The sequence below is a fragment of the Mytilus trossulus genome, chromosome 9 (genome assembly GCF_036588685.1).
Source record: "Mytilus trossulus isolate FHL-02 chromosome 9, PNRI_Mtr1.1.1.hap1, whole genome shotgun sequence".
Lineage (NCBI taxonomy): Eukaryota > Metazoa > Mollusca > Bivalvia > Mytilida > Mytilidae > Mytilus > Mytilus trossulus.
In genome coordinates this window covers 13,467,090-13,539,178 of record NC_086381.1, presented here as the reverse complement: position 1 = coordinate 13,539,178, position 72,089 = coordinate 13,467,090, and the positions used below count along the sequence as shown (strand labels likewise).

The 72,089-nt window shown below is 31.3% G+C and overlaps 2 protein-coding genes across 2 annotated transcripts in view; both read right to left on the bottom strand.

The window, feature by feature from the left end:
* The window catches only part of LOC134684308 (uncharacterized), a 17,130-nt gene extending 973 nt beyond the window's left edge, over positions 1–16,157 (bottom strand). The window contains exons 1-3 of the mRNA XM_063543595.1: positions 16,044–16,157; positions 8,176–8,254; positions 3,897–3,972 (exon numbers count right to left, since the gene is read on the bottom strand). Of these exons, the coding sequence (XP_063399665.1) occupies positions 3,897–3,972; positions 8,176–8,254; positions 16,044–16,157 (269 nt within the window). The remainder of the gene's footprint in view (positions 1–3,896; positions 3,973–8,175; positions 8,255–16,043) is intronic.
* A 23,123-nt stretch (positions 16,158–39,280) lies between these two features.
* LOC134685169 (MAM and LDL-receptor class A domain-containing protein 1-like) lies at positions 39,281–63,728 on the bottom strand. The gene is made up of 24 exons (XM_063544646.1): positions 63,570–63,728; positions 61,572–61,621; positions 61,054–61,398; positions 60,326–60,400; positions 59,640–59,702; positions 58,266–58,347; positions 57,562–57,682; positions 56,556–56,628; positions 54,789–54,980; positions 53,983–54,109; positions 52,836–52,955; positions 52,280–52,389; positions 51,729–51,847; positions 49,880–50,034; positions 49,520–49,633; positions 48,447–48,541; positions 47,631–47,763; positions 46,547–46,728; positions 45,549–45,633; positions 44,142–44,555; positions 42,019–42,110; positions 40,953–41,082; positions 40,373–40,551; positions 39,281–39,957 (listed from the first exon to the last, which is right to left on the bottom strand). The coding sequence occupies exons 1-24, from the start codon at positions 63,628–63,630 to the stop codon at positions 39,871–39,873; spliced, it is 3,204 nt and encodes a 1,067-aa protein (XP_063400716.1). The 5' UTR covers positions 63,631–63,728; the 3' UTR covers positions 39,281–39,870.
* Positions 63,729–72,089: the final 8,361 nt, after the last annotated feature.

The window sequence follows — 72,089 nt, the reverse complement described above, 5'->3', positions numbered from 1 at the left end:
CCTTACGTCGTAACTACAATCCCCTTCCCTTTCATGAATGTGACCTACCGAATTAGACTATTTACCGGATTTGTAATCACATAAGCAACACGACGGGTTCCACATGTGGAGCAGGATCTGCTTACCCTTCCGGAGCACTTGAGATTACCCTAGTTTTTGGTGGGGTTCGTGTTGTTTATTCTTTGGTTTTCTATGTTGCGTCATGTGTACTATTGTTTTTCTGTTTTTTTTTGTAGCCCCGGCGTTGTCAGTTTGTTTTAGATTTATGAGTTTGACTGTCCCTTTGGTATCTTTCGTCCCTCTTCTATAAGAGGAAAACACATAAACTATAAGAGGGAAACAAAGGAACAACAGGAAAACTAAAGTGAAACAATACAAACGCCAAAATACATAGAAATAAACTCATCATCTATACCAGGATTAAATTTTGTATTTACGCCTGACGCGCGTTTCGTCTACAAAAGACTAATCAGTGACGCTCGAACCCAAAAACGTTAAAAAGTTCAAATAAAGTACAAACTTCTATCTGATAATAACTACCATATTCTTGACTTGGTACAGGACATTTTGAATAAAAATCGTGGGTTTTACCTGATTTTATGACCTATCCAAAACTTCCCACTGATATGGAAATGTTAAAAGCTATCGCTAAAATGACAACACTACATGACAGAAATGCAGTACAAAAAAAACCTGACAAGAGCACTTATCACAGAAAAACGCACAAATAAATATTATAACAGTCGACACAACATGTAGACTGCAGAAAAACGAACATCTTTTATCAACGACTATTTGTGCTTGATGATAGCTATTTATAAAGGAGAGTGTTTCTCTTGGATTCATATGATGTTATACATATTTTTGTGTGTGCCTTGAAAATATAATTACATATATAGGCTGATAGATCAATTACATTGTTTTTGTTTTCGATGTGAATTTTACACATTTGTATAACTATATGTGTTTCATTAAACGATGTCCTGCGCTTGATTTACTTAGTCTAATTCATTTATAGTTCCATTAAAACCAGAACCAAATATTTGGTATTGACTAACCTATAGTTGCTATTAAAGTACAACTTCATTTGGGCTCTGATGAAAAGCTACTACATTGACAATCATCTATATGATGCCGCATCTTTTTTTAAATTTTAATACAGATAGCAATACAATTTACCATAAAAAGAAAAAAACTAAAGAAAAAGAATGAAATTTCTAAAAGTCTTATACACTTGGATCTTTGCCGGTCGAATAAATGGCAGAATCATATTATAATGGTACAATTTTTAAAATTGACTATACAGCCATGCATCTCAAGTTCTTCTTGTGTAATTGCAATTTGAAAGCGTGTAATGTTTTTTCCATACATCGAAATTACACGAGATTATCAAAGCGAAAACATACAAAAAACATATTGCATGTTCTTTGGGTTTAAAATCATATGTCAACGAAATGGACTTGTTTTAATATTTTTACAGTTATTCTATTTGCATTAGATTAAACTACTAAATGTATCTGTATTAGGATCACGCCTCTGTTGTGGTCTTTCCAATAAAAAATTGTTTTAAATTGATTAAAATATAGGAATAAATCAAATACCGTGACAGCGGTTTGATTAAAGCTTTTCATGGAAACAAATAACATAGAATAAATTTCAATTTCAATAAGTAAGCGCCGGTTAATGTTCGACATCGAAATAATTGAGACGTCTTTTAAATCTTTTATTTAAAAAAAAAACCAAATCTAATCTTTTGACTAATCAGTTATTTACAATCAGTCATCTGACAGCTTAAATGACAGCTGTTCGTTGTAAATTTATTTTGTATATTTGCGAAACATGTGCTTAAAGTAAACACGTATTTTAGATCCTCAATACATGGTTTTGATGATCAGATTTGAAAATAAACAAACCCAAATTAAAAAAACCCCAATCTTTTCATTAATTTTCGAAATGGAACAAATCACTTATAAAAAGTATCGAAAGAAACAAGGCATCTATTTGTAGCTTGCTGTTCGGTGTGAACCAAAAATCTGTATTGAAGAGATTATTTTGACTTATAACGGTTTATTTTTAAAAATTGTGACTTGGATTGAGAAATGTCTCATTGGCACTCATACTACATCTTCTTATATCTACCTAACACAGTATAACACCGCGATTAAAAGTCTCAAGTTCGTATAATGCAAACAAACTATATCTTTTCTATAAATTGTCTACTTCCATTTACAGTGAAATTACTCTCCTTCATTTCTTGAGATTTATATTTACTTCTTCAGTTACAAATTTCTTGACGAACTTAAATGAGCATCATTCCAGTAATCCGCCATTAAGTGAAATAAATCCATTCTCATATGTTATTTTCACAAGCTGTTTACACGTAATTGTCTCTAGATGCTTAGGTTTTCTATACCAATTTTAGTACAAAGAAATGAGAGTGGTTATGTGGTAAGCTGATGATACTAAGCGCATCTTGAAAGAACTTTGGATCGTAATACCAATAATTGAGTCTTACAACAAAAAAATGCAGTCGTTTTTAGAAATAAAACTACTTTTAGAGGTATGGCACTGAAATATCATTAGACGCATGTTTTTTCTTAATTGCAAAATGTGATGACTATTTATGAACTAAAATATAACGGAGGCGTTGAAATATATTTATAAGTCACTCTTTAAGTAGATATGAAAATGGTCATTCAAATCTAAGCAATGATAACAAAAAAAAATAGTATTTAAAATTGAGAATGGAAATGGGGAATGTGTCAAAGAGACAACAACCAATACTAAATTTAGTCCTGGTATCTATGATGAGTTTATTTAGCAGCTTCATGTATGCATACAGGTTTATTTGAATTTTGATTTGTCATTATAACTGTAATAAGATTAGTAGAAATTTTATATTTTCTTGATAAGATCAAAATTAATAAAAGATTGTGTGATTTCATTTCGATGTAATGAAGATTATCAAATGTAATCCATAAAATAAAGCCTCGTTCTGACATATATTTGACGTTAATGTTCGTTTGAAAGAAATTGTGCAGAAAGACGTATAGACTATCTATTGGAAAACATTAAAAATGTATGATGACGGGAATATATACATTCATTGATACAAGTTCAAGTAGTTCTAGCTATTTAATTCGAAGAGAATTACAAATGACAGAATAAATTTCACCTAAAATCATACATGGAACTATAATAAAGATATAAATGGTGGTTTATTTTGTTTAAGGTAGTTTTCCAGATAAATTCAGTTGAATAAGCCTAGTGATTTCACATACTTATCAAATATCTTAAAAAAAAACACATTCGTGGTGCATTCAAACCAATAACTTGGTAAACATCCTGATTTGCGGTTTCCAGTATAGGATTCGAGAAATAAATAAAAATATTTCGCTTTTTTTCTTTTTCTTTATTTACTTAACTGTTGTAGTTCAATCATTAAAAACAGTGTATTGAAGGTTATATAACAAGTATAGACATGTGTGCAATAACGATTCTTGGATTTTTGGTTTAGATAAGCACACTTTGTATTTTCCGTCCACATTTAACGGATGCTAATTGTTTTTATAATGTTCACTTGATAACTTTAATCTATTCACGTGTTACACATATTTAAAATATTTTCCATTTGCGATAGATAAGAGAGAATCAATTACCAATCGATTAACTCGGAATAAGAAACACATTTTTGTCATATTTCATATTGCATCAAACCAAATTACAACAAATTTTGCAGTAATATTGATATATGCCCATAGGAACATTCATGTTTATTTGACCAGCCTTTTATAATGAACTGTATATACTACATTTTAGATTATGATTGAAAAAAATAATAATAGTTTTGATAGTCGTAATGCAATGGTATTTTTATTCTTTATACATAAGCTTACTTCCACTTGTATCTTTTATCAAGTCCGTATAACTCTGCATCTCCGGATATGACATCATACGCACTATTGTCCATCGCTGAAAAAATAATATAAAAGGTCAATATTTATGTTCAGGACCATACGAGTATTTGGACCGTACGCGTATGGTCGGATCTTATGAGTATATTCTCGTATGGTTACTAACGGGCCGGACCATATGAGTCATATGGTCATGACCATACGCGTATGGTCCAAATACTCATATGATCCCGAACATTTCTTTCGAAGTACAATAAAGATTTTCGATTTTTTCTTTGTGTCAGATCTAATGATCGTTCAACATATAGGGTATTTGCATCTGAATTAAACACATTTATTCGAGAACCAGTTTTTGGCATGACACGGGTTATGTTTTCTTTTCAAATATTTATGATGGTATAATACTAACGGGAGGAATTGTACTTAATATTCATATGATGAAGACATAATCTTTCAATCAGCTGTTTAATTGAGGTCTGGAGCTAGCATGTCAGTAACTGTTAGTGGTTCTTTGTTAATTCATGTCATTTTGTTTAGTTTCTTGTGTTACCTATTCTGACATCGTACTCAGATTTCGCTTTAACTGAGTTTCACAAAGAGCATTGTTGTGTGTTTATTTGTTCTACATCGGCTAGAGGTGTAGGGGGAGGGTTGAGATCACAAAAAACATGTTAAAAGCCGCCGCATTTGTGCGCCTGTCTATGGTAGCCAACGTAACATCTAACAACTCAAGATTAAAGGACAAAAATGCAAACAGTTACAGATAGGCTTTACCCCCAAAGCCCGTATCCTATAATAAGCAAAATAAGATTTGCAATGAACAGTTGAACACAGTTCAATACTGTCATGCAGTTTATATATATATATAATTGTTATTCATTTTAGCTTGTTATTCTTGTATGACCTTTTGTAAATACTTACACCAACTTTTGAAATTAACAAATTTAACAAGTTTGAATTGCTTAGCCGCATCTTCTATCTGTGGGTAAATTCAACATAGTTAAGGGAGAGTTAGCGTTCAAGTATATAACAAATGCACCAATAACAAACAAAAACCTGACATACATTAAATGTTCACACTTTTCTTTTTTTTTTATTTTTATATATAGAAATTAGAATAATCAATGTAAAAATATGCTAGTTGGATTTATCTTCATTATATTTTTATTCAAAACGTTCAATTTTGTTAGATATTTTGAAACCATAACTTCTACAATTTGCGTTATTATTCTCTTGATAAAAAGTCAACTCAATTGACATAAAATTATTAACTGCCACTGTCTCATGTCGGTTCTCTTATGTCCACATATGTTTCTGATTTAAATTGACTTTGGAGTAAATAGAATTTGATGTTCTATTTGTATTTCGAGCTTACCTTAGACAATAAAGTTCTCTTCGAGTTTATTTATCATTACTTTAAGAGGAATGCTTTTATTTTCTAAATTTATGGTCATCATAAAATAAGTTTTAATCAGGACATACACTTTTTTATAATCGACAAGAAAGTCTCTCACGACAACAGAGATTGAATTATAACACGATAAGATCTAAAGACTTTGATTTTGTCAAATGTTTCAGGTTAACATCATAAAGGGATATGACAAAACAGACATTTGATTTTAGGTTCTTTAGAGATAATAATGTTATAGCTAACACGCCAAAATATCACGACATGATTATATACAAATTGTACCTAATTGAATGTCAAATGTCAAACTAAGAATTTGCAAGAAGGATTTGGCTCCACAATTAAAGCATATACATGTATGTTCTGTTCATTGTATATGTATAATATATACCTGATCATAAAATATAAACTAACTCAAAAATAAAAAGATCTTTTACAATTGGCAAGTAATATGTAAATAAAGAGCTTTTTTTAAAATACAGTAACAGGGCAGATTATGACGTTGCTAACGTAAATGGTTATTTTCGCGGCGTCTACCTGTGACTTATCGAAAAAGAAGATGCATTTTTCGACTAATTGTTATCATTCAAACTGATTTAAATGAGACTCTTTTTTTAAATGACATTTGTTTTGATAACATGTGAAGATTATGTTTACCAAATTGTCATGAAAAAGTCAATAATATTTTTTTTTAAATAAAACTTGTTAAAATAATACGCAGAAAAAATAACGTAACTTTCTACATTTATGAACATTTGATAAATATCAGTTATTAGTAAAAAAAAGAATACAAATATTTTCACAAATAACAGCTTTTTCTTTTGAAACAAAAAAAGTTATGTAATTCTGGAAAGGAAAATTACGTCCACAAATCCGAATTTTGAGGAAATGTCTGAAATTTTAATCTCAATTTACTCAAAAAGTAGAACATGCTGGTCTATTTTGTACACATATTTGATTTAATCAGCTCAAACAAATCGCCAATATGCAAATTTTCAACAAAATTTCAATAAGGGATAAAATTTGTATCGTATGCCCTAAATAACGTGCGTCCAAAACGCTATTCTAGATAAACCTTCACCCGAAATACTCAAAGTTGAGAGCAAAAGACGTACAAGACCGTACAAGAACTAATCATGCCAAAATGGGGCCTTAACATATAGCCATTTCCTCATTAAACGTCATTTGATGAATGCATGTCACTTTATCTGACAGAGTTGGAACCAGAGTTTCTTTATTCACGAACGACAATTTTAAGACATGTCAGGTACCGAAGAACAGAGTGCTGACAACTGAGTTAATATATATCAAAAAACAAATAATGCATTTGAAGATATAAATAAGAAAATGTAGTATGAGTACAAATGATACAACTCTCTTCCATGCAAGCCACAGATTGTTGAAAGTAAACCATTATACGTCAAAGAACAATTTCTAACACGGAGCCGAACAGAAAGCTATAGAGGGCACCAAATTGAACAGTGTAAAACATTTTAAACAGGAAAAGTAACGGTATAATCTATATATAAAACAAGAAACACTTATGAACCATATCAGCATACGACCATGTGTATGTTTGACGATGATTTAACTTTTATTAAATATGCATACATTTACTTGTGCACATGTTTCATACATTGCAAGTTGCCTTGACATGACTTATATGTGTCATCTCTCCAGTACTCAACAATATTTTATAAGAATTGGAAATTTGACGATGAAGTATCCTGCAATAATTAACAAAAATGTTGTCAAGCTAGATAATATCTGCGTATCTTGAAGAAAAATGATTTTATTTTCTTATATTTCATGATTTAAGAAAAGCCGATGTTTACTGCAACAGAAGAATTCAAGAATTATAAAAAAATCCATTCAATAAATTTACAACAAATATCACAGTTTTAAGTTCCCAAAAACCTATAAAATCCTAGATCATTCATTTGTTGAAGTGAGAACATATGCTGTATATGTGAGACACTAACAGAATGTAAATATCATATAATAATTAACAACATATACGCTTGTTTCTTGTATACCGGTTCTAATTACTGTAGGACGAAATCCATTAATTGCGTTATCGCAGTCCTTTATTAAGTACTAAAACCATAGAGACAGCCTATCAAGGCATTGTTCCACCCTATTATAAGAGAAAAACAAAAATCCGTTCTATTTTTCTACAGATGGGTCACGTTCTTCCCAGAAAAGAAATTCATCTGATTCCAAATGAACTTTTCAAACTAATTAAGATTGAATCAGTTTCGGATATGCGTACCTCGATATATTTTTGATGATACCAAACGATTTACCTTTCAAAAACGTGTTTGTCATTGACTATCGAATGTAATATGATCAAATTAGAGATCGATTTAGAAATATACATTTTCGTCTTTTTCACCTATATATTTGGCATTTAGAAGAAAAAAACATATCGATGACAAGATATTTGTAAGTCATCATGTAAGGTATCGGTTTGTTTCTCAACCAGAGTATATCAAATCATTCTATAACCCCTCCCAAAAGATGATAGAAAATGCACCTTTTTCTTGCAATTGAAGATAATATTTTAATATACTATTTTCTCCCCCAATTTAGCAATGACGAAGAATTTTGTTGGATAAATGCGGAGATTTAATGACATATGTTTAATATTTCAAGAATTATAGATTGAAACAAATTTCTTTTTACTTTTTACTTTTTTTACTTTTTTTTTAGGGGAGTATTTTTGTTGTTTTATTACCAAAGAACAGAGCTGAAGCGATTCTTCTTTCGTGATACTTTGTCTAAGGTTAGCAGTATTTAAACCGTTTTGATATATAGCGTACTCGGATTTAAAGCGAACATAGAATCGTGTACCTGGATATGATCTTGATACACCAGTCAGTACGGTGATAAATAGAAATAATAATATTACTTTTGCTGTTCTTCTACACATCTGAAAAATATAAACGATATATTTAAAAAAAATATATACATACCTACAATGATAATGTCTGTTAGGAATTGTATTTTATGAAACACATTTGACTTTCATGATATGCTCTAAAAAGCTTGACAGTTAGCATATATTCATGGATCGAAACATATTTTTCAAGTATACCATCTTGACGTAAAGTATTTGTTATACAAATAAATATTCAGTTAAGGAATTAATTGCTTGGGGGATAGAAAATAAAACCAAATTTGATTTGATTTTTAAATGCTACCATTGATAATGTTTTACGGATCTATTATTTTCCATAGTCTCAATTTAAATTATCTACAAAACAACAAATTGAATTGGAAAGAATATTACAATAACATTTTTCTGATTAAGCAGATGAAGTTGTATTTCGTACTTATAGATTGGTCAAAACCTAGGCATTTCAATACAAAATTATAATATTAATAGATATAGGAAGATGTGGTGTGAGTGCCAATGAGACAACTCTCCATCCAAGTAACAATTTAAAAAGTAAACCATTATAGGTTAAAGTACTAAAACTTGTTTACCATTTTGCGTGTATTTGTTGTGATTTTTCAAATTTTTTAAAAGAAAAATGTAGCATCCTTCATTGAATGTTGTATAATCCAAACAGTGTTTTACATTTTTTAAAGAGAATTAATTTTGATAACAGTAAAACTTTTGAAGGTTTAGTTCGGGAAAACCTACAGTATCAATAAGCGAAGGTAATTTGGAAAATTACATAAACGTGTAGCAGGGTTAAACTATTATATAAAAAAGAAGATGTGGTATGATTGCCAATGAGACAACTATCCTCAAAAGACCAAAATGACATAAACATTAACAATTATGGGTCACCGTACGGCCTTCAACAATGAGCAAAGCCCATACCGCATACAGCTATAAAAGGCCCCGATAAGACAATGTAAAACAATTCAAACGAGAAAACTAACGGCCTTATTTAATTAAAAAAAAATGAACGAAAAACAAATATAAACAATCGACAACCCCTGAATTATAGGCTCCTGACTTGGGACAGACACATACATAAATAATATGGCGGGGTTAAACATGTTAGCAGGATCCCAACCCTCCCCCTAACCTGGGACAGTGGTATAATAGTACAACATAAGAACGAACTATACACATCAGTTGAAAAAGGCTTAACTCATCAGATAGACAAAAAATAAAAATGGACGTGGTAGTTTGTTTAGGACTCAACCCCTGCATTTTTACTTTCGATTACAAAAATAGCTAAAAGTGCATTAAAAGGACAAAACAAAAAAGGTCAGACAAAAAGCACTAAATTATATATAAAATCAGTCAGCAGTTTAATAAAAAATAAAATAAAATTATACTTTGATTCTGTAAAAGAAGTCTGAATAATTAAAGACGGTATCTTAATTTTTAGCCTGTCGGAAACTAAATGCGTGCCTTATTATACAAAGTGATATGTTATTTCTACAGTTCGAACATTGTCTATGGTCTAATACTTCCTAAATTTAGCAACAAAGTACAATGTCATTTTCATGTCAATCAATTTCTGTCAAATTCGAGAGATCATTGTTGGACAGATTTGTGTTAAAGATTTTATGGCTATATCTTGTTGCTGTGATATAAAATTAATGTCAGATCAAAATAGATACCTTATTGGTTATTACCACGTTATAACCGGTGACCTTAACATTGTTAATAACACTTCTCTACGAAACGTGTTATCGAAAGGTCCGAAATATCGTGAGCCTAAATCCATCAATTGGAAACACAACTTTAAAATTTTGATGGATTCAGTCGAGGATTATGCCAGGCAATGGGCTAAGCGCGAGAAGGAAGACGTAGACACTCTATCCGAATGGTTTAAGGCAGTGAGGTCGTTAATACAAATCAGAATTAAGAAACTGAATGGGTCCATCAATGCCAATGCTACGTCAATCTTCAAAGATCCAAATGTTGCTAAACACCTATCTGACCTCCATGATGAATATGTTGTTGTCCCCGCAGACAAAGCCCCAAACAACATCGTTTATATCTGTAAAAGTCATTACATTAATTGCTTGATAAACGAATTAGGTATAGACAATTCACTTGGAAACCCAACATATACCCTCACGACACTTACCAGAGAGGAAATCCTGGATAATCATAGGTCTGTTCTTTGTTCCTTTGGTATTTCAACCAAAGATGAAGAACTGGATCTTCCATCACTGTATTGGATACCTAAACTACATAAGTGTCCTTACAAACAACGGTATATTGCTGGGTCTTCCAAGTGCTCCACGAAACCCCTTTCTAAATTATTAACATCCATTTTATCAGCAATCAAAGACGGGCTTCAAAGTTATTGTGAAACTGCCTATTCTAGAGGTGGCGTGAATCAGATGTGGATACTTAAAAATTCCAAAGATCTTTTAGAGTACATACAATCTAACTCTCTTTCATCTTGTAACAGTATTAAAACATTTGACTTTTCTACTCTTTACACAAGTATTCCACATTCCAAACTAAAAGACAAATTAAAAGAGTTGGTATTACTTTGCTTCATAAAAAAGAATGGCCAACGTAGATACAAGTATCTTGTCTAAGGGAGGGATAAATCATACTTTGTAAAGAATCATTCTGATTCAAACAAAAAATTCTCTGAAACCGATATTATCAAGATGCTTGATTTCTTGATTGACAACATATTTGTTATGTTCAGAGGACGTGTTTTTCAACAGACTGTCGGCATCCCAATGGGAACAAACTGTGCCCCTCTACTTGCTGACTTGTTTCTTTATTATTATGAGGCTGACTTCATGCAGGAACTTCTTAGGAAGAAAGATAAGAAGTTAGCAATATCCTTTAACTCTACTTTCCGCTAAATAGATGACGTTCTTTCACTAAACAATTCAAAATTTTGTGACTATGTGAATCGCATCTATCCCATCGAATTGGAGATAAAGGATACTACATATACAGTTAAGTCGGCTTCATATCTTGACTTACATCTAGAAATTGACAATGAGGGTCGGTTGAAGACAAAACTTTACGACAAAAGAGATGATTTCAGCTTTCCAATTGTGGACTTTCCATTTCTAAGTAGCAACATTCCAGCAGCACCTGCATACGGGGTATATATCTCCCAATTGATACGATATTCCCGTGCTTGCATTTCCTATCATGATTTTCTTGATAGAGATTACTGCTCACAAGGAAGCTATTAAACCAAGAGTTCCAATGGTGAAGTTGAAATCATCCCTTCGTAAATTTTACGGACGCCATCATGAGTTGGTTGACCGTTATGGAATAACCGTTTCACAAATGATATCGGATATGTTCCTTACGTCGTAACTACAATCCCCTTCCCTTTCATGAATTTGACCTACCGAATTAGACTATTTACCGGATATGTAATCACATAAGCAACACGACGGGTGCCGCATGTGGAGCAGGATCTGCTTACCCTTCCGGAGCACCTCAGATCACCTCTAGTTTTTGGTGGGATTCGTGTTGTTTATTCTTTAATTTTCTATGTTGTGTCATGTGTACTATTGTTTTTCTGTTTGTCTTTTTCATTTTTTGCCATGGCGTTGTCAGTTTGTTTTAGATTTACGAGTTTGACTGTCACTTTGGTATCTTTCGTCCCTCTTTTATTGGCTTGTGTTATGGGTAAAAGCAAATTTAAGAAGATGTTGTTTGATTGCTATTGAGACAACTCGCCATCAACTCCCAAACGAAGCAGAAAAAAGCAACTATAGGTCATCATACGGCCAATTAACTCCATACCGGATAGTAAGATATAAAAGACACTGAAATGACAAATGAAAACAAAACAACCAAAAATACAATAACTGCTCCTCGGATTGAAGGTGCAACTAATGCTATATATCTCCAAATTGATACGATATTACAGTGCTTGCATTTCCTATCATGAATTTTCTTGATAGAGGGTTGCTGCTCACAAGGAGGCTATTAAACCAAGAGTCTCAAATGATGAAATTGAAATCATTCCTTCGTAAATTTTACGGACGCCATTACGAGTTGGTTGACCGTTATGGAATGAAATGATATCGAATATGTTCCTGACGTCGCAACTACAATCCCCTCCTCTTTCATGAATGTGACCTACCGAATAGTACACTACTTACGGGATGTGTTATCACATAAGCAACACGACGGGTGCCACATGTGGTGCAGGATCTGCTTACCCTTGCAGAGCACCTGAGACCACACTAGTTTTTGATGGGGTTGGTGTTGCTTATTCTTTAGTTTTCTATGTTGTATCATGTGTACTATTGTTTGGTTTGTCTGTTTGTCCTTTTTCATTTTTAGCCATGGCGTTGTCAGTTTATTTTCGATTTATGAGTTTGACTGTTCCTCTGGTGTCTTTCATCCCTCTTTTAATGATTACTGTAACATGCCCAAATTATTCAGCCATTAAGTTTTCTAATATATTGAACAACACAACTTTTAATATAACTATTTGATAGATTCGAAAAATCAGTTAACTAAGTATTCTATATTATCATGCGAAAAAGTTATAGCAAAGTGAATCGTCAATGTTCGTCTGATAAAAAAGAGTAAAAAAAATAAATGTTCGGTAAATATACATTGTAAACGCAAAACATTTTACTGGGTTAAAGTCTATTTAACTATAAACTTGCAAATACTCCATGGACGAAATATGGACAGTGCAGCACAAATATTTCAAACTTTTCCTATAAGTGTATTATGTTACTATAAAAATATGAAACATCATACTCCAAAATATTTTATTTGGTTCAAAATTCATGATTATCGCACTAAATTTAGCCCTTACTTGTTTCTAAGACTGATACAAATAGCCGATATGATTGTACTCTTATATTTCATATTTACACATTCCTATTGTTTATAAACCCATTTAAAAATTCATCAACATAACTAAAATTCTCAGTTGAAAGAAGTTGAATTTTCGGTTTTAATTAAATGATATTGAGTCCCTGCATAAACTGTAAATTGAGATGAATTTAAACAAAATATACTTGATTAAGCTTTATCTCATCGGACAGTTAATTCATGACAAGACAAAGTCATTTCTTCGATTTCTTTTAATTTGTATTTATTATTCTAGAAATTAATCTTCAAATACTGTATAAAATGTTGTATTCATTTTTAAAGATCCCAAGGGTCTAAAGTAAAAACGTTAATTAACAGATCTAGAGTTTTTGGTTAGAATGTTATTCCCTAAATGTTTGGGACCAGAGACATTAATAACATATAGACATACTTATATGTTGGGACTATAACTTCATAAAATAAAGCTGAACATTAGAACAATGTACACACCAAGTTTTAGTTTTAAACATATTTGTTTATAGTGGATTGGGAAACAAGTTTTGCAACTTATATTAATCCCTTTCCACTTTGCGGGTGCGAGTGCTGCCTTGTAGCGGCATTAGCCTACTATTTTTCGAAATCTACAAGGGTGTCTTTAACGTGCAAGAGATATGGCTCTCTCGACAAGGGTCAGCCATTTATCATCCCCTTCCGACTGACTGTCATCGTTTCCTCAAGACCATACATATGTATGGTGTAAAGGGATAGCCGAAAAATTGAGTACCTGAAATGTTTATCCCGAACGGGAATCGAACCAGGAAACTTTGTGTTCGAAGTCCGATGCACTAACCACTACACCTCACACCAAGTGCCAACATAAGATACATAAAATGTATGCAAACGTTGCAGACACCTTTCTTCATTCATTAAAAGCAGTTTAAACATAGAGTAAACATAAAAGAAGTTAAAAGCTATATGACTAAACGTTCATGTTGGAAATAAGTCAACGAGGTATGATAAAACAAAGTGAAATAAAAAAAAGTACCGAACTCCAAAGAATATTCAAAACTGAAAATCCGAGGTAAAATTGCAAAATCAAAAGCTCAAACACACCAAAGGAATGAATAACAAGTTGTTTGGCATTTTTTTATGCAGAAAGTGTAGGATTAAATCTGGTTTAGTAGCTATATAAATATCTAACTTGTATGACAGTCGCATGCAATACCGCTATTTTGACAAAGATGTGTTGACAAAATAACAGACATAAAAGGTGAAATTAGTTATCAAAGGTACCAGAATAATAATTTAGTATGCCAGACGCGCGTTTCGTCTACATAAGAATTATAAGTGACGCTCATATCAAAATATTTATAAAGCCAAACAGTTACAACGTTGTAAAGCATTGAGGATTTAAAATTCCAAAAAGTTGTGCGAAATACGGCTTAGGTAATCTATGCCTGGGAGAAGAACATCCTTAGTTTTTCGAAAAACTCAAAGTTTTGTATACAGGAAATTTATCCAAATGACCACATCATTGATATCCATGTAAACAACGAAGTGTTGACAATTTGGCTGGTGATACCCGCGGGGACGAAACGTCCACAAGCAGGATATCGACCCAGTGGTGTATATATAACTATCAAAGATACCAGGGTTATAATTTATCACACCAGACGCTTGTTTCGTCTACATAAGACTCATCGGTGACGCTCATATCAAAATATTTATAAAGCCAAACAGGTACAAAGTTGAAGAGCATTGAGGATTCAAAATTCCAAAATGTTGTGCCAAATACGGCTAAGGTAATCTATGCCTGGGATAAGAAAATCCTTAGTTTTTCGAAAAATTCAAAGTTTTGTAAACAGGAAATTTATAAAAATTACATTGCTAAAAGTAGGTGAACAGAAGTCAACGTTATCTTAATCACAACCAATTCTTTCAGATTTTAGTGAAATCTTAAGGTTCATAATGAGTCAATTCCCAAACCGCTAATTCGTGATGAATAATCCCAAATATTTTTATAGTAGTACATGTAACACCATAGATGTCATATGTGCAGCATGATATGTCAAACTTCACAGAGCACCCGGAATCACCCCAGTATTTGGTTATATTTCGTGTTATCCAGTCTTATTTTTCTGGGTTGTGTTTAGTAAACGTTTTTTGACTTAAGATTTGAACACACCAGTCAAGAATTCGAAAGGTTTACGCCTTTAAGTGCTACTATTTGACTGTATTGTTCCACATAAAACTGGTTTGCTATATTTTTTAAATAAAACGTATTAATAGCTCATTATAGAAAGGCCCGTAACATTTCATCTTGCTTTACAGAAAGGGACAGAGATATACAAAGGGCAAAATGTAAATATATATAAAAAAAAAATTAAAAAAAAGACTGTACAAAAAATATTTATTTTAGCTTATAACCTGTATAATGACGATTATGTCAAAATGTAAAAGAGCATAATGCTGATATACTGTAGCTAAACATTTGGTTAAGCAAAATGATTGCTACACATATGTTCAGAATAATGAAATGAGAGTCGATGAAGAGTAAAAAAAAAAAACTGAAATGACCCACGTAAACAATTATAATGTTGTGTAAAGTATGTTTTTGCATGGTAAATCAAAATTTATCGAAAAAGTTTATGATTCAATGATTTCTAATTTATTTAACGCATATATCGTTTTCGTTGTTTTTTTTAACTCAATTTTGAAGGCCGTTCGGTGACAAATAGTTGCTAGCGTTTACATCATTTAATTTCAATATTTTTAAAAGTTTGAATAATTAACAGAAATCGTGAATGCATTTCGAGATTAATTATGATGAAGATATTGGCACTTGTAATTATGATTAAAAAAATTAATCATCATTGGAGAATTTTAAATAGACATTTTTTGGCATTAGATCCTTTATATTTTGTTTTCTTTTTTTTATATAATTTTGTATTTAATCTAAGGTTATATAATGATTCGAACTTACCGTAAGAAAGTATTGCCGTTTTACTCCCGTTAAAATTGACTGAGAACTTACTTTACGCTGTTCTTTATATGACGCTGCTGTAGAATTGATTTTTCTTTCCAATTGACAAACCATTCGAATTCCACTATCATTGACGCTTGCCGTAAACAAACAGTATATGCTGTCGATAAGTAAATATAATAATTTATTTTTAAATTAAGGAGACAAAAATGTATTTTTATCTAGGAAACGTTGCAGTCTTGAAAAGAAGAAGATAAGGGGGATAAAAACGAAAAACATAGCTTTCTTCAATTATTATTTTATGCCTGTTTGGTTCTTCGCTTGCGGCCCTCTTTGGTGATTGATCATAAGAAACATAAAAGACATGCATGGTTTCATTCCATCTCAGTTTCTCTAGAAGAAGTGAATGTGAAAATGTAACGATGATGACGGCCGACGACGACGGACACCTAAAGTGATGAGATAAGCTTACTTGGTCCTTTGTGCCAGGTGCTGTATTTATGTTGCAACATTCCAGGAGTGCTTGCTTACGGAGAATTTATCTCCAAGTTATCACGATTGTCCGGGGCTTGTACTTCATATCATGATTTCCTTGATAGAGAGTTTTTGCTCACAAATGATCTACAAAACAAAGAGTTTAAAGCGGGAAAGGTGTAATTATCCCTTCGTAGATTTACGGTAGCTATCACGAATTGGTTGACCGTAATAAAATACTTTCACATATGATAGCGGATATGTTTCTAATGTCGTGACTACAAAATAGTTTCCCGAATGTGACATGCAGAAAAAAGATTTATTACAGGATTTGTATTAACATTAAAATCACGACGAGTGCTACATGAGAAGCAGGCTATGCTTGACCTTCAAGAGCACCTGTGATCATAGAGGATTTGATGTAGTTACTCCGTCTTTAGTTTTCTATGTTGTGTTTGTGTACTATTGTTTGTTTGTTTGTTTGTTTGTCTTTTTCTGTTTTAGCTATGGCGTTGTAAGTCGACTTATGAGTTTGAATATCCCTCTGATATCGTTTGATTCTATTTTAATACAAATTCCAATGATGTCTTATTTTCTTGGATAGTAACAGATGTATAGAGATACTTTTAGGAATAATCTACGAGTTCAGTCAATATTGAATCTGAATTAAATCAATGCCCGAATTCAAGAGATGACGCTAGAATTGTCGAAGGTTACAATATTAGACTATAATAATCACGATGCATGCAAACTTGTCAACTAAAAGTCTTGAGAAAGAAGCTAGAGTTCATATAAAAATCTCATTATAAAATTTATGAAATCATAAACGATATTGCACAAATTGTACAACTATGTAGAGCACTGTCCTTTCGGCAAAACTTCGTCATGATAAATGTAGTTGATATATTAAGTTATACCGACATATTTAATAGCATAATAATTGGTAAATGTATTTAGTAAGATTGGTATAACAATCTTCGCTGTTTTAAATAGATTACTGTGAATTGGTGTTTCTTGTGAATAAAAATAATAATTGATTTAATGAGTCGAAATTCTTTTCAGATACGTCATAAGCCTAATATGTTTTAGTCAAGAAAACCTATATCTAAAATAAATATTTTTAGCCACGATTGTTCGAATCCCGCTTAGGGAAGAATTTTCACACTTAACATTGTTGGGCCAAAAAAACATACATAAGTTATGGTGGCCGATTCACGTTTTCGACTTTGCGTTTTCGCGTTTTCAACTTCGTGTTTTCACGTTTTCGACTTCGTGATTTTGCGTTTTCGTGATTTCGCGTTTTCGTGTTTTCGCCCTTAAGAATGTGGAGGGCAAAAAAGCGAAAACTCAAAATCGCGAAATCGAAAACGCAAAGTCGAAAACGCGAAAACGCGAAACATTTTTTCCTTCCGATTTCGACTTCACTTTTTGCGTTTCCCCCCTCTCGCATTTCAACTACGCGTTTTGGACTTCGCATTTTTTGCCTTTTCCGTGACTTCGTTTTTTCCGCGTTTTAGAATAATAGTAATGTTAAACGTAGAAAAATAGAGATTTGGTATTTCAGCATTAGCGTTAAGATTTTGGAGTAGACCTTAAAAATTGTTTTAAAGACTTCCCACGTGATTGACAAAGCTGGTTGATTACACTTCTTAATATGGGTCTGAAAGATGTCTGTTTTACGGGGAAAAGAATGGTTGTCAGACTTTGCAAGTTTAGGTGCCCAATATAAAAAGGAGATATTTTCATTATCCTTTTTTGTTACTAGTAATATGATAGTTGTCCAAATTTTGTTCAACAAGTGTTTTCATAAGAATGAATGATGGAACAAACTCAAGTATTATAAAATCTTTGTAAGCAACATATGATCTTTTAAGTTTTTGTCTTTTTTCTTAAAGTGAGTATGTTTACATTATTTGGACTCAAATGTTTGGGTTTAAGCGTTCCTGATGAAGTTAAATCCAGAAAATACTTTTCGTTGTGTTTTGGATTTTTATTTCGACATTTGGCAGCATTTAAGAGACATTAATTGTCGAATTGAGCATCTGATTCATCAAAGTTGTTACCGTTAATGTTATTCGAACGTACAACATTTATGATGTTAAAAATTAATCTTAAAAGAGGGATCAAAAAGTGAAGGTAAAGGTAAATAAATGACGTCTGCAAAATATATAAGTCTCTTATTTAATCATTTTTTTTTTACTTTTTATCTTGAGTAAACAGTAAGATTAAATTGTGTACACAGAAATGGAAACTATTCGTTGGAAGCGAATTTCAAATGAATCATCAATAAGTGTGGTTGGAATTCTCTTTTGCTATATAAATCCTTCAAAATTACAGATAAAGTAATAACAGTTGAAATAATCATCGTACGAAAGACGTTTCTTTTATTATTAGTTAGAAAAGATAAAAAAAAAAAATATTGAAGTTTTGAATAACAGTACAACTAATCGTTAATATCAGATTGCCATTCACTGAACATCAAGTTTTGTTTTGACAGAACAATCCTTTGTGATATATTCGAAAGTATTGTATTAAACCTTTCCTACTGAACTGTTATAGTAAAATAATGAACTGCCAAGGTAAATGTCTAATATATAACCGAAGTTTAAAATTCAGATCGGGCGGCTGTAGTACAAATGTTTTTCTAATTATGAATTTCTGGTATTGCCTTTCAGGGACTCTCTAATTATGTTTATTGTTAACAGCAGACAATGCAATTTGTTGTTGAATAAAATTCAAAAAAAATGATTTTCTGCGAGGGAATGCATCTTTTCCGTATGAACAAAAATACAATCACAACATGAAAATAATGAAAAAGTTATTTATTTCAAAAACAAAAATAAACATTGGGTAAAAATATAACATTGAAGATTTGAAAGTCTTGTGTCAGAATTTAACAATGTACATAGCAGATTTCAAAAGAATGTTCCAGAATGTTATACTGAAATCAATGAATAGCACAAATGTAGTTGTTATATATAGTAATAATTAGAATATGAACGGAGACCCGGCATTAAATAAAATTAAAAAAATTACAATTTTGTTACTTGTATTTTGATCATTAATCGTTGGTTGCTATTAGGAATACTAGAATGTACTTGTTGATTTTAATCTATTTTTCTATATCTCACCAATTTATTGGGTAATTTCTTTTTGTTTCATAGGTTCTATCATTTTTTTTTTACAAAAAAGAATATTTTTTAAGAGTGACATTTTTTTTATAATTCAAACCTAAAGTATTTTTTTACAAATTTACAAATTGACATTTTGGCTTTATTTTGTGCCTCTATATAGCCTTTACCTTATACTCATACGCATCTATATTAAACAAAATGGTAGCAGATATTCATTCCATTGTTCTACGGTAAAAGACCTCTCAAAGTCCTTTTAACTAAATGTAGACCCATTGCCTTTGTTCGATTTGGACTTATTTTAACTTACAACTTATCTTTTTGATTTTTGATTTTTTTTTTTTGGGGGGGGGGGGTTAAACATTTATTAATAGGTTGGTAGTTTGTTGCTTTTTTTCTATCTTGTTTGACTGGTTTTAAAAAAAATGCAGTATAGTTGAATGAATTGTATTTTGTATTTATATGTCTTTTATTCAAAGCTAGTAAAGTTCGCTTGTTTCTTTTCGATGATTTTAATTGGTTATAAAAATGGTGCCAATTTTCATAATTTTTTTTCAATTCTTATATATTTTCGGCTCGAAACCAAAATTAATGATGTTCGTATTATTCAAGAGTTCATTACTTGTTTAAAACATATCATTATCACTGTATTATTCTGGATTTTATACATTTTTTACACACTCCCCCTTTTCAATCAAATTTCCGAAATCGCTTTTTCTGTTAATTTCCCTCAAGTTAATGGACCGAAATGCTTCGAAAAAGAGTATGAATAACATCGAAGGCATTTTTTTTTGGTACTAATACTACGCAAATTATAAAAAAAAATTAATTAAAAGGACCATAGAAGCTGAAATGTCAACGTTTTTTTCTTGGTTGAAAACCAATATCTTACTGTTCCTAGTCAATTTGCACTTACAAAAAGCAGAGATTATGAATAACTATTGAAACATACTTTTTTCTCAATTGGATCAATGCACATTTTAGTTTTGCAACTAAAAGTACGCAAAAATGTGTCAAATCTGATATTCTTACCATAAACTTGAACGTAAGATATGTCCGCCTTTTAAATTTCCTACCGTTTTAACTATCGCATACGGTAGACTTATCGATGGTGCAAATTTGGTCAGTATTTTAGAGGAAGCATAGTGTATGTGCTAGGGCCACGTCAAGAACCTGTATGTTGACATGCTATAAATACTTTAATATATGGGGATATCTATTCATTCAGTTGACAGTTTTGAATTCTTCGTAGATATTTGAAATATAATAAATGTTCTACCTCAGGGGGTATATATTACTTAAGCTGTATTTTAAATAGGATTACGTGTTTTTAAATATTCTTCGAAGTTTTACTTGGTTCGAGCGTCAACGATGAGTCTTATGTCCACGAATCACGTGTCTAACGTACACAAGCGATCATATGCCTAATATATTTCAAATTGATTTGTTACTCATTATGGTTGTCGTTAGTTGCTTTTTATGATTTTTGATTTGTTTGTAGTTTGGACCATAAATCAAGCTTTTGGGTATCTAATCAAAAAAATTTTAGAACCTTTATAGCTTATACGGTGTTGGCTATTGATTCTTGTTTTATGCCATACGATAAGCTATAGTTGTTAACCTCAAAGCATTTAGTCTCTGGTATACAGAGATCATATTAATGTCCTTTTAATCATACTTTTTTTTTTTTTTTTTTTTTTTTGGTACTTATCAAAGGTACCGGGCTTATAATATAATATCATCAGGCTTCTTATTCTAAATACGGATTAACAATTTAAGAGGAGTAATTTTAGAGGGTCGACGATGATCTGACACTTCGTTGTATTGTAGACATGGAACAATTGTGTGCTGTTTACGAGTTCTAAAACCAGTGTGAATTATGGTTGGCGATGTACCATGTTTATTGTGCATGTATAGTTTCTTTTATTATATATATGTACCTTTACCAGCAGTTCATGCTCTTACATGTTATATAGCTCATCATTTATCTGTGTTTCTAAGAAAACTCTCTTTTAACGCTTTCGAAATCATCAATAGATAGCGGGTCTATCACAAGAAGGCCATATAATTGGCCACAAGGAAGCAGTCCAAAAGGAGATGTCTGTCACGAAGCTCGGTACATTATTGTACCTCCCGCCATACTTGGTTCATATCTAAATACAAACTATGTGATAATTAGCTGATGTTTTTATTAAGTTGCAAATCTCAAAACATAAGGTGCGATACTAATTGAGTTTGAATAGTTTCTTATCATTTTAGCTCAATAATTTGTGTTTTGTTCTGTTGATTTTGACTATTATAGCGTCGAACTGAGGGTTAACTCATTCTAATTTGTTGATATGACAACACCTAGAACTAGACAAAATACAAACGTCATCAATTTTGTCGATGCATCCATGATGAATAACTGTTCCTAATGCTCGGATTCAAAATATTGTTTTGTAAACGATATGGTGTAATCAATATTGGATAATTTGTTGAATGAAATAGTTTCTCCAAAATCCTGACTTTAATAGATAAAAATGGTGCCCATAAAGGCAGCAGTAGTATAACGCTTTTCAAAAGTCATAAATCGATTGAGAGAAATCAAATCCGGGTGACAAGCTAAAACTATAGGAAACACATCAATTATAAGAGGAAAACAACGAAACAACAGAATCACTGGTTTGCAACAAAAAAACAAACGACAATTCAACACACTTTTAAACGAAATACAAGATAACAGCTGATTTTCCAGACTAAATTCAGGACATTTTATGAAAAAAAATGATGGGTTGAACCTAGTTTTGTTGCTAGACAAACTTCGCGCTTTTATGACAATGTTAAATGTAACACTCAAATGACAACATAATATGAGAGGACTAGAGTACAAATAAATGTAAGAGCAAAAAGGACAGAAAAATACACAAAAAAACATTACAACAGAATATTTCCACATGCTTATAGTTATCAAAGGTACCAGGCTTATAATTTAATACGCCAGACGTGCGTTTCGTCTACATAAGACTAATTAGTGATGCATAGATCAAGATAGTAAAGAAAGCCAAACAAGTACAAAGCGGAAGAGCAATGATGACTCAAAATTCAAAAAGGTGTGCCAAATACGGATAAGGGTATCTATAAAGGCAACAGTAGTATGCCTGGGATAAGGAAATCCTTAGTATGTAGAATAATTCATACATTTGCATACAGTAAATTGATAGAAATGACCATACAATTAATATTGATGACAAACCACAGAATAATAAAGATCACGTAAACATACATAGAACAGCACATAAAAACCGCATAACAGAACCACGCATTGTATGTCACGCGACTGCATCGACGCCACAAGTATATTTCTAAAACTTTTATATAGTTCAAGAACAGGTATTTGTTGTAATCTTGTATTTTTTAGCAATAACAATAATATTTATATAGAAATGTGTGAATTTTTTTAAATACTAAGGCTTTTCTACTTAGGCTTAGTTGTATTTGGCAACACTTTCAGGAATTTTGGATCTCAATGCTCTTCAACTTCGTACTTTTGGCTGTTTTAAAACTTTTTGGGATTCGAGCGTCACTGTTGAGTTTTTTGTAGACGAAACGTGCGTCTGTCGTATATATAAAATTTGTTCCTGGTATGTATGATGAGTTTATTTTTTAGTAATGAGATGATTAATTGTATTTTCTAGCTATTCGATATTTCTTCTAACTCAAACTGTAAAACAAATAAATCGTGTACATTTAGTTGACACAAACTAAAATCTTATAAATGCACTGGGTGATTAATTATATTTACTTTTGCATACGAATAGAATATTTTTTTAAATGAAGTACAACTACAAACGATAAGGCATTTAACAATATCAGATTAGTATAACACATACAACATTATAATTAATACATGAATGTTGGATAATAACAAATACTGTGACACCTCTCATAGCAAAGCGAATTATCACTCATCACTCATAAGTGATGGTGTCTATGCTTATATATATATTATTTGTTTCTAAATAATTCTAAAGCAATATTTGAGTACAAATTTTGGTATTTTTCTGTCAAAGAGGAACGTTTATATCAAAGATAAAGCCATTTTTGCGTTTGTTGATCAGACATAAAAAAAACAAACATTTGGAAATCTGATATTTATTTGCAGAAATACAGTTAAATAAAAACAATCATCTAAACTGAGTAGTGCAAATTAACAAAATGTCAATGTCATTTGTGATATATATAACAATTTATTGTTTTTAAAGATTTGCATGTGTTTCGAAGGAAAACAAAGATAATCATCATATATTTGTTGTAGTTTGTCAACTGTTTCTTTTATCTTGTCTGAATCAGCATCAATATCGATTACTTAAAGTGTATCCAGTCCTTTCAAAGAATATTGCAAATTAAGTATCCTTTAGATCCAAAAAGAATCTCTAGGTCTTCAAAGGAAATATACTAGTAATCATTAAGTTGCATATTCTACATTCGTTATGCTAGTATGATAGTAAATTGTATAAAAATAAATGTTCATACAAGGATCTAGGTACTCAGATTACTATTATATTCATTTCCATTTGATATGATTTTATGCATTGCATCTGTGCATCAAAATATCAACATGGAATTTTAAAATCACTACATGGATCATTTATTAAATATTAGAAAGAAATCATCAGATATAAATTCAGGAATTCGATATACCAGATAAAAGATAACCCAAATCCATTGAAATCACTCGTAATATTTCCAATGACTCCAGATTACCTTCGTTATACAATTGAAGATAAATTGTAAGACAAACTAAATAATAATCATAATAAAAAACAACAAATAGTAAGTTTGAATTTTGGCAATTTTTTGTCATGGATTTATTAGGACAGTTCAACTATATATCAACCGGCCTATGAATTTGCATTCATCGACAATGTCTCATTAATGTCCAAGATAAAAACATAGAAGGGCAACCATCATATGTTTTCTCCAAATGGCAACTGGGCTACCAGACGTCAACTGTAATAAATTCAGCCAAATGCTAGCAAACTTGTTTGAAAGCATCGCCCAACAAAATTTACCAATCCATGACAAAAAATTAACCTTAACACACAAAACAAATTAAAAATTTAGGTTTTGAACAAACATATTAATTGAACGGAGTTTAAAAACTAAACATTAGTTCATCGAAGTATATCAACTATACTAGACATTAGTTCAACGAAGTATATCAACTATACTATACAACAGTTCAACGAAGTATATCAACTATACTATACAACAGTTCAACGAAGTATATTAACTATACTATACAACAGTTCAACGAAGTATATCAACTATACTATACAACAGTTCAACGAAGTATATCAACTATACTATACAACAGTTCAACGAAGAATATCAACTTTACTATACAACAGATCAACGAAGTAATCAACTTTACTATATAACAGATCAACGAAGTAATCAACTTTACTTTACAACAGATCAACAAAGTAATCAACTATACTATACAACAGCCCAATGAAGAATGTCAACTAAACTATACAACAGATCAACGAAGTAATCAACTTTATTATACAACATATCAACGAAGTAATCAACTTTACTATACAACAGATCCACGAAGTAATCAACTTTACTATACAACAGAACAACGAAGTAATCAACTTTACTATACAACAGATCACCGAAGTAATCAACTTTACTAAACAACAGATCGACGAAGTCATCAACTTTACTAAACAACAGATCGACGAAGTAATCAACTTTACTATACAACAGATCAACAAAGTATATCAACTATACTATACAATAGTTCAATGAAGAATATCAACTAAACTATACAACAGATCAACGAAGTTATCAACTTTATTATACAACAGATCAACGAAGTAATCAACTTTACTATACAACAGATCAACGAAGTAATCAACTTTACTACACAACAAAACAACGAAGTAACCAACCATACTATACCACAGATCAACGAAGTAAAAAACTTTACTATACAAAAGATCAACGAAGTTATCAACTTTACTTAACAAAAGATCAACGAAGTAATCAACTTCACTTTACAACAGTACAAATATAAACAACGTGCACAACAAAAATAAGATTTTAAACTTTGTATTTACAACTAACAACAAAACAGTTGTATATTCAACAGAGCTGTTCAACTTGATGCATGCGTTTAACAAATGAAATAAATTATTCAACTGACATACAACTTCATGTGTCCATGCACGATGGCTTGCAACTTTAAATAGGTTAAAATTCATTTGGATATAAAATTCTGTTTGGATCTTAATAAACAACTTTAATGCTGACTGAATAGCATTAATAAAAATGTCACTGCCAATATATGACAGATTCGCCATGATCAGCGAAAAGAGTTGGGTGGATATCATCAAAATCAGTATGTTTAATAGCCTTGCCCCCAACTTGGTGTAGGTAAGATCTAACCCCCTTTGTTTAAAACAGTCTGAAACTGAATTCTTGTCAATGATTTCCCATTTATTTGCAAAAATGAGGTTCATCATATCCAGGTCTTATTTGCAAAAAGGCTTCCAAACTTTGTAGAGGACAAATCTCATTGATTCATTTTTATTTATTTTTTACAACTAAAGTAGTGGATCTCCATTTTTGATCAGTTTTGAAAAAAAAATATCGTAATAAACAGCTAATTAAGATGGTCAATATAAACATCCGGCCTATGTAAAACATGCTCTTGCATAACATTCGTTGTAATGGCAAATTCACTCACACGTAAAAATGCAGCAAGCTAAGTTAAATGCTGTTTGAAACAATATTGTTTCATAATAAGAAGAGCACACGTGCCTCAAAGCCACATTTAATCTAATCAATATCAATAGTCAAAGGTGCCCGAAGATCTTAAGAATTGTAAAGTCTATCACAACCACCCAAAAGTTTCTGAATGATAAAAGATTTAGTTAAATCTTCATTCCCTTGAATTTTCAATTTGTAACTTATTCCAGATATATATGATCTAATTGTAACGATGAATAATGATTTAGTGACAAAAAACCAATGTAACCAATAATTTGTCTGTTACTTGGTGGCCACCTAAGGGGAATAGAATATTCCATCCTGAACATATTGAACGAATGCAATGCATTTTTTATAAACATTTCTGGTACTTTGAGAAATTGAATAATTCAACAATTTTGAAGCTTGTATAACAAAAGATCTAAGAACTCATGTTGAATAGTTTGTGGCGTCCGGTCGGCATTGTGCATTACTTCTCTGAACTTCTTCATCTGTCCACGAGATAAAGCATCAGCAATAAAATTGTTTTTGAAAAAATATGCAACGCTTTAAATTAAAAATTAAATTATAATGTCCACAAAACTATTTTACTTAACAAAAAAAAAAAATAACCGTCATTTTTTGAAGATTTTGATTTTAAAATTGTAACAACAGCCATATTATCACAATGAAAAATTATATTCTTATTCGTAAACCTTTCTTTCCATAAAAAGATGGCCAAAGCAAAAGGTATAATTTCCAATTAAGTAATGTAACTTAATAAAACTTTGCCTCAATTATGGCCATTGTAAAATTGCCCATGGTCCATTTAAATAAGCTGCACAAACCAGTGAATGACCACTTGCACTGTCAGTATACAAATGTAAATCAGCATTTGAAACCCAATTCAAATCTTGGATATATGTTTAGCCATTAAATTCTTTATAAACATATTGCCACATATACAAATCATCTCGTATTCCTTTGGTCAATCTTATAAAATGATGAGATATTTTAACATTTTTAAACGAGCCATATAGATGCCTCATAAATGCCCTTCTGGAGGGAAGAGCCCTTGCACAAAAAGCCAATGAACCTGTTAAAGACGCACTTCTTTCTTTTGCTATAGGAACACCCATGTTTGAGCAAACTTTTGAAAATGCAGTCATAAGACAGAGCCAGTCATCTTGATGAGCTTCTCCAACAAATATAAAAGCATCAAGATAATGATTCAAATTTCAGAATGCGTTTTATTTTTAACTGACCAATGCAAAAGGTTGAAAAATTTTCAAATAAAGCACAACTAATAGAACATCCCATGGGCATTATTTTTTGGATATAGTAAAGACCATTTAGTTTCAGATGCCTAGTAAATCAAAATCACCAGGATAACATTTAAGTAAAGGAAATGCCGATTTAATATTCAGTTTTGCCATTAAAGCCGAATTCTCCATTTGTTTTACAATTTTGACTGCATTGACAAATGATGAATAAGTGACGTTGATAAACTGAGTATCAATAAAATCATTGATACTTTCATTTGAAAGTAAGACAAATAAGTTATCAATCTAAGTCCACCAGTTTTCTTAGGAACTAAACCAATAGGAGAGCACCGAAGATTTGAAATAGGTTTATGTTTGAATGGGCCTGTCAATCGACCTAATGATGTCTCATTATTCCACTTCTTTTGAGCTTCAAAAGGGTTTTTTAAAACAGACAACACATTTCTATATTCACAATTCACATGAACGTGTAGACCTAATGAATTTTAAAACCATATTTAAATCCATTCAAAAGTTCAACAGCGCTTTGCTTATCATGATATAGTTCCAGAAGCTTAGAGAGTTCATTTACATTAACCGGAGATGTTCATAGGGCCCAAATATTAAACTGGTCTGGATGTAGTTCTGAAAACTTATAAATTATCTTTGCTTAAAACCTCCTTTTTGGTTTTGTCTATTAGCAGAGTTGTTAACAAAACGTGAAATGTTATTTCTCTTAAACCTAGATGGACCAGTATTACATTCATAGTCCATAAAGCAACGACAGCGTAAAGCAGGATGATTAAAACCACATTTGAGACATGCATGCCTGTATTGGCAACTGCGTTTATTGGAAAAACCTATGGATGACCATTTTTTAGTATGATCCCTTGATACAACTCAAACGAAATTATTGGTCATAAGAATACCATTTTTCGACAGGATGATCAGCCGCTGCACCGCTTATGATTGACATATATGAGAAAAGTTTACTTGCTTTTCCCGGATACTTTTCAATAAGGACCTGGACATAAGCAATACAACCATCAGTCCAATCCTCAACATAATTAACAGTATGGTTTTTCTTAACTTTGTTTTGTATAACCAGCATACCGTCATTAATTCCAATGGTGTTTTCATTTTGTTTGACTGTTGAAATTGTTTTGATGCATAAGGGACAAATCAATATATTCAATGCCAAATTTTTTCCTTCAGTTTTTGAGTTATCAATATAACAACCTCATTAAAACCAGGCAACATAGAGGTTCATCAAAAACTTCAATAACCTCACCTAAGGCAGCTAATTCAGGTTCAATCTCTTGAATTCTACATCTGGTTGCAAGGCAACTAGTTGAGGTTCATCAACCCTCCGTCGTCTTACTACAGGGGCATCTTCATCAACATCAACTTTGGGACGCCTTTTCTCATTCCTAAATGGTGGTTGAAGTTGTTCCCTGGGAGTCATTCTAAGACGAATCTCTAACCGTGTCCTGCCGACGACGCCTGTCTCTACCTCTTGGCATTGTTATAAACTATTATAATTATTAAAACAGATAAGCTACATACATCAAGTCTTGAAATCCCATTCATCTCTCAAAATATAAATTCAACTTCTTATTCTATCATTCAAGTTAGATAAATAAAATACCACATATAACCCACTACGTTGTCTTAAATAAAATTAATATACATTTGAATGCATTAAACAACTGAAGTTGGTAACAAAACACAATTAAAACAAGTGCAATGTTCCTTCAAACCAAATACAACGTCGATATAAACGATAAGTTTAATAACCAAGCTTATTTAATTATCCGCAAATCAAAAAACTTATAAAAGATGTACGTGTAACAAATTAAACATTAGCGGGCATGTAAATGTTAAAACGGCTTACACTACAAACATGTAATTACCTGTTTAAAGAATATCGCTCATATACATTACAATCAAAACAAATATATCACCTGTATTAAAGCATTTTAAATATAATGCTATTCAATGATTAATATATGTGTGCACAAATGTAACTATTAAATAATAGTCTAAACAGTATAAATGCTATCCAAGTAAGCGATACATTGAATTAAGAATCAAACTTTTTGCAAGAACAACTTTCAAATAAAATAGAATTATTCTTTATAAATTACAGAAATAAAATCATTCGGAAATTTCAACTGCAACAACTATATCTATTTATCACTAAAACATATGAACTTATCTTATGCCTGAATCAGCCTATCCCTTTTGTGTTCCTTCAGTTGAAATCACGCAATGAACAAATCACGAAAAGCATGCAATTTTATACCAAATTAAAGCGGGAAAACCGCTTACGAAATTATGTAGGTAAATAAAAGACGCGCAAGTCCTTCAAAATTAAAGAAAAGATAACTCTAGTTTAGCAGACGATAATCTTAATTTATTAAATTGATTTAATGCTTAATGATTAAATCTTATTAATTAAACGACAAATGTGCAATACAAGGACGATGAACTTTTTTTCTTTCTTAAAGAACTTGTCTATTATCAATCTATGATGATTTGAGTATTCCCAATGCAATTTGCACTTTATGTGTTATCAAGTATCTCGAAAGAAAGAAATGCTGAAATTAAAGTACATATTTATAAGTGTAGAAACAGGATGTTATATTAGCAGAGTACTTGAAAGTCTTTAAAATTGAGAATGGAAATGGGAAATATGTCAAAGAGACAACAACCCGACCAAATAAAAAACAACAGCAGAAGGTCACCAACAGGTCTTCAATGTAGCGAGAATGTTAGTCTTGAATTAATTTTACTCTCTTGTGTACAATTTGGAGTTTAGTATGGCGTTCACCTGTTGTTGACCTTCTGCTGTTGTTTTTTCTATGGTCGGGTTGTTGTCTCTCTGACACATTCTTTATTTCCATTCAAAATTTTATACATCATTTTTCGAATTAATTTTTATTCTCATGATTGCACTGTCGCTAGACCTTATTCTAATATTTCCATAATTAAGTTCATCGTCCTTGTATTGCACATATGTCGTTTAATTAAATGATCCATGTAGTGATTTCAAAATTCCATGTTGATATTTTGATGCACAGATGCAATGCATAAAATCATATCAAATGGAAATGAATATAATAGTAATCTGAGTACCTAGATCCTTGTATGAACATTTATTTTTATACAATTTAGTTTAATTACTTGTTGTTTTTTTTTCTTGTTTTTTTTTAATAGTTCAAAAGAACTTTTAAAAGTACATGTTGTTTAATAATATATGCCTTTGAAAAATCCTATTTCAAATTATTATGCTGTCACTCGAGAATATAAATTTATTAAAAGTATCATAATGAACAAAAAATCAATCATTTTATCAACTCTTTTTGGCTAAAAATACAAAAGTCAATAATTATTTTGGAAAATTATGGAAATATTAGAATAAGGTCTAGCGACAGTGCAATCATGAGAATAAAAATTAATTCGAAAAATGATGTATAAAATTGTGAATGGAAATAAAGAATGTGTCAAAGAGACAACAACCCGACCATAGAAAAGACAACAGCAGAAGGTCAACAACAGGTGAACGCCATACTAAACTCCAAATGGTACACAAGAGAGTAAAATTAATTCAAGACTAACAAAGGTCAGAGGCTCCTGACTTGGAACAGGCGCAAAAACATGCGTCGGTGTTTAACATGTTTATGAGATCTCAACCCTCCCCCGATTTTATACTTGCTTATCAACAAAGTGACTTCAAAAACATCTCATGTAGTATTTTTTACAAACGTATTAAACGTATAGCAACACATAGGGTGGCACATGTGGAGCATGATCTGCTAACCCTTCCGGAGCACCTGAGATCACCCAAAGTTTTTGGTGGGGTTTGTGTGTTTATTATTTAGTTTTCTATGTTGTGTCATGTGGACTATTGTTTGTCTGTTTGTCTGTTTCATTTTTTAGCTATGGCGTTGTCAGTTTGTTTTAGATTTATGAGTTTGACTGTACCTTTGGTATCGTTCGTCCCTCTTTTATAGTTTATCAATACTTCCTCTTGACCAGTTGGACATGGACACCTTGCAATCATTCCATACATAAATGAAACATGAAAACACGGTCAAGGTCAGATGAGCCCTGCCAAACTGACACCTTACAATCATCCAATGATTTAAATATATGTGAATTTTGCCTCTAAGAAACAAACTTAACCAGGAAAACTTAACATTGACTAATGAGATAAAGTTAAGATGATAACTGACAGACAGACATATCATTCCATACAACAAATATTCACTATTGCTTATAGTTTAAGAAAACCATTACACTTAAAAAAATCGTTACATTCAGCAATGAACCTTAAAAATGAGGTCAAATAAAACCTGCCAGACTGACAAGTACATAGTAAAATATTTTTATACACCAAATATAGTTGACCAATTTGATACATAATTGAAACAACAGACCAAAACACAAAAACTTGACTTAAACTGAACCATACACAGATATAAGAAGATATGGTATGAGTGCCAACTCTCCATCCAAGTCATTATTTGTAAACGTTCACCGTTATAGGTCATTACTGTACACGTATTAATATTTATACCAATCTATGATGATTTGAGTATTTAAGCCATTTGCACTTTATTTATTAAACAAGTATGTCGAATTAAATAAATGATGAAATTAAAGTACTAGTTTATACTGTAGATAAAGTATGGTTGCAGAGTACTTCAAAATCGTTAGGCTGTTTATTAATTTATTTTTAAGTTTATATACAACAATTTATTTTGATATCAGCTTTCCAATTGTGAACTTACCATTTCTAAATAGCAACATTCCAGCAGCACCTGCATACGGGGTATATATCTCCCAATTGATACTTTATTCCCGTGCTTGTATTTCCTATGATTTTCTTCATATAGGGTTGCTGCTCACCAGGAAGCTATTAAACCATGAGTTCCAAATGGTGAAGTAGATATCATTCCTTTGTTAATTTAACGGACGCCATCAGGAGTTGGTTGACCATTTTGAAATAACTGTTTCACAGATGATATCGAATATGTTCTTTACGTCATATCTTACTACAATCCCCTTCTGTTTACCGGATTTGTAATAACATCATCAACACGGCGGGTGCCACATGTGGAGCAGGATCTACCCACCCTTCACGAGCACCTGAGATCACCACTAGTTTTTGGTGGGGTTCGTGTTGCTTATTCTTTAGTTTTCTATGTTGTGTCATGTGTACTATTGTTTGTCTGTTTGTCTTTTTCAGTTTTATCCATGGGGTTTTTAGTTTATTTTCGATTTTGTATTTGGACTCTGGTATCTTTCGTCCCTCTTTTATAATACAATATAGTCTAAAAGAACGTTTCAAAGTACAAATGACCGATATGAAATTATCAGTGAGTCGATCAAATAAGTTTGATATATTTGTCCACATAGTCCAGCTGACAATGTAAAATATTTTAAAACATTGTTTATTGACCAATTACCCAATTAAGTTCTTCCAAGATAATTTTATCATTATAGTTTTTTTAATTTTTTTTTCGGATTCCATGCAATACTCAAAACCTGAATTGTTACCTGAAAAGCAAAAATGTGCATAGATAACAACACACTTTGAAATTTGAGTCTCACTCTGTCTAATACGAAGAACGAATATTTAAGGGGCTCGCGAGTCTAAATCAATTTTTTTATCTGACATAGAATTTCGGTATATTTTTCTATAAATGGAAAATGAAATAAAAAATGGGATGACCGTTCATTAACGCTCACAATCTGCCATCGAAAGAAGCATACTTTTTTGTTAATGTTCTTTTTTCTTTTGAACTTTAGGAGAAATAGAGGTAATTAGTTATAAAAAGTACCAGGATTATAATTTTATACGCCAGACGCGCGTTTCGTATACATAAGACTCATCAGTGACGCTCAGATCAAAATAGTTAAAAAGCCAAACAAATACAAAGTTGAAGAGCATTGAGGACCCAAAATTCCAAAAAGTTGTGCCAAATACGGCTAAAGTAATCTTCTTCTGGGGTTAGAAAATCCTTAGGTTTTCGAAACATTCAAAGTTTTGTAAACAGAAATTTATAGAAATGACCACATAATGGATATTCATGTCAACACCGAAGTGCTGACAACTGGGCTGGTGATACCCTCGGGAACGAAACGTCCACCAGCATTGGCATCGACCCAGTGGTGTAAATAGTTATCAAAAGTACCAGGATTATAATTTTATACGCCAGACGCGTAATATCGAAATAAAAAAAAATAATAAAGAAATCGCTTAAAATTTAGAATTATTTAGTTTACATGTATGTACAGCTTATTCGAAAACAACAATAAAAAAAAATAGGTCACCGATGAGTTAAAGATAAAGGCAACTGTAGTATACCGAATGTTCAAAACTCATAAATCCATGGACAAAGAACCAAATCGGGATAACAAACTAAAACTGAGTGAAACAAAAAAGATTTTCAATTTTAATTCCAAAAAATGTCATTTTTGCATCAAAGGGAGATTATTTAGAACTTTTTCAATGATATCTACATTTTTAAAGTCATATGGGTCCAACATAAAATGATTTTTTGGAAAGCTTTTTGTACCATACGATAAAATAACAACTACTAAAGGAAATAAAGAAAATTTATAAAGAAAAATAAAAAAAAAATTTGTCCTGAAAATTTTATACCTGCGAACCTTCTTAAATGTATCTTTCGGGTTTCTTTTTGATGCTGCATATATGATGGGTGCGGGAATTTCTCGCTGAATTAAAGACCTGTTGGTGACCTTCTGTTGTTGTCTGTTCTGTGGTCGGGTTGTTGTCTCTTAGACAGATTTCCCATTTCCATTCTCAATTTTATGCACACAACGTGCAGAAAAAACTGGCTTTGTCCAAAGCCAGATGCCCATTCAGAAAATTGGCCTCTACCCTGTTTTTCCCAGCTATAAATGACTCCGTGTGTTGACAGTGTCGGAAGCGGAGAAATCCAACGGGTATCATAATATGATTAAAAGATTAAATTTATTTACTAGTAATATGTATGAAATATATCTTAGACATTAAAACAAGTATTGCAATTGATAAATCATGTATTAAATGAGAAATGATGTGCTTCATCTCAAAGAGAAATATAACGTATGGTTCACAGATGACGACAATTTTAAATTTGGACATTAACTAAACAACCATTTAAGTGTCCTAGTGAAATTTCATGGTCAGTTTTATTAAAAATGGTATATTCTGGAATCATTACATTTTGAAATATGTTATAATTAAAATCCATCACTTTTTTCCATTGTAAACTTGAGGGGAAAACAATTTCGCATCCCTTTGTTTTAGCAATACGGTTTATCAACATGGGAACTGATCTAATGAATCTGCAAATTTTATGTGTTGAGAATTCCAAATTTCTCTGTTGTATCTCATACAATTCTGTAGTTGAGTTGTCATCTTGGGAGATATTCTCTATCAGCCTAAAAAATGTATTCTTTGAAATTTAAAGTTTAGTTCATGTAACCTGATTTTTTTGTTTTACTATAAGGCTTTGTCTTATATACGCATACCCCATATTCCTTTTTAGTTTTACATTCATACATCTACATTATGTTACTAGATTCATTACCAAGCAATTTCGTCATTGTGCAAGGACGTATACATTAAATATATTGAGCCCTGCTTAATGCAATAGCTAGCTTCAGTAACTACAAATATTCATTGATTGGGCATGAAAAAATGTATGTAGGTTTATGCATTCAGTTTTATTGCTATTTGTTATTAAACAAATGCATTATGTTAATAAAGTATAATGCAAAGCTGCAGATTTTTAGTCTCTTTAAATATAAAAAGGAGACGTGGTATGATAGCCAAGTAGACAATTACTGGGTTTCCAGTTTTATTGCTATTTCGATGTAACAGTTGTATAATGTTTATGTAAATTTACAGCTGTGCTGCTTCTACAGACATAAAAAGAAGGAGATGTGGTATAATGGCCAAGAAGACAACTGTCCACCATTACTAAATGACTTTATGTAAGCAACTATAAGGCAACTGCACAGCCTTCAACAATGACCAACGTTCATAATGTAATGTCAGGTTCAAACAAGACAAAATGTGAAACATTTAATAACGGAATAATAAATGAAAAACAAATATGACAGATAGCAACCAATGACAAACACCTAATTGAAGACTTATGTGTGATATAGGAATATTATATGATGGGTATAACATGTGAGCATTTCCACTAACCTGGGACAGCAGTGCATGGTGTGTTCGTTGAATTCAAAAAGCATAAATAGATAAGGGACAATAGCTTACTTTCTAATGTATAATGAAAAGATGAAAAGAGTCATTTTTATTTGCTGGTTTGTCTGGCTTATCAATATCAACACAATCTTCCTTTTATTTGTAAGATTATAGTTGGGATATATTTGAGTCCCCATTTTAAAAGTTATTGTCATGTGTGGTATAGAAGCCAATGAGACAACTATCCAGTTAAAATGATGTCAAATTACACTCGCATAAGTTAAAAGGCTGTCTTTTGTTGGCTTGCTGTCTAATTGATGTAAATCATAAACCCTAATACTAACTTTTCGCGAGAATATTACTTTACGAATGAGTATACTTAAATGAGTTTAGTAAATTGATCCGCTTCTCATACACAATTGTATTGTATTTCAAAATTGCTGTGATAAAAATCTTAGATTTAAAATGTTAGTCCATTGAGAATAAAATATAACGGATTATAATTTTTTAACTCAGTATACGGATATGGATAGTTAAATGCACGTTGCTAGAAAACAAAAGTCATAAAAGTACTATTAGTGCCATCATGTATCGAATACGTTGATAAAGAAATACTAGTAAAAGGAATTGTCGAGAAAAATGTCTTCGTAAAACCACTTTAGCATCTACATCTACATCGTACGACGATCGATCAATTAGAACAGTGGTGATTACAGTCCGGCGCATCGCAAACAGACACTTACTGAAATATAACAATTTAATGGTGCAATAACCCAAAATAAGATTGTTCAAAGATTGAAAAAAACATTTACATATTTACAAACAGGTTATATATCTAAATGTACTGTCTTTGGATGAGTATTTAAAACTGAACAAAGGAGTTGACGCTGATGATGTTTTGTGGTAGTAAATTCCAAAGTGTAAGTATCACTGTGAATGGAAAAAAGCTATTTTTGAAGTAATCGGTTCTGGAGCAGATTGTTTGGTATTAAAGTGAATTGATTAATCTGGTGCTTTTTACTGGCTGTTGTAAGAGGTACATGTTATAGCGAGAATCTTCGCAACATTTTCATCGTCCGATAACAAGAAATGTCTTTATAACTCTTTTCTTATCTCGCTCTGAGAATGGGGCCACCTCCACATGATTCAAGAGAAAATTAAGGAAAGTTTTAAAAATACATGCGGTTGATAGATTTACCAAGTTGAAAATTCAAGACGTCAAATTAAAAAATATGAAAATAAATAAATACTCCCGCATACGTTTTAATTAGAGCCGAACGATCGCGAAGCGTATTCAACGTTCCCCAAACGTGTCTAAAACTTATCTGTATCGCGTTAAACACGCTTGTACCGTATTATAACGTGCGTGTAGCGTCTTACAAACAAAAACTTAGAGAATCTTTCGATCTACGAAATGGCGCGAGAACGGTGGTCGATAGGGTAACATATTGTTACAGAAATACTACACTCAGAAGGTTAGTCCAAAACAACGGAAAAATCAAACGTGTTCAATCAAAGGATAGATATTGTAATATTTCTAACAAAAAGCAAAAAAAAAAAAAAAACAATATTCACTTCTGCTATGCATGTATCAACTTCCATGCGAATTCATATCTTGTAAAATGTCATAATCGCCAAAATATCAGCTCAAACTACTATACTTGTAACTAACGATCTTAGATTGCGCATACATGTCGCTAGTGAGACACGGACATATCGTTTCAGTCAACTTATTCGCGAGGGTGACCATAAAACCTACTTTTGTGTCAGTTGTTTCCCGGGATTAGTTTATGTAGTGGTTCTGTGCAAGGAGCTCAGCTTTGTTAATAAAGTCCATATAGTGTTTTCAAGAGTGTAACGTATAATCTGATATATGTTAACTCTCTACGATCGCAAAGAGAATATGTTAATGCTAAAATATGAGAAATTAATAATTGGAAAGTTTGAATTATCACGTTTTTCATACATTTTTAATTGAGTCTACATTTTTTTTAATTTTTTTTTAAATATGGGTTTGATAATAGACTTATGAACAGAAGAAAATCAAAGTTTTCAATATTTTAAGGTTGAAGATTTTGGAGTATATCTTAAAAATTATTAAAAATCCACATCTGATTGACACCACTGGTGAAATAAACTTTCATCAAAATGATTTTGAAAGCAACTTTTACTGTGGAAAGAATGTTGGTCAAAATATCCTGACGACCAAATGTAGGTTACAAATATAAATATAAGACATTTTCATCATCCGGTTTTTGGTAATATTATATCTCAGGAAGTACTAAGCTTTTTATTTTCATTTTCAACAAGCGTTTTCATAAGAAAAACTACTATTGTCAATAAATACCTCAGTCTTCCGATGGAACGAAATGAAGCTTTTCATATCTTTTTCAGGCGCAAATGACCTTTGATGATGTTTTTGAATATTTTCTTAAAGTCAGTTTTGTCATATGCAGATATCACCTTACAAGTTGGAACTTATATGTTTGGTTTAAGCATCCCTGATGATGGTGAATCCAGACACGCTTTTTGTGTATATAGGATGAAGGTAACAACTATTCCGGGAACAGTTGTGTGCATAGAAACGGGGAATACTCATTTGAAGCGAATTTTTAAATCTATCATAAAAAAGAATGGTTGCAATTCGCTTTTAATATCTTAATCCTTTTAAATAAAAGCAAAATCAATGACCTTTGGAAAAAAATACTTTTAATTATTAAGCAGAAATGATCAACAAGATAATTTGTTAAAGTTTTGAATAAGATTATAACTAATTGTTAACATATGACTTTCATTCCTGGAAAAGATTTTTTTTATCTTCAGAACAATTCTTTGCAAAATGACAGAAAGTTTTGTTTTTAAAAACCTTTGTTACAGGGTTGTAAAAGTAAAATAAGGGTTAGGCAAATGTTAAATTTTATAAAAAAAGAATAAAATTCAAATGATAGAGTAAAGCCATTTCTATCGATATTTTGTAGTGTGTATTTATATGTTGTAATGTTACATTACTGTCACAGGTTATATATATAAGTAGGTTAAACGTGCACCTGTCCTAAGTTAGGAACCTGTTGACAGTGGGTGTCGTTTGTTGATGTGGTTCAAACGTGTTTTTCGTTTCTCGTTTTATATATAGACTACGCCGTTGGTTTACCTGTTGGAATTATTTTACAATAGTCATTTAGGTCCCATTATATCGTGCTGTTTTGTGTGTGAAAAGACTCCATGTTGAAGGCTTTACTTTGATCTATAATTGTTAACATTTTATACATTGAGACCTGGAGACGTTGACGGAGAGTTGTCTCATTAGCTCTCACAAATCATCTTCTTATTTATATTTACATTCTTATGAAGGTCAGGTGGTTTTAGTAACTAATGCAACTAAAAAAAACAAAATGAAAATGATGCAATACATGTTTATTAGAAAAAATACATATAAATCGAGTAAAGACATTACATCGCAGATATGAGTTAGCCTGTGTGTCAGAATGTAACACTGTACCTAGCATGTTTCATTGGTAGAAAAGTGTAATACTGAACATAGCAGATTTCAAAGGTATGTGTCAGAATGTAACACTATACATAACATATTTCATGGGTATAAGTCGAAATGTAACACTATATATCAAATATTTCAAAAGTATGTGTCAGAATGTAACACTATAGATAACATATTTCATGAGGATAAGTCAAAATGTAACACTTTACATCAAATATTTCAAAGGTATGTGTCAAAATGTAGCACTGAACATAACAGATTTCAAGTGAATGTGTCAAAATGTAACACTGAACATAGTAGATATCAAGGGATTGTGTCACAATGTAACACTGAATATAAAGTGATACATATATATTTTAAAAAATGAAAAATTAATTTAAAAAATCTGCTCAATTCATTCTCTTGAACATCCATTAAGATGTTACAAATTAAAGTATTGAATTTTATAGGAATGTTTGTTAACTACATTACAAGCAATTGTTCTATTAAATGGCTAACATGGATTGTTCGTGAGAGTAATTTCGTCAAGTGCGATGTCACCTTTGTTCCTCGTTCCTCCTTTTGAAGCTTCAAATTCAATCTGAAAATAAAAATATGCTTAAAAATTATGAGCTATCATTTGTTTTTAATCAGAGGAAATGCTAATTGTATGAACGGTTAATGAGATTCGAAAGGAATCAGTCACATAAAATAAAACATGTAAAAGACAGCTGAAAGTGCGAGACAGAAATAATTATTAACAGGCAAAGCGTTTTAGGTTTTTTTTCTTCTCTAAATTGATTTATTACTTTTAAACAGCGATATGCTACTGTTGCCTTTTAAGATGGCTGTCAGATCATTAAAATATTACGAAAGTTATTTTGCATTATTGCTTTACTAAGCGAACCGGTTTAACCCCTCCAAGTCAAGTGAAATAAATCAAGTTATATAATAGTGAATACCATGCTATTGTTATTAGGCACATAGTAATTAAAATATATTCAAATAAAACATACAACAAGATCTTCGTGGTAAGGAATCTCAACACTGGCAAATGACCATTGGTCTCCTTGATTGCCAGACAGGTCCCAATCATTAGACCACAATCCGGAATCTCTTTCCTGTGTAAAAACGGTAAGCGATCCAACATGACGTCCATACATGTGATAGTAAAATTGTAGACAAAATGTAGAAGCTGTAATCATTAAAATTACGATACAGTTTACAGATGTACATGTGTAGCATAAAGTTTAAACTATTATCAAATTAATGGATACATTAAAAATTAAATGTTGTAAATGTTTATTGAACTGTTTTTGATTTAAGATACATACAATTTAGACAAAATAAAGATTCTCCAACCATGAAAATTAAGTAACTATTAACTGATGTATAACATTAAGTTTATACCATTATAAACGTTATGCATATTTTGAAATATTTTCAATGTCGGTTGAAAAGTTTTAATTTACGATTAAAAAAATATTTACTGCTTTGACTAACAAATTGCAAAAAATTGAAAAATGGTTACTGAAATATTGTGATATCAAAAGATGATTATTTAACAAAACATTTGATTGTATTGAAAGTACTTACAAGGCAGTACTGTATCAATAGAGGACAAAACTGCTAAGTCATCGATTTGTTTTCCAGATACTTCAATATAAGCGTACTGACTCCCTGCGTATGCATTAGTAGGGCCTGTTTTTTTGTTTTTTGTTGAACCCTGCATTTAAAGAAGAAAATTTGTTGTTAAAATGTGAAGGTCCCTGCATGTATTTATACATACTTTATTTGTATTTTTGTCTATGTAAAAGAACAGCAACATAAAAAAAAACATCAAAAGACAACTTAACCACTTTCAACAGATGAAAAATTGTCACAAGTGTATTCTATGGGCTTAACAAAATATGCTTTCGTGCGGTGACCTATGTATGTTAACTTTTATGTCATTTGATATCAGTTGAAGATTTGTATCATTGACAATTATACCACACTTTTAATATTTAAAATTAGATTAGCCCTGGTTAAACGAATGCAGAACATGTTTTTGAGAAAATGAAAAGCCAACCCTTACTACGCAGGCGGTCTGCCGACAAAAACTATATTTGATTCCAACCGTTATCAACCTGATAACGGTTGGAATCAAACATTGTTTTTTTTTGTCAGACCGCATGTGTAGTAAGGGTTGACCTTCTGCATTCGTTTACTTATTGAATTTTTCGTCACTTTATATCATATTACATCCAGCGTGAAACATAATGATTATGAAGGATATGTTCAAATTATAGTCACTATAACTCAGTACCCTCTCTCCCGAATGTGACCTAGTGATTTTATCGAGTTTTTACTTACATGAGCACCACGTCAGAAATGAATCACAAAATATTGTTAAAAATTGTACATATTATCTGATATTTTGAAATAAATTAAAGAAGATGTTGATCGTAAGCTCATTTTTTATTGGTCTTTTTTAAGAAACAAAAGTACCAATAGACGTGTATTATATCTCTTAAAACACAAGATTCAAGACTTCATTATGTATCTCATTTGCTAAGTATTACAAATTGGTCACAATCCTTCATACAGAGTTGAAGGAAATATTCTAATTACATATGGAATTTATCTACACCTGCATAACATTATTCTGATTTATACTTACAGAATGATCAACAGTCCAGTCAAAATTGTCGCCTAAAATATTTTGGAAGACACATCCATGTCCTTGTTCAAAACCACAGTGATAGAATGCACCTACAATTGAAACATATATTATCTTTATAAAGGTTAACACCATCATACAAAGGTATGCTTAATTTATTCACTCATAAAAACTATAATAACCTATGAAACGACTGTAATGTTATTTCCAAATAAATGAATGGTGAGCTTACCATATACGTTCGAAGTCAAACTGGTTTAAAACAAAAACAAGGAATGCGACGTGAATGCTTCTTTAGATATTGCAATACAATCATTTGACGTGGTTGTTAAATTTGATATATGCTTATTGTGCTTCTTTGTCAAACATTTGTTGTTGTTTTTTGTTCTGATTGAGATTGAGACAAGGTGATGACTGTTATACCCCTTTTTTGACAATTTTACCTTTTATTTCTGTTTTGCTCACGCATTTTTTCAATTTAATGGAATTTGATGCCACTGTCATACAAGTGAGGGGTTCAACGCTATAAAACCAAGTTCAATCCAACATTTTCTACATCAGAAATGCCTGTATCAAGTCAGGAATACAACAGTTGATGTCCATTCGTTTGATGCGTTTTATCTGTTGATTTTGCCATTTGATTAAGGACCTTCAGTTTTGAATTTTCCTCGGAGTTCAGTATTTTTGTGATTTTACTTTTGACATATTCAACAAGTTAAAATAAAAGACATGAAATGAAATGCAATTTGATTATAAAAACTTACAGAGTTTAACATAACTAATATAAATTACACAGATGTATGATATACATCTATGAGACACAATTCTACATTTACCAGCGCAAAAGACATGATTTAGGTTTAATAACTAGCTATTAAATTTCAATTTTATTATAAACTAGCCTTCGACCTATCAGTAATTAATATAATGTGATGTATATTTTCTAAGATTAAACACACAAAATAAATAAAATAAAATGGTATAATTGCAAATAAAATAACTCTCCATCAGTAAAAAGTTTAAAACATAGGTCATCTGACGGTCTTCAAAAATAAGCAAATAGTCCTGTCAATCTAGCATGAATTTGACCCTAACCTTGAAGTAAGTGCAACAAAAGATTTTAAAATTTAATCTTTAGCATTATATCCCAAATATCCATAGAAAAAAGGCCCATAAAATCTAACTTGAGGAAAACTAAAATATCATGATTTTAAAATTCCTTGACAAGGGAGATAAATCTGAAAAAAAAATCAGAAATTTCAATAAAAATTGATACAAAATTAGATAAATTTACCGCTTCTACTCAACAGAATGTATTGATTCTTGATATTTTAGCCGTCTTTAAAGTATGACAATCAACTCTAAAAGTGTTTTCATATTTTTTATCAAGCTACAATCTAGATTCCACAATTCATAAGTTAACCTTTCCTAAGATTTTTCAGCATGTCTAGGTGAAGAATCTCAAAGTGAATAAAAGTTATTACTGCTATATTCTTCCTTTGTGGTTTAAAGACATGATTTGCGAAATTACAACCTATTCCAATGTTAATTTCCATAAGAAATTAAAAATGCAAATTTGAGTTTTCCTCGAGTTCGATTTTATGGTCCATTTCTCTGTATATTTGGGGCTAAATGCTATAGAATAGAACTAAAACACCTTTTGTTGCAGTTAGTTTGGGGTTCAAACTTAGTTTGACTGGACTAAAAACCCACTATAAGTCATATGGTTCGCTACTGACCCACTTCGGATCCATACAGATTTAGTAAAATTCATAGTGAAGCCGGAGGTCTGATTTATGTACACAATAAATAATGAAAAGCAAGTATCACATACAACAACAAACAACAACCATTGATTTTCAGACTCCTAACAAGGGGAAATCACATATAGAATGAAGTGGTTTATACATGTTTGATGGTGCCAAAGTCCCGTTCCCTAAACATGAAAAATTATGCAGCAGTACAACACACGACCAAACTTTAAAACTCAGTTGAATGGCTTAATTCATCAGGTCGATATGCATTTGTGGAAATTAATATGGCTGCAGCGATTCGGGATTTGTGATATAACTATAAGACGGACATCAAACAAATACAGTTTGCAGCTGTATTAATAAACTTACCTGGTGGAAGATTGGTAGTAGTTGGAGTTGTTGTGGTAGTAGGTGGAGTTGTTGTTGTAGTAGTTGGAGTAGTTGTAGTAGTAGTTGGAGTAGTTGTAGTAGTAGTTGGAGTCGTTGTGGTAGTAGTTGGAGTTGTTGTGGTAGTAGTTGGAGTTGTTGTTGTAGTAGTTGGAGTAGTTGTAGTAGTAGTTGGAGTTGTTGTGGTAGTAGGTGGAGTTGTTGTTGTAGTAGTTGGAGTAGTTGTAGTAGTAGTTGGAGTAGTTGTAGTAGTAGTTGGAGTCGTTGTGGTAGTAGTTGGAGTTGTTGTGGTAGTAGTTGGAGTCGTTGAGGTAGTAGTTGGAGTCGTTGTCGTAGTGGTTGGAGATGGTGTCGTAGTTGATGCAGTGGTAGTTGTAGGAGGTACAAGAGGAGTGTCTGCAAATAATGCATACGACATGTAAGCTTATATAAGGCAAATGGATAGTTTAAGTTAGGGGCCAGCTGAGGCGCACCTTCGGGTGCGTGAGTTTCTCATGGTGTTGAAGACTCGTCGATTCTCAATTTTATTCACAGATATAATATATTTCATTAGCTACACTGGTATAGTATCTATATAGTATCTTTTAAGCTCAAATTTGCTTTTACATTTAGGAGCTTGTGCAAATAATATGAATTCTTTTCATGTAGCTTCGTTTTTATATCAATCAAAGATTTTAACAGATATCAGAGTTTTAATTAAAATTAATATGAGCTATGCGTATTCAAAGTAGTTAGTCAGTACATGGTACTAATATGGTTTATTTGATACATTTAAATTGTACATTAACAGTTTATTAGACAAAATTATCCCACTAAACTGAGGTTGTCACTCAATTCGAAAATCGGTTATTTTTGGCTAATATTTATTTGAAAATTAACAGTTTCTACTATGCAAATGTTCAGCCAATATTCATCCTTCCAAAGATTTCAAGTAACAAGTTTACAAGTACAAATCATTCATTGTTTCTCAACCGTATATTGAATAAAGCCTATTAGTATTAATTAGTTAAACTCTCGGTTAAAATAAATTAAGATACCACTCATTATGTCCAATCTGATGATAATCTACATTGACAAAGTGGACCTTCATTTCAGTGAGTTCTTCTCGTTTTATTCGTTTTTGAAAACGTAGCTCCTAAGGAATTTAAATGTTGAACACGACAACTATGCTTAGCTCACTCATCTTCTATTTTGTAATTTAAATGAATAGCGATAAAAACTAAATGGCTGAGTCCTCCTCAGATTCATACGTAAAATGTGTGTTTTGTTTTGATGTATCTTTTCAGTCTCCTCTTGTAAGAAGTGTTTTCAATAAACGTTCTTCAAACATTTCATTCAACTTTTACTTATCCGAGTAGATCTTTAGTTTCTTATTAATGTTATACTAACCACAGGTGCCTGGAACTAACCAAATGTCATCAACGGCCATATCAGACATATATAGAGTATCACCAGTTATGGATTCAAATGTAATCTAAGGAAACAATACATAATTTGAATATATGTTGTTTTTTTTATATAGATTAGACCGTTGATTTCCCCTTTTGAATGGTTTTACACGAGTGATTGTTGGATCCTTTTTAGCTTGTTGTTCGGTGTGATCCAAGGCTCCGTGTTGAAGGCCGTACATTGACCAATAATGGTTTACGTTTATAAATTGTTATTTGGATGAAGAGTTGTCTCACTGGCACTCATACCACATCTTCCTATATCTATAAAACGACACGCACAACAATATGAAAGACATATATATATAATTAATATTTTAATACAAATGGTACGAATACTCTTTTCCGTTTGATTACAATACTGAGAATATTAAAACGAAAGAATGTAACAATACAAAAAATAAAAAGATAAAAAAAAATAATATGAAATTATACAATGTGCTAGCTTGGGAAATTCAATTTAATTCAAATCAAATATATATATTTTAATTCGATATTGGAGCAACACATTACATATATCAAAACTGCAGAAAGCCTTTTGACCTTTTGAATATGTATGTTCAACTCTCCAAAAAAGGGGCCCTAAAATCACCCTAACAAATTATGATTTGAAATTCATGTATAGAAGGGATTATATTAGGCAACCTGTTGTCATTTCCACTAATTTCATTTTGAGCAATATGTGTCTGATCGACCATTTTTATAGACATTTGCAAATTACATCATAACAAGGACAAGATTATAATAATTTTGATTACCCCGTATTGGAACTGTTTATAACAATTTTATCTGATGATGGTTCATGTACGAAAGCAACGAATGAAGAATCGATCATCTTCATGCTAAACCATTACATTTTTTTTTAAATCACGCATGAAGTGAATACAAATACTCGTTTCGAACAAAAATTGTTTCCACAAAAAAAATAGCTTTACTTACCTTCAAATTATCTACATCAGGTATTTCTATTTCTGCCTGCTTCCAGATGTTGCCTTGATTGCCAGATTTTGTGAACAATAAAGTAGACCCACTATCGTCTGACATATAAATATTTAATGTCCCCATGTCTGCTGAGTAGTAACTGTACATATGATACCAGAAAGATAAGCACCTCTGAACCTCTGCAAAATACATACTCCAAAGTCAAACAATCAGAATAGTTAATTGATTTTATATTGGACTTTAAAATGCAATAATATACATCGAAATAAAAATAATTTGTTTTCAAAATAATAAAATAACAAAAAAATTACAAGGACATTTTTTAATTGAGAGTCCTTGTTATAATGACAATATCAAAAGCTTAAATCCATCAGAAAAATGAAAAACGACTGTCATAATTCTCTCTTTGTACAGGCATTTCCATATGTAGAAAACGGTGGAAACCCTTGGTTTATTTGATTTTTGTTTTTTTTTATTTTAAACATATCTTATTCATTAAGATATGAAATTGATTGAGTAACAGGCACAGCCTATTAAAGCTCTCTCCATATTACCATTGGTATGGTATTTGTCAATTTATCTAATGAAGGCAAACACCTGATATATGATACAACAATAAATAAAAAAACAACTTAAACACAATAACCAACTGATTGTGTTTATATCTGAAGAAGGCTTTACATAGATTCATGGAGAAAAGCTTTGATTTTTTTCTAAAATTCATCATATCGTCACCACTTCAAAACAATATGATTTTGAAGTATTGTAGACCGATTGTTATATCAAACAAGTAATTAATAAAGCTTTTAGGTTAATTAGATTTAAACTATAACTCTTTACAAGGTAAAGTCATGTTTAAATAGGCTAGAGAACAAGTTAAATTTCTGTAACCAAATAATACTTTGAATCTAAAGGCATTTAGTTTTGATATAATTTTAACAATGTAGCTACGGTTTTACTTTAAAACGAATTCGCTAAACCTAAAGCTAGATGGGAATCATACTTATTTTGAGGTACTAGTATTTAGAGAACGTAATTTATTTGAAGTACAAGTAATACATTTTTGAAACAGTGTACTCACTTGGTAAATTCATATCTGTATACATAATGGCTGTATCGTTATGTACCCGTTTATTCCAAGTCTTTGTATAAAGGTATATAGTTCCCTCTTTAGCAGCTTTGGGACCAGTATAAGCACTAAGAGGTGCCGGTTCCTAAATGAAGTGAGATATTTAGTCATTAAATGTGGAATACGTATGTATTTAAAAAATTTAAATATTTCATTCACCGTATTTACCATAACTAAACTAAATTTAAACTAAACAAATCAAAACCATTGTTTCTTTTTTAATGAATCAACAGTTGTTTTGTTCATTTGTTAAAAAATAACTTTGATTATTTTCTGTTATTACGATCTCTTTACCTGTGTAATTACAACAACACCAAAAAGAACCGTTCAGTAAAGATTCATATTTAAAAAATTTGATCGATATTAGTTCTAAATGAAGGCAATTCATTCAACAGCTTCGTGAATGAAATCTAGAAACTTATGCATTGCAACGGTCAGCAAAATTGTGATGGCGATCAAATAAAGTGATAGTTTCAGCTCAGTCAGAGTCATTTGGAACGGGTTTTGATATAAGAAAAACTTCTTTTCGTGAAACTCCCATAAGATGAATATGCTTTAATTTAGATAAAATAAAAACGTTAGGTCTATTATATATGGTATAACGTTAGACAAGAAAATGTTGTGAAACATCTGTCTCATTTTTGTTCAAAGTGATCAGCAATGGTGCATATGCGTATCTGTTAGGAAGGCGACTGTCTTTTTTAATTTTGTCTTTCGGAAACATAGATGATCTTTAAAATGCATGTGAACAATATTCAGTATACTTACAGAACGAGTTTCCCAATCGAAGATATCATCATTTTCTTCTTGAACTAACATACAAGGTGAACCAACCTCTACAGTACAACTAAAAGCCGAAAACACTGTAAAATTGAAGTAAAACGAAAGCTAGATAAGATTGTAACATATTGATATTATGTTACTACAAATTATGTTATTCGTATCACACATAGTTATAAAACCGTTACAATGTCGGGAAAAGTTTTCAATTTACCAAAAAATGATTGATTATAACTTACAAGTTCTAGGATATTTATTATTGATAGTCTTTTTGCAACTAAGTATGATGACAATGAAAATGTACTTTTTCTTATTAAGAGCTATACCTTATAAAAGCCAGTAATACACTTACTTATTGTCCAATAGAAAAATATTAAACAAGAATGTCTCCATACTGAAATTTGAGTTAACAGTCCAATTTGACATTACAATTAGAAAGATCATATCGTAAGTAACATGTGTACTAAGTGTCAAGTTGATTGGACTTCAACTTAATCTAAACCTTTCTTGACCAAAAACTTTTAAACTAAAACTTTAACCTGAAATGGGACAGATAGACAAACGAACACACGTACGGACGAGCAGACAAATGAACGAACAAAAGAAAGCACAGACAGAAAGCATAATGCCCGCAAGTGGGCAAAAAAAAAGAAAAGCAAATATATCGATATAGGAAGATGTGGTGTAAGTGCCAATGAGACAACTCTCCATCCAAATAACAATTTTAAAAAAGCAAACCATTATAGGTCCGTGTACGGCCTTCAACACGGAACCTTGGCTCACACCGAACAACAAGCTATTAATGCATGCCTTTAGGTGTGTGAATACGAATTTTGAAAGAGTTCGTGAAACCCATTGTAGAAGCATGAAACCAAATAGAAAAAAAATGTGTTTTTTTTTGTTTTAATTTGGGTTTTTTCTTCCAATAATATACGGTTTTTAAGCAATTGCATGTATATAGTATAAATTGTTTGCAAACGTTTAGACTATTTTTCAATACTGGTAATATTAAAGAAATAAATATAAATGTGTTTTGTCGTCTCCTCTTTTTTTTGTCCTACCTGAGGGTATACTACAGTTAGTTCCCGAAAATCCCTGGTCGCATGTACATGTGTAGCTGTCCGTGTTTAGTGCACTATCGCATTTACCATGCTTACACGGGTAATCAACACAACCTGAAAGCATTAAAAAAATTTAAATAAGATATAGTACGCATATTATGTGTCAATGTTTATAAACCTTACAAGGTGGTTAAATTTGTGTATAGATTTAGAACAAGTTTTTGGTTTTTGTAGTTCTTATTTGTGGACAAAACATTGCTTGATAATTGAATCCCTTTGAATGCCTTTTTGTCCCGATAAACTTCAAAATGATTAAACAAAACCAATGGATTTTTATCCAATTCCTTAGTTTTTGCCTACCTGTTCCAATGGACTGAAGGGTCATACTAAATCCTCTAGATGCTGCCTGATCACTGCCTACATCGCTGTCAAATATGATGATCATTGTATTCATTTCTTCATCTACTGTTGTATCCCATATCTCATTCGCTTCAATGTCCGTACTTCCGCATCTCCTTCAAAACAATGTCTACATTTACAATTTATGTTTGACCTTCCCAGTTCTTTATTATGTCCCCCTACCTGCTGGAATTATCTACATTTTTATTTTATTTATTTTTTGTTCTCGTCCAAATCATGCCTAGTAATCGTCGAAAATGAACTTAATAGTATGCAACAATCAATATATCTAGGATTTCTACTTACGTTAGTATAGAGTGGGTAATTATATAAGAGAACGCGTAGAGGTATACAAAACACATAGGAATTCATAAATGTTCATTCTCATTGTAGTGTTAGTCGTTTTCTATGACTCCGTCGACATTGACGATCCAACATCCTTTCATATATAAGGAATGGATATGATGACCCTGATGCTCATTTCCCGCCCCATCTACTGCCAGTTTCTGCGTCCTTACTCCAAGGCGAAATCTGTTCAAAATTATTTTCCTTCTTTTACTTCTTTTCTTTCTCCGGCTCCCTCTATTCTCAATCCCATATTCCCTTATCCCTGCCCACCCACCCTCTCATAAATATCAAAGTAACCGATTCAGAAGATCGTCCGTCATAGCGAATTATACATAATAAGTAACGACATGAAATACTGTATAACATTATAATGAGTTTGTGCTGACTGTAAACAAACGAAAGAATCACCATGTTTTATCCAATGTCAAGAGACACTGAAAACAAAAACTAAAAATGCAGTATCATTTTAGGAAGGACTTGAATATCTGTATGCAGAAATGACATAAAAAATGTAGAGAGTCATTTTTAAGGTTATTTCAAATAGAAAGAAAAAATATTACAGTCATACTGATAATTAAATTCTAACTTGCATATGGAAAGGAATAATCATGAAAAAAATGTCGATAACATTATATCTTTGAGCTGATAGGCAATTACGTTCAACCAATCAAAACGTGTTTCATCCAATTTTGAATTATTATGAAATATTGGTTACAAACGCAGCTTAAATGGGTGTATATCGTGTACAAGATATAACACAAAACAAGAAACGATAAATTTGTGATAAATCTTTAGAAATATAATTATTCGATCAATTGTTATTTTGAATTCAGTTTATAGCAAAGTGATGTGTTATTTCCATTTGATTCAATAGGACAAGAATAACGCTGATCCGCCCATTTACTGTCAGACAGACACGACGTATTCTTTTTATATGCTAATAGAATATGCGCGTCATCAGATGAAATTCATCACTGAATGATTTCCGAAATATCGCAACAATATAGTATTCTAGTTTTTCAAAAGTAAGAAATGTAATCTTTAAATATTGATAACATGAGTGAAGAAATCATTTAACTCTCAGTTAGATGGTGAAAAACTATGTTAGCATTACAAGTGGAGTTTATATTGTAATAAAAGTAATTATCACAATATTCAAATTCAAACTAAACCTTCATTTTATTACCAAATATCAAATTTGAAAATAATTCTTTTGCCCGTTTAATCAAGTTTTGACACGAGAACAATATTATTATTCAATCAATCAAAGACTATAGTTCCAAAAGTGACAATCACAATGATGACATCGATGTTTCCGAGATGACAATGAGGCGTTCTTAAAAAGTTGGTCGAAATGAGAAGAAAGCAAAAGAGAAAAAAAAAATATGAAAAAAGTTAAAGCACCTTTACACAATTATATGATCAAATCAATGCTAAGGTTATCTATAAATTATTAACTTACAATGGCCCCATATTGCCAAGTAGGTGATAACGAATCTGTAACCAGTGATAACAAGCATTGTCGTTATTGCTGATTTCCATATCTGTAATAGTGGCTCTAATAAGGTTTTCTGGTACCCCCTGTCAAATTATATATAATTTTAGTGCATTGTCTCATATCAAACAGAGACTTTGGTTACATCAAATCAAATACATGTAAAGGCAGATGATGAGTTATCAATCATGTGTTTATATGATTGTACGGATCTCCAAAATATCAATAAAATTGCGAAGAACAAGAGACAAAAGAAAACAAACATATACTCTACATTAGAAATGCGGAAAAAATCGCAAACTCTTCCTAACATTTAAATATGAATACAATTTTATCGGGATATCAATAATAAATTTACAGATTACTATTTACGACTTTCCTTCAATCAGACTCATGTAAAGAAAACTGATTTTCTGTGGAGAGATGATCCTACAAACTAAATGAAAACTTTATTCACATAAAATAAATTTAAGAATAATAACTGTCAGCTTGTTTCAAAGTTAAAAATCCATACTTACTTTAATCAACCATGTACATTTTGAGCCAAGACCATAATTATTTGGATAGTTTGGTGATGTCAGTATTGTTGTCTCTCCAGCTGTTAAGTCTATGGTACCTCCGCATGTAACTGAAATATATATATCAGGACTTTATAAATGTATGTCCCTTAGTTTTGTTATTCATTGGTACATTGATTTATCATTTTCGTATTTTAAATTGCAAGCTTATGCCGACTAGGAAACACGACTGTGTTTGTTTAAACCTTTTATAAATACTTTTACAGTCAATTTCCTACTGCATTTTTGCATTCCATATACCATATCAAACAGCAAGTGGTTTTTTTAAGTGTATAATATTTACCAAATACATATTAACGATTGTGTACTTACCGGGGTTAATTGGAAGCTCACAAAAATGTCCTGCTAAATCGTCAGCTAATTTACATGTTTAAACCTATTATAAACTTTTACAGTGAATTTTCTACTGCGTTTTTTAATTCATTATAACTAACCAAATAGCCGGGTTATTTCTTAGATAACATCATCATTAATAAATACTTAATTGTGTACTTACCGCTGTTAATTGGCTGCTCACAAAACTCTCCTGTCAATACGTCCGGACATTTACATGTACAGGTTTTATCAACGAATCCTCCATGCTGACAAGGTTGGAAAGGGAGCGTGCCACAAGATGCTAGAAACAAGTATTACATAGTAGAATTAGAACAATGATTTATTATTTGGATCTAATGAAAATTAAATATTAAAGAAATGTTCATTTGAATGCTATATTGAATCCGTTGAATTGTCGGATTGATCCAAGTCACCAATAGAAGTAACAATAAGACAAAAGACCAGTCTGAAAGATTTCACAGTTACTGAAACTTAAATTTGAGTTAAAATCAACAAATTAATGAAACATATATATCGATCAAAGACAAATTTATGTGTGATGCCATCTTAATGGTTTTCCAAATGATTAAATTAAAAAATATGACAAATGGATCAAATGATTATGAAATATTTACTACATTACTTGCAAAACTATAGAAGTTTCCAAATGAAAATAAACACAATAGTTCACAACTAGAATAAATCTGAAATCTGATAATTTCACTCCTCTAACGAGTTTCATCATCCCACACTGGGTGTTATCAAGACGTTGCAGGAAAAACACATAGGTCCTTTAATTTGTTACTTTATTTCGAATTGAGAGCCCGTGCTACATATAACAAAATGAGTAACGTAACTAACCCAAGAAATGAAATATCGAAAAATATGCAACTCTTGACCGAACAACACTCATAATTAAAGCATGTGCGCGCGGTCGTCAATTGATGTCTTATTCTAAATATGAATTCTAATATCAAAATTATTAGATAAATGTAACATTATTTTCAATGAAATACTGGGATTTCAATGGAAAAATACTTGTTAATTTTAGATGTTAAATAAATCAAAATAAATGCAATCATCTGACGTCATTAAACAATGATTGATGTCGATAATGTTGCAACAACACAATCTGATAATACATATAACAATATGTAACAACTTTCATTTTCTACTTAATTTCTAATAAAAAATTCAACTGTCAAGATAATAAAAGAAATAAAATAAAAAAAAAAAAAAAAAAAAAATTCAGATAGTGAAAAATATTTAACTCGTGACTGAACAACACTGATTACTAACTAACATGCATTCAGGCATTAATTATTTACCTGTACATGTATAAGCCGTGGTTATATCAGCCACATCATAGAACATTAAGCCAGTTGCACTATCTGCCTGGAACTCTAGACGCCAGTCGTTAAACTTAATTGTTTTGCCTCCATTATTAGAGAAACTCTGAAAACAATCGTCAAATGTTCGTATGATAATAATTGTAATGACATATTGAAATCAAAACTAATAAAGGTTGGTCTTTGTGTATTTTCCTGATTCAGATTTTAAAAAGTAACAACTCTATTTCAGTATTAGGACATTTTCTCTGATTTATTCGTCACTTTACGAACACGTGATGCAAATAAAATAGAGTTTTTCCACCGTTTTACTTGGGGGGAGTTTGATCCCCATAGGTAAGATGACTCCAATATTAATTGCATATGATTGTCTTTTTTTCTGCTTAAGGTCAGTGGCTTTCTATGGACACTCTGTCATCCTTCACCAATAAAAATGTTAGCTTTAAAATAGGTAATAGTAATGAAAAGTTCGTTAAAACATCAACAATCAATCAATCAATTTTTAAATCTTCCATCTGTAGACGTGTCTTTCTGTCAAATGTCAAGTATAATAAGCATTGCTCTGTCTGAGTGTGTTATTGCTGGAATTGAAGTCATAAAACTTTGCTCAGTGCTGGGAGCACAAAAATCATGCTCGAAACATGACATCCAGAGTTTTGATTGGTTAATTTTTGAGTCTGAGTACAAAAATCGTGCTCGAAAGTTTTATGACCGTAAGACCTGTTTTTTCAGACAGATAGGCATTGCTATATCTGAGTGTGATATTGCAGATTATAACAACTTACAGATAATCCGTACATCATATCAGATGCTGCATCCAATGGATGATTGTTCATGGTTTGTTGTTTTTGGAAATTACCTTCCCTTCCACTTTGTATATTCTTTTCTATAATAGTCATGTAATCATCACGGTCTGATCTCGTCTGCTCATGCTGAGCACCAATGGCATGCATCATTTCGTGAACGGCTGTTGCTTTCTAAAAAAATGTATAAGAATTGTAAGTTAATCATAGGTAATTTGGCATGAAAAGACACAACATTTACCACAGGAAGCTGTTTTTTATAAACCCCAGGTGGTTGAATGGTCTATGATTCTAGGCACGGTGCAGGTGATGTTGCAATGATGTCATAGACGCAAGAGTTTGAATCCCGCTGAGAAAAGATCAATTACACAAATTTGGAGATATAACATTTAGGGCTAAATTGGAGATGAATTATCTCAGACCTGTACCTAGTGTTTTTTTTTGTTGGAGTGTACAAGCACCCGTACACCTCCATATGTATTTTTGTCCATCTGATGAGTTAAGCCTTTTTCAACTGTTTTTTTATATGTCGTTCTTAATTTTGTACTGTTATATCACTGTCCCAGGTAATGGGGAGGGTTGGGATCCCGCTACAATGTTTAACCCCGCCAAATTCTATATGTATGTGCCTGTCCCAAGTCAGGAGACTGTGATTCAGTGGTTGTCGTTTGTTTATGTGTTACATAATTGTTTTTCGTTCAATTTTTTTGAAAACATTGGGTCGTTAGTTTTCTCGTTTCAATTGTTTTACATTGTTATTTCGGGGCCTTTTATAGCTGACTATACGGTATGGACTTTGCACATTGTTGAAGGTCGTACGGTAACCTATAATTAATTTTTGTGTTATTTTGGTCTCTTTTGGAGAGTTGTCTCATTGGCAATCATACAACATCTTCTTTTGTATATGTAAATATGAATGGCTTAATTACTAGATTAAAGAAGGTTTCGCCAAAAATAACAATAATTATCGCCTGATTACCAATTTTCATATTACCTAACGAAGGCAAATGAAATAAACAGTTTTTCAAATATAATTATTTATTGCGAACAAATATTGAAAACAACGCAGATAAAGCAAAGTTATAAGGTTTATATTGTTCAAAACAAATTATTCAAAAGTTATTTACATATTTTGGTATTTGTGAGAGACAATCATTATTGTTCAAGGTAAAGGATGAATGTTTATTGCAAGAAATTCGTGTTAGAACGATAATGTCAATGAATATCTTTTATAAATACATCGTATACAGAGGTTTAAGGCATAGAGAGAACATACAAAAATGTGCTAGTTGAGCTATGATGAAGAAAAATTGCAAACGAAAATAAACACGTTGTATGGAAATATTTTGAAGTTGGTTGTGCGTAATGATGTTTCTTTGTCATTACTCCTTACCTGGGTGTATTTAAGATTTTAGATTTTTTCATACCAAAATGTCGTCTGATCTGCATATTTACCTTATGTGTATGTTCTCGATTCCAACTTTATGACATTGTGTGGATTCATATGGCGATTGTTGCATGTATAGCAGGAAACTCATACTCTTTCGAATCACCGATCTAGCTCGTTTTTGGGTTTCATGTGATTCGATAAGCTTTTGTTTAATTCCTTTATTTGTATCTTACAATTAGGTTTATGACAATTATACCGCTATCTAATATAAATCTGACATTTTTCATATCTCGATTAAACTAATAACGCTGAATAAAAAAGCTATACCTTTGTTAAATAAAAAAATAATCAAAACATACATTTACACAGCCATTTCCCAAGCTTAGTTCTTGTGGAAAACGGTTGACATTTCCAACGTACGACCAACAACCACTATAATAAAGGATAAAGAAAATATGAAAAATAGCAACAAGTTAATCATCGTGTACAAAATTATTTAGGCATTTTAAACGTTTAAAAATAAAATTGACTGTATCAGGGAAACACAACAATTATGTACTCTTTTTAAAGTCGAAGAACAGTAAATGATCTATGTCACAGATTATTTTTGTAACTTGTGCTCGTTTAATATTTATCTGAAAATCGAGAAATAAATATTTAAGAATACTTCCTTTTTTACATGGTAAATTATTTCAAAATAGGTTTATATAGGAATCAGAAAAAATCGACGATATTTTCTTGATAGATCTACGTAGATTTGTCTAAGAAAACTGTATGTTCTTGATACATACATTTGCTTTTCAATGATATAAAATGGTCAAATGGTCACCGACGTTAATGATGGTGTATTTACCAATCCAATACATTGTTGGTAATCTAAAATCGACGAATTTTAATTCTTACAACGCGCGTTGACTTAACGATTATTTCAACGCTTTCGTTTTTTTCACCAAGAACACCATTTTGAGTGATATTTACCATTAAATTAAAGTCGGTTAACATACTTTTATTTAACATAATTGAAACAGAAATTTGTGTACCAACAACATATGATATTTTTTAAGCAAAATATTTATATCAACAGTTGTAAATTTCATGATTTTAAGACAATTAAAGACCGTTTTTGCCGATGTTATGTGCTTTCTTTACATATGTTTACCTATTTTGAAAGAATTCAATCAGCTATGCTGTAGAAAATAAAAGAGATAGAGGCATAATCTAAATGATTACTAAATATACACACCGACCAAGAGTGACAAGTTATTCTCATTATTCAGACTTTATACATGTATCTTCGCCCGGAATCCTAAATGGTTTATTTGAAATCATAATCTCTATGCATGTATCAGTACTATATTAACTCACCTAGCAGATATAATCTTAATATATGGTACATCTGGTGTACCATCATGTGGTACCCAATTTAAACACGTTTGATCATTAATTTCTTGTACAGCGCTCTCAATTATATCTCTGTCTGTTGCCTCTGAGTAAAAAAGAATTAAGAATTCATTATAAAGAAGCATTCCATTCGGTGTTTTACAATCTGTTGCATTATGGATATTGTCATTGTACGTATCAAAAATTGAAAACAACTTCCCTTGATTATGTTTGGAATGTTGTGAGCCATTCACAACGTTTTGACGTACTCTTTAGAAAATAGAACCAAATGGCAATCCCAGGACCTTTAAAAGTGAGAGACCGTATAGTCGGCATGATAAATGTGAAACTATTCAATTTGCTATACTAACGGCCTAGTTTATAACAGAAGATTTACGACGAACAAATATGACAGATCAACGATAACGACTGACAGTTATACAGGCTCCTATCTTTGGACATGACAATACAAAATTTTGAGGGGTTTAAAATATTTGCGAGTGCTCAATCCTCTCCATAGATTTGTACAGTGGTGCAAGAGCAAAACATAAAAACAAAGTATAAAATTAAGTTAAAAAAGACTTCGCTCATCAGATTGATAAAATAAAAAATAAATAAAACAAAAACAAAACTAAAAACACAAACACAAGAGAAATAATTCTAATAAGATAGCATTTAACTTAACATACCAAATACGGTATCAATTTCATAGGGTACCCTTCCATTCGGCCATGACCGAAAAGTACTTATGAAATTTCTTTTGAGTTGAACCTGAAAAGAAGAACAGATACATCATTGATGCGCTTAAATTCATCTATAATATAATCTGTAGTTATGGAACATTGAACTATCGTAACTGTAAATATTTGTTTGTATATATTTTAACACTATTGAGTAATTAATTATTCCATTATCTTTTTTAATGCATTTAATTACTTTATAATAAACAACAAAATCGAAAGCGAGGCTCAGTCATACAAAATACCGCAACATTTACGTAACGGGGAAACATCAATTGACAAAATTCATGCATGTTTAATCTAATCTAACTTAAAAATTAAACAACTGAATCAAGATGATATGTTTCTCTGATATCATCAAATGGAACTAGTCACTATATGTTCATTTAGTTATTATCCCAAGCATTTTCGATATTTGTCTTTTAAATTCGGATATTATTAAAAGGATATTATTTAATGTAAAGACTATCAGTTCTCGACATATCGCCATCTTGCCGACATGTCTAATCTAAAAATTCACGTGATATCTATAAACCACAAAGAACAATATGAATCATGGATTTACCGACTGTGCATTAATAACTGCCATCATAAATCGGGGGTTTCCGTAGACGGTCATTCAAGACAAAATTTCTTGTCAAGCATACGTTTGTTCTGTCCGAAAAGGTTATGACAAAAGTCTACAAAGTTTTCCAAATCACACAAAAAAAAAATTTGGATACTAGTATTGATATGATACAATGTTGTCGTTTTAATTTCTTACTGTGAACATGGTATTTTCCCTCAAATTCTTTTTTTATTTTATGTTAATTGTTAATCTTTCATAGACAGTCTCCATTTAAAATAATTTTTTTCTGGTTAAATTCTAAACTTGAATGAGATGATGAACAGACACCTCTCTGTGCTAGTCATATTAATATTTCTACTCTTCCTTTGTATTGTTTTAGGGGGGTATTTGTATGATGTTGCGTCGTTGTATCATTGACTTTATTTGTCTATTTCTTTCTTGTTGAATTTGATATTTTCTATTCCATCTAAAACTTATTACAGATCACTTTGCAGCCTTGAACAGTTAGCAAAATTCTGCTATTATAGGAACCCGACTTGAAAAAATGTGGAACAATTAAATCAAGAAAAATCAGTGGCCTGATTTGTGTAAAATGCAACAGTTCAATGTGAATATTGAAATAGTGTCTCTAAGCGTTTCTTCTAAACTAAACCTTTTAATACGTTATGTTTGTCTATTTTTCAACCATTTTCTTGGTTTTAACTATGATTATAAATCAAATATTAGAAATTAAAATATGTTAAAGTATAACTCACTGGAGGGTCTCTTTCTAGATCTTCCCCTTTGGTCTTTTTCTTATCATTATGTCTTCCTTTGGGCTACAATTATTTGAAAGAATTAAAAAAAAACAGAGATAATTTTCATGACATCCCTAGATTGTAGATTCTTATATTATGATATATTGTATACATCGAATGTTACAATCACATATAATCACTATTTCAACTTGTCTATATTGAATTATCCTTTTTTATAATATGTTTTACAATGTTCGTAACACGGAGGTCTGTTCATAAATATGCTTTTTGTGTTAAACAACTAATAGAAAGAAATTCCGTGTATATGGATAAAGTGTCCTGCAATTTTTAAATTTATAAATCAGCCTTTCATATTAACACAAAAGTATTTGAAGAAATGTATTTCATATATAAATTGAAAAAGTAGTTTAGTATGCCTTATCCTTAACACGTGAGTAATAAATTTGCGTTTTAGAAAAAATATATAATAAAATTGAGAATGGAAATTGGGAATGTGTCAAAGAGACAACAACCCGACCAAATAAAAAACAACAGCAGAAGGTCACCAACAGGTCTTCAATGTAGCGAGAAATTCCCGCACCCGGAGGCGTCCTTCAGCTGGCCCCTAAACAAATATATACTAGTTCAGTGATAATGAACGCCATACTAATTTCCAAATAAACAATATACACATTATAATATACCTGATGAACATGTCCGTGCAAATCCACACTCATCGCATCCAACAAATAAGAAAACTCAGAATCAGCGTCAAGATCCTGGTAAAAGTAAAATAAATAAATTGTTTTGAAGTTACAGACGACTTTCAAATTCGTGCATCTTCCCGTAACTTTCCGAGTTCTCAAGACTTACGTTAAAACAATTAAAACAACACGTTTAATATTTTCTTCCGTCCAAAGCGCTTTTCTGGATTTACCTTCATCAGGAACGCTCAAAGCCAAATGTCGACTTAGGATTCCGATATTTACGGTGATTCATTTTGGGTCAACAGGCGTTAATCTATCATAAAATAAAACATCTGAAAAGGATCTTTATTCACTCAGTACAAGCGTCCTTTTCATAAAATCAAGGATGTTTGTAAAGTGAAATATTTTATGCAAATTTTTGTAATTTATTGTCCGTTTTCTTATAGGTTTACCGAAATGAATGTGAAGGGACATTTGTTTTTGGTATTGGTAAATGTAGATGGTGTTTAGGTTATCAAGGTTTGTGTTTGAGCAACTGTCGTATGATATGTTTGTTCTTTTGAAGATCTGATTTAATACGTATTTGTCAAGCATAAAATACGCACGCGTATTAAATAATTAATTTGTGTCATGGTATCTTCATTAGACATGTTGGTGTATGATCATCTTACAAAGTTTAAAGACGGTCTGACGTATATATAAAAAGAAATAAATGAAAAAAATACCTCTGGTTTATCAAACATGTACCCCTTTTTACGACCTTTTTTGTTTTTGTCTTTGTTGTTCAGTTTTCTTCCTTTCTTTGTTATTGCTTTCTGTCCAACTTTGTTCGTATCCTTTTTGTTTGGAGCTAGGAGTTGAGCTAAGCGATTGTCATGCTCTCTTCCAATGGCCTGTAAAATTCTATGTGTTTTATCATGATTTATTTCGTTTCTTTTCCCTGCTGTTGGACGCCCATAGTGACGTTTATAGCCGCGTTCTCTAAATTTGTTATTCACTCTTGAAGCAGCATGATTCAATGATTTGATGTCTTGTTCATCAGTTTCCAGTATCTGCCTGTTCACTGTTTCCTACAAGAGAGCATATTAAAACTTATCGATAAAAACGGAATAACAATGTATCTATTGATGTCATATTGTAAAAATATATAAAATATGTCAAAATATTTTGGAATATATATACTTATTTGTATATTTAAGTGTGAGAGAGCTAGTCGCTATCATTTAACTTTATGCAAACTTACTGCGAGTAATTCCTTCTCCAACTCATTGATTTCTTCTGCTATTTTGTTCTCTATAAACAGACAAAAATAATAATTCTGTAAATAATAAATGTGCTGTAGAATGTCGAATTTAAACGTCATTTCTACATTAATAGCTGAAACATTTAACAACTGTTACTGTAAGTTCTCCTACCACAATCATGAGTTCCACATGTACAAGAGACGAAAGAAATGAAGCATTTATATCACGTGTGCTTGTAGATCCCCGTGTGAAGAAGGAAATGTAACAAGTCTGAAAAGAACTGCTGATTCTTCCTCAACATCTGGTCCCACTCACTAACTCAGCGTTTGTCAATTAGGTCGGGTAGCTTAATCTTGCTGGGGTTTTTTGTTGTAATTTTTCTGTTATCGTCTCCTTTTTACAACAAAACTTCAATTTACATTAAATTTTTAAGAACGTGTTTATTGAGGAAAAGGAGCTTTCCGTTTTGAATTATCATCGGAGCTCAGTATGTTTGTGATTTCACTTTTTCATTTTAAATCATTTGAAACCATATCGCTGATTGATTGATTGATAGTTTGTTGGTTAACACTTGTTGATTAAATCACAAACACGTACGAAACGTTGATACTTTATTACGAGTCCATGTATTGTTAATTACTTCCTATGGAAATTTTGTAATTTGAATATATTTATTTTGTGATTTTTATTCAATTCGTAAAACATAAACTTGACTGTTAACTTCGCTCTGATAATTTGTAGACTGGGAATGAAAATATTTTAAGAAAATTTACAACATAAATTTGTTATTTCCTTAGTAAATTGATTTTTAAAAAGTATCGAGGAATTTTAAAGTTTCCTTTTCAAATAAGGTATAAGCAGCTAACAATGACATCGAATTTCCTTACAGTAAAGGACAAATTCATAAGTTCATAGGGGAAACAAAATTCCATTGTTATAACTAAAACGACTTCTTAAAATTCAGCTCATATGAATTTATATTCATAATATTGTGTTCATATAAAATTGCTTGATTCAAACTAATGATCACTAACTACTTTTTCAAATATTTAATTGGAGGGGGTAATTTTAGTTTTAATCTTTTTTGACAGGTTTTTAAAAAAAATAAGCACAGTTGAATAATTTGTATTCAATGAGGCTAAATGGTTTCCTACTGGTTTTTTTTTATTTTAAAATCGTTTATGCTGATGAGCATCAGCGGGAGCCTACCTCAGAAAAGAATCTACCTTGGCATATACTATAATGTATGTCATGTTATTACCGCTGAGTATAGGTGACATTCATAATTATGACACCGAAGTGTTGACTACTGGGCTGGTGATGCCTTCGGGGACGAAACGTCCACCAGCAGAGGCATCGACCCAGTGGTGTAAATAGTTATTAAAGGTACCATGGTTATAATTTAGTACGCCAGACGCGCGTTTCGTCTACACAAGACTCATCAGTGACGCGCAAATCAAAATATTTATAAAGCCAAACAAGTTCAAAAAATATCTCATTTCATTGGTTGTATTCTGTTGCATTTTTAGGCGTTTACTAAATTAAGACATTTTGTAAAAACCTGAAAATTAGGCAATATCTAAAATGTCTTTCTTTGACAGGCTTCTAATAAAATTACTAAAATGCTTGGTCGGTTTGTAAAATGACTTAACTTATAAAACAAATTGCCTGTTCAGTTTTATAATATTTGTAGAAAATTAAGATGGATATGTCCAAACACACCCTCTCTTGGAAAAAAAATAGCCAATGGTCAGTTAAATTAAGTTTGCTTTTCATATACCAACAAGTGTTTATATATACATATATATGATTTGTATTGTTCAGTGAAAGTCTCAACTCTGTTTTTACTTGTATAGTTTAACTTTCTTCGTCCGAGTACCCGTACACCAGAGAAAAGGATAAAATAATCATTGATTGCTGTCCCCATTATATCCGTCAGATTCGTAATTGCAAAAATTCTTACTTATCGCATACAAAATAAATAAGTAAATTCTTACCGTAGCTGACAGAGACTGCTGCAGTAAAAAGAACCAACAAAATTAAGAAACTGAAGTTCATTATTAGTTGATTAAGATGTACCGTCTGTAGCAGTTCCAAACTTAACTCTTCTTATATACCCGATTGAATTTGATGATCTACGTTAGTAAAACGTCATTCTTGGTCAAGGTATTTAAATAGCTTCCGATTGGTTTTATATTGATAGAGAAAGTAAAACGGATGAAAAAGCAACTTACGTATATTAAGAGATTTATTTACCTTGGTCCATTACATATCAAATGCAATTAAATAAAACAAATTGATATTTTTGAACAAAGTTAAGATTTAACAATTATTTTAAAATCGTGCTTACACATCATGTTAATGATCACGGTTACTTTGATAGTCCCAGATTTTACTATCATGTATACAAATATACAAGGTTAATTGTTACGTAAATAGGGTCATTACCCAAATAAAGATTACTTATAACCATTGCAATAAGGTTTAAATGGTTCATTCCATGTATATAAAAAAAGTTTTTAAAATTTTGAATAGTGTTTTGGGTACTGACGTTAATAATCATTTAAAGGGGGCTCAAGGATGGAAATCCATGTTTGTATATACATATAGGATTTCGCTATTTTTTCTAGTCTTGATGTCTTTCTATGAACTTTATCATATACTTTATAGAAAAATAAAATTAAAAACATGGAGTCACCGTTCATTTAAGCTCACAATTTCCCTTCGAAAAATGCATGCATTTTTTGTTAAGGTTCTCTTTTCTGTTGAACTAATATGAGAAATATATGAGGTAATATCAAAATAAAAAAATCTTAATTACAGAAATCGCTTAAATTTTACAATTGTTTGGCTTTTTCAGTGAAATGAACATTTAAAAAAATCATCTGGGGCCACAGCAAATTGCTTTGTTTGCTTGATTTTTTGTACCATATCATAAAGTAGCAACTAACAGTTTTATGAATAAAATTTGTTATATAAAAATATTGTTTTAATTTTCGCTAAAATTGTTGTACCCTCGAGCCTCCTTAATAACGTGTTATAGAATTCTATTATTTGTCTTTACAATATTACTTCTACTGTTTAATCTGTTTTTGGTGATATCCGTTTGACGTGACTTTGTGCTAACACATCCTGTCATTGTGTAATTGTTCTATTGTAAATCTTTGTATTATTGTCTGATATTTTTGTTATATGCTTTGTCTATATAGATATAGGAAGATGTGGTGTGAGTGCCAAAGAGACAACTCTCCATCCAAATAACAATTTAAAAAAGTAAACAATTATAGGTCAATGAACGGTCTTTAACACGGATCCTTGGCTCACACCGAACAACAAGCTATAAAGGGCCCCAAAGTTACTAGTGTAAAACCATTCAAACGGGAAAACCAACGGTCTAATCTATATAAAAAAAACGAGAAACGAGAAACACGTATAACATGTATAAATAGAATGAACAAACGACAACTACTGTACATCAGATTCCTGACGTAGGACAGGTGCAAACATTTGCAGCGGGATTAAACGTTTTAATGGTACCAAACCTTCTCTTTTTTCTGAAACAATAGCATAACATCACAATATAGAAAAACAAACGATAAAATATTAATTGGCAGGATAAACTCAATCAAAAAACGTTAAAAAAAAACACTATGAACGAATAAATTTGATCTGCGATATCTGAATGCAAATGTTCCTGGGTAATTAATTATCCTACATATGGCTGTGTCATTACGATTGTCTCACTTATTTTAAAACAGGTTAAAAGGCATGTAATTAAGTGGTGCATTCAGAGAGGTTTTGCAATTCAGAGTTTAAAATGTTTGACAACTGAAAACAAAAACTGACAACAAAAATAAAATATTAGGGACCAACATTCAATGCCAAAAAGCAAACAAATCGGTCCAAACAAAGCCATGGCAAGACACCACTGCGAAATATTTTACCCTTCGAAAATTATAACTTTAAAAAAAAAAACTTGTTTTAATAATACAGGTTAATCTTGAAGTTTTTACAATTGAGTAAGTGAAAATTAGAAGATGGTATATAGACAAGTTTCATATTAATTTAAAATAGCAAAAAAACATTATAAAAAGTATCAACAGGTCGAATTAACAGGAAAATACGATTTGAGAGTACTTGCAGTTACTGACAGCTAGTTAAAAGCCAAAAACAATTAATAACAAAAATTCATGCATCAGAGACATAGATTATATGCCTTGTTTTCTTCTTTGTTACATATTTGTCTGTTCTTATCGTGATTAAGATTGTAATAATAAGTGTCACATGATATCATTTTAATTTTAAATGATTAAAATGTATAATAGCATGCTAGTATATGTTCCTGGGTAATTAAATATCCTACATATGGCTGTGTCATCACGATTGTCTCACTTATTTTAAAACAGGTTAAAAGGCATGTAATTAAGTGGTGCATTCAGAGAGGTTTTGCAATTCAGAGTTTAAAATGTTTGACAACTGAAAACAAATTCAATTGCATGTTATTTTTCAAAAAAAATACATATTAAATATGCTTATCAAAAAAATATTAATTATTTCGAGTTTGCTTTAATGGACAATTTTATCTTTTATAATTGTAATTTCCATTTAACTCAAGTGCGAGAAAACACATAATATGTAGAGCAATATGTGCACACCCTTCCGGAACACGTGTGATCCCTCCAAAGTTCGGCGCTTTCGTGTTGATCAGTCTTTAGTCTTCAAGTTTGTGTTTTCTGTAATGCGTTTTTTTGTCGTTTATTGTTGGCAATGACATGGTGGTTTTTCGATTGATATGTTTTTCATCGTCTGTCATTGTTTCAATTATTTGTTGTTTTTGACTTTGAAGTAGCTTTTAGTAACTGCGAGAACTTTATTATGGATACAGTGTGTCTTTTGAACTAATGTTACTTGTGCTGATTTGAAGGGTCAAGCCTTTTTCAAGATATTTAACCGTATGTTTTATTTTGTCCTGTTTAAAACTGTCTCAGATTAGCATAGGTTTGTGCGCAAACATGCTTTACCCAACATTGTATAGGTGTCATACCCAAAGTCAGGCGATCTTAATGTACAAATACTATATTTCAGGTCATAAGTGTCACAAAAGTATAATGGGTTGTCTTAGAGCTGCATATTTTATTTAGACAGGAATGGAATTATTTTTAATCAACTGTCTGACTTACAATTCAATGGGTAATATTGTCAAGTATGATATCAGAAATAATGTATAAAATATAGATATTCAAAACAGAAATATGCCAAATCAACCCAAAGACATGAAAATGGCAATAGCAATTGCGATAATCATATTTATAAATGAAGTATTAAGAATAAGACATGTTTGTTAGGGGTAGAATAAAAGTCCTGGTAGGGAAACTTATATTCCTGAGACTTTAATCATGTAAACAGGCTTGTAAAAAAGTCCTGCTTGGCTTGTCAGTCTCATAGAAGTAGGTCCATCTTTATATTACATTAATATGTGTGCGTCATGATATGCATGACATATATTCCACTGGGTGTTAAACGGCAATGTGATGTCTCTATCATAATCAGCATACCGTACGTGCATTAATTCTTTTTTATTGGTGATTAATTTTAACACAAAAAATGACACTGCAATTTTATATGGGAAGCTTAATTTCAATAACGATCTATCGCTTACTGTTAAAAGGAAATAAAAGAGTTCAAAACTTTATAAAAAAAATATAATATTAAGTACAGTAATTAAATGTTCCTGTGTATGAAATTATCTTACTGATAGCTGTCATCATGATGGTCCACCTGTTTTAATAGCAGGTTAAAAGTTAACAAATTAAGATTTACAATTATATTTTACTTTCATGCGGACAAATTGTTGATGCGACATGTATATTTTGATATTTTGATATTAAGGGCATGTATAATTCGAAGTTGGGCGTCCGTTTGGCTGTGCGGGATATATCAAGTTCGCAGTCACGTCTGGTCAGAATGGTGACGTAAAATCCGATGCCTCGTGTAAAGAGAGTGTCACGCATCATCCCAGATGGCCTCTATTATGACAAGACCTGCCTATTGTATTTATTGTGGACTTGTTCTCGTCCTGAATATACATGAAATATTTGCCACTGGACATTAAGCAACCAACAATCAATAAATCATATAATTCTATTGTGATGATAAGGCAATGTTGCTGCAATGCAAATTGCCCAGATTTACCCGTATGCTTAGTCTGTCGCTTTCTATGATGTTTTTAGTATGGTGTATTTGTCTTCTGATCGGTTTTTATTATTATTTTTTTCAATGGCATTGTATAATTGTTTTCAATTTTTTAGTTGTAACATCCATTTAACAGTGGCAATTCACTAATTACTCAGACAAAGTTAACGTGAGATTGTTTTGACATCTAAACTAAAATTAAAAGTTTCTCCGAGATGTTTTGTCTTTTCTGCTATATTCCATTTCGGCTCAATAAAAAATAGCTTAAGTTAGTGCAGAAACGTGTAGTCCAATAAAGAATGCAGGTGCAACATATTGTTTGTATGCAGTCATATACATGTATAAGAAGCAATATACAATTTCAAAGCATGTTTATTTCTGTTTTGAAATCCTAAGTCAATGCCACCGCTGGTGGACGTTTCGTCCTAGAGGGTATCACCAGCACGGTGTTGACATGAATCTCATTTGTTTTGTCATTTTTATAAATTTCCTGTTTATAAAAGAATGAATATTTCGAAATCCTACGAATTTTTTTATCCCAGGCATAGATTACTTTAGCCGTATTAGGCACACCTTTGGTATAATTTTGGTCATCCTTACTCTTCAACTTTGTACTTGTTTGTTTTATACCTAGTTTGATCTTAGCATCACTGATGAGTCTTATCTAGACGAAACGCGCGTCTGGCGTAATACATTATAAGCCTGGTATCATTGGAAACTATTGGCTTTAATGTTGTCATAAAACTATTATCAAATTTTGAAATTTGCCTTTCAGTTTTTTAAATCCCTTTAAAAATAAGTTTTATCATGGTTTGATCACTGGGATGATGTTATTTGTGGTTTCCTTTGTTTGCCTTGTTATGTTGTGAAGAGTTTGTAAGAACACTATTTAGAGAAATGAATAGTACAAAGTTTATTAAATATTTGTTTTCAATTTCTAAGTTTTTATATCCCTTTGGCAGTTACAATTATCTCGGACTCATACAAAGATTGTTTTGACAACTAAACTAAAATTAAACTTTTTACGAGATATTTTTTTCTGTTTCAATCATTTCTATTTAAATTCTTTTAAACTACTGAATATCAATTTTACGTTTATATAGTGCATACACGTGTACTTCAATAAAGTATACATGTACCAAATATTGTTTGTATGCAGTCATATTCATGTATAAGTAGCAATATTTAATTTCAAAGCATGTTTTTTTGTCGGTTTGGAAATCATTTTATTATCTTTAATGTTGTCATTAAACTATTATAAAATTTGGAAATTTGCCTTTTAGTTTTTAAATCCCTTTAAAAATACGTTTTATCATGATTTGATTATTGGGAAGATGTTATGGTAGTTTCCTTTGCTTACCTTGTTACGTTGTGAAGAGCTTGTTTGATCAGTATATTAGAGTAATAAATACTAGTAGTACAAAACGTATTGAACATTTTTACATTCAAACATTAATTGCGTTATGTAAATCAATAATTTTAATTAATACGGCAATTATACAGACAGTTACGTCAATACTTTTATTTGACATTCGCTATAAATATATTCCAATGAGCAGTATCTACTTCAGATTGTCATATTTTGAATTCACCAAGGACGTTATATAAGATACTTACGTTAACTACCCAAACAAACATAAAGACTTTAAATAAATATCAAAAGATAAATATAAGCTCTTAAAGGCCCAAAGAATCCGGGATTCAAACTCATGCAACTGAGATATCGTGATACCAAATCGCCTGCACTGCACTGTATTCGACCACCTTCGCTTCACAATAATAAAACTTTCGGTGGCGGGGTGTTACCTTTCCACGTCAGTTTTAATATAGTGTCGTAAAACAGTACATGATATATACGACATGAAGATGGAATAGTAACAGATCAGCAGAAATATCTATAGTAAAGGATCCTAAAAATAAATGTAAGATACAGTCACAGATTGAAATAATTATATTTATAAGAACGTCTGAACCAGTGACAGCTTTACAACAGATTGGTCCATCGGATCACCAGCAGTGACGGTGATAAATGGCTGTGTACATTCTGTTCCTACTACTCGTCTAAACATCAACCCAAAAATGTTGATCTGAAAATTTGCTTTTGCACTTTTTTTAAATAAATATATATGAGTGCTGGCAAAAAATATTTCTTAGTACTGCAATTAACTTGACAAGGTTATGTTCCTTGATACTCTGTTTACAAAATCTAACGTAATCGTAATTCTTGTTGACATCATCATTAGCCAGTATAATGTAGTTGTTATTCGAGTTACACATGGAGATAAACAATAATGACAGGGAATATGGGCCCATTAACTCTTAAAAGATCCCGAATAAAATTTAGTGTTCAGCTGTATACATATTTTATTATGAATCTTGTTTTGAATGATGTACAATTTTTTCTTTTTCTTTTCTGATTAATGTAGTTTTTTAACATTTGTATGCATTTTTATCAAGATAATTTTAGCATAAAATTCGAATGTTTTATTTGTAATGCATAGATTACATGTGTTATATTCCATATGATGGCCTCGAAAATGACAAACTTTATTTTAATCGGACGGGACTTTTATTCAACTATACAACTTACACTCTACATTAAAATCATTTAGTACATTTTTAGCTATGATATATGTTTTACATATCTGACATGTAAATATCCATAACCATTACAAAGGTCTGATCAAACTTATTTTATTCTATTTAATTTTAAATATTTTTTTTATTTTAAATACTAAAACGACACCTGTTTTTTTTCTTTTTCTGTTAACATTACATTTGAAGAGCCAAAAGATTTTTTGAAGACGTTTTTCGTTATAGAAAAATAATGAAATGGCAATAAATCAGCTGTTTTCTAAAATAATTGGTACTTAACAAAGATTTTATTGTTAAAATGTTCGAAAAATAAAACGGTTTATCATGATATGGTACATGGAAAAGAAGATAGATAATTCATTAAACGTTATCTAGTAATAAATTCAAATGTATTCACATATACTATAATGCATTATGACTTATGTAGATGAAAAATGCGCAATAGCTATCTACATTCAAAGTTTCTATTCAATTCAGCATTTATTGAATAGTATTTGATAAAACTGGGACTTAATACTATTCGAAGTCAATATTGTTTTCTTTGCATAAAATGTATATGCATACTGTGCCCTGTCACGTATTTTGGATGCTTTTTTATCTGAACATCGGTCTATTAAGCTGACAATTGAATCGAAAGGAGCGTGATCGGGTGTGTTAATAGGGTAAGCCTCTCATGTTATGCATATGTCACTCGAATTCACATACGTTAACAATATCACAATCGGATATAGGACTTATCGGAGAAATTACAGATTGGACAACTTTACTGAAATTTTTTACATGATCTAATACCGTTAAAACGCATCGCTAGTCAGTTAAGGCACTTCGTATTGACGACCAAATTTTGATGTTCTCAGTCGTTCTTATAACTTTGGGTTTTTTTCAGAAGCACACCATTGTTAAGAAAATATGTATAGTGTGAACATGTACGAGCGTAACATGTTATTTGAGATATGAGAAGCCAAACGATGGAGAAATAACCATTACATTTAAAAGTTAATCACGTCTGTCTTGGTATCTACTGAGTAGTTTGAAGTCTTCCGTCTGTATCAATATCAAGCAAACAATAAAGATTAAGAATTAGAAGGGGGAAAAATCGGTTAAAGCTTAACGTAGACGATTTCTCAAATTGAGCACGTAGAATAGTAGTGCAAATGGTCCTCCTTTTTTTTTGGGCATGGCGTTATCAATTATTAACGACGTTTGAGTTTCATTGTCCCTTTATTGCGTTTTCCCTCTTTTTAAGAAAGATATATAGAAGAACGACTAGGACATATATCGTTCTTTATAAGAAAAGTATCCAGTATCAAGATTGATAATTTTATTTTTAAAGAAACAATTTTATTGATTTCTTCACATATTTCAAATTGCAAATTTTGTTTCAAAATCTATGATGAGTTTATTTATTATTTTTTTTATTTCATTATTTAGGAGATAGTTGTTAATTATTTTAAAAGCATATTATCAGGTTAGCAATATTCATAATTATTGGTAATTTGCCACAGTTATACTTTGAAAACGTTATGTGGTGAAATATCTTGGCAAATTGAGCTAAGAAAAAATATATGGAAAATAGGAACTAGAAATTAGAATATTTCTTAACAATCTTTAAAACTGAATAGAGCAATTCAAGAAAATGTCAGTGACATTTGTGATATCTAATACAATTTATTGTTGATAAAATTTGCAAGTATAAACCTAACGAAAAAAGACTGAGTAACCATAGATAG

Bases quoted from the DNA above. Each gene is read 5' to 3' on its own strand.
- LOC134685169 (XM_063544646.1), bottom strand. From the start codon at position 63,630: ATGAACTTCAGTTTCTTAATTTTGTTGGTTCTTTTTACTGCAGCAGTC. The intron at 59,703-60,325 runs GTATATTATAAT...AAATAATTGTAG, and splicing joins TGCACGGACATGTTCATCAG to CCCAAAGGAAGACATAATGA. The intron at 47,764-48,446 runs GTAAGTATACTG...CACTTCATTTAG, and splicing joins TCGATTGGGAAACTCGTTCT to GAACCGGCACCTCTTAGTGC.